General features: G+C 41.3%; 3 protein-coding genes across 3 annotated transcripts; 2 read left to right on the top strand and 1 right to left on the bottom strand.

The window, feature by feature from the left end:
* Positions 1-6,112: 6,112 nt before the first annotated feature.
* Positions 6,113-7,556, top strand: LOC117508774 (claudin-3-like). The gene has a single exon (XM_034168605.1). It carries the CDS (start codon positions 6,404-6,406, stop codon positions 7,058-7,060), a length of 657 nt encoding a protein of 218 aa, XP_034024496.1. The 5' UTR covers positions 6,113-6,403; the 3' UTR covers positions 7,061-7,556.
* Positions 7,557-14,248: 6,692 nt separating this feature from the next.
* LOC117508775 (claudin-3-like) lies at positions 14,249-15,005 on the top strand. Its single transcript, XM_034168607.1, has one exon. The coding sequence runs from the start codon at positions 14,323-14,325 to the stop codon at positions 14,968-14,970; it is 648 nt and encodes a 215-aa protein (XP_034024498.1). The 5' UTR covers positions 14,249-14,322; the 3' UTR covers positions 14,971-15,005.
* Positions 15,006-41,647: 26,642 nt separating this feature from the next.
* Positions 41,648-71,845, bottom strand: LOC117508773 (THAP domain-containing protein 5-like). Its single transcript, XM_034168604.1, has 5 exons — positions 71,705-71,845; positions 55,946-56,129; positions 52,520-53,325; positions 44,789-44,975; positions 41,648-42,775 (listed from the first exon to the last, which is right to left on the bottom strand). Exons 1-5 carry the CDS (start codon positions 71,770-71,772, stop codon positions 42,659-42,661), a joined length of 1,362 nt encoding a protein of 453 aa, XP_034024495.1. The 5' UTR covers positions 71,773-71,845; the 3' UTR covers positions 41,648-42,658.
* Positions 71,846-72,089: the final 244 nt, after the last annotated feature.

The following is a 72,089-nucleotide window of genomic DNA, read 5'->3' as shown; positions in this document are numbered from 1 at the left end:
GATCAGAATCAATTCACAAAGGTGTCGTGTGGGCAGGCTCGAAGATAGGAGACACCTGTCCAAAGCAGAACCGGAACCACACGATTTCCTCCGCCACCAGACCCCGGGAATACTGGAGCCGCCAAGTCCCGAATTCCCAGGTGGCCACTGCCTCCGCGTGTCGGACCTGGTACTGCTGGCGAGGAACAAAAACACAATTAAAGGTGGGCGCGTTTGCACCCAGTAATCCGCACGGCAGGAAAGCTACCTCCACCTCTCGTTGGAAAAAAGGTCTGTTATCACTCACAAAAATCACAAAAGGTTACTGTCAAGCAGTCAGCTGAGAATATTACCTTCCAGGTAGAACGATATCTCGGCAAAGAGGTGGAGACGTCGTCCTGCTGATGTATCCCTGCGGTTGGTAACAGCTGTTGCAGGTGATGCGTGACAGCTGTCACCCTGGCTGCTCCTGTGAGGCGGCTGCGCCCTCTGGTGCCTGGAGCCCGCACTCCAGGCAGGGCGCCCTCTGGTGGTGGGCCAGCAGTACCTCCTCTTCTGGCGGCCCACACAACAGAGTTCTTCTTCTAAAAACTGTTGAGGTCTAAGGTTCTAATAACATTCTGGACTCACGCCATTCCAACTCATTCTAGATACTTTGCATAATTTATTACCACCCTTGAGAAATGTTAGCTACCTTTTTTATAAACACTACCCACCCTAGACTAGGGCCCATGGATCCCCACGGGCAATGCACTAGTTTTTAATAAATTTACAAAAAAAAAACTTTTTTCACATTGTTATTATTGGGTATTGTGTGTAGAATTTTGAGCAAAAAATAAATTAATTTCATCAATTTTGGAATAAGGCTATAATATAACAAAATGTGGAAAAAGTGAAGCGCTGTGAATACTTTCTGGATGCACAGCATACAACTGTTCAAAGTAGTAGTCATTGTTGTATGACCATCCCACTTTGCTTGGTTGTGATTGGATGAAGTATAGATTTGGTGGAATGAAGTGCTTCGCCTCTTCTATCAGTGAGCCTATGTACGAGTATCATACAAATGCCTTATTGTTTGCTTTAACCCTTCTGCTGTGTTCACCCTCCTCCCCTTACTTTAGTGTTCCTGGTCAAATTTGAACGGTCTGTTTTAACTGCTTTTAAATTAATACAAAACCCATTAATCACCACCAGTTTTTTTATTTAATACTCTTTTTAGCTGTGAATAATGTCTCAGAGTCATGAATAATATAAATGACTGTAGTGAAAATACAAACTGGCACTGAGGATGTATTCCAAAATGAACATGAAATGGAAAACCACAAACCACACTCCTTAACATGAAGGCACACCCACGCACACGCGCGCGTGTGTGTGTGTGTGTGTGTGAGAGAGAGAGCATGTGAATTCAGGCACAAGTGGCATTTGACACTTGCTTGACTCAATGTATGAGCGATATACTCCTGCTAGAATCAAGAGACCCATGTAGGCTTGGAGGTCTACCAAGTCTCATTCTCTCCAGGTGACCCCAAACACACACCTCACCTCCAGGTTTGTCATCCCCAGTATAATTCCCTCAGTGGACTCTGGTAAAAAGAGTTGGACACTGGACTTGATGTCATCCACATGAGCTGTTGCATACCGTGTTGGCCCTGGTGTCATCTTTATGATGTTTTCCACTCTCGCTCTACCTCCTGTGTCCTTCGAGGATGGATTAGAATGTCTCCTCAAGTGCCTGTTCCTCAGGTGCCTCTTCCTCTTTGTCTGTTGACTGGTCAGTTTCCTTGAAGTCTGGATCAAAGTGTTGTCTTCCACTTCCAAGACATCCTCCTCTATCTCTGATTCAACTTCAGTTCTCTCTTCATCTTCTTCTAAAATCTGGTCCAGAGTTTCTCTGACAGAAAACCACCTGGTCAATCGCCTACTCATTGTGCTCAGAGTAAAAGGAGTGCAAGGCAAACATCAAGCTATATTTTGATGGTCTGTGTGAAGATATGATGCATTGATTGGCCAGGAAGATGTGGTTTGCACGGGGTGGGGGGGAGGTGTAGGCCCAAAAGCACGGGAAAGAGATGGTTTACAGACACCATCGTCTGTGAGACGATATGATACATTGTTTCATCAGGAAGGTGGTTCACATGGGAGGATTAGCACATACGAGGTCTGTTACAAAAGTATCCGACCTTTTATTTTTTGCAAAAACCTGATGAATTTGAATCACGTGTGCTTGCATGAGCAAACCTCGAACCTTCGTGCGCATGCGTAAATTTTTTCACGCCTGTCGATTGCGTCATTTGCTTGCAAGCAGCCTTTATGTGAGGACATGTGTTGTGCTCTCGTTGGATTTTCATTGCAAGGAAAATGGCGGAACGACTGGAGCAGCGCGACTGCATCAAATTTTGCCAGAAACTGGGCGACAGCCAGGTGGAAACCATTCGGAAGATTCAGACGGCTTTCAGTGACGATACTATGGGCATCACACAGATTAAGGAGCGGTACAACCAGTTTAAAGACAGCCGCACAATGGTGGAGAGCGCGCCATGCTCTGGTCGGCCATCAACATGCTGAAATGACCAGATCATTTCCAAAGTGAACGCTGTGGTGATGTGGGACCATCGTGTGACTATCCGAGAAATTGCGGAAGAGGTGGACATCAGCACTTTTTCGGCACATTCCACTGTGACAGAAGATTTGGCCATGAAAAGAGTGGCGGCGAAATTCATGCCGATGGCTTCGGCACGAAGTTGCTAACGGCGGAGCAAAAGTGCCTCTATGTTGAAGTCTCACAAGACATGCTAGACTCTGAAAAATGATGCCCACCTCTTCCACCATTCAGAAGATTCAGATGACTTTCGGTGGCTTTTCAGTTGTGTGACTATCCGAGAAATTGTGGAAGAGGTGGGCATGTCACAGCATGTCCTGTGAGAATTCAACACAAAGGCGCTTTTGCTCCGCCATTAGCAGCTTCGTGCCAAAGCCATCAGCATGAATTTCGCCGCCACTCTTTTCATGGCCAAATCTTCTGTCACAGTGGAATGTGCCGAAAAAGTGCTGATGTCCGCCTCTTATGCAATTTCTCGGATAATCACACGACGGTCCCACATCATCATAGCGTTCACTTTTGAAATGATGATCTGGTCATTTCAGCATGTTGATGGCCGACCAGAGCGCGGCTCGCTCTCCACCGTTGTGCGGCCGTCTTTAAACCGGTTATACCGCTCCTTAATCTGTGTGATGCCCAGAAGATCGTCACCGAAAGCTGTCTGAATCTTCCGAATGGTTTCCACCTGGCTGTCGCCCAGTTTCTGGCAAAATTTGATGCAGTCGCACTGCTCCAGTTGTTCCGCCATTTTCCTTGCAATGAAAATCCGATGAGAGACTCCACCCATCCTCACACAAAGGCTGCTTACAAGCAAATGACGCAATCAACAGGCGTGAAAAAATTTACGCATGCGCACAAAGGTTCAAGGTTGGCTCATGCAAGCACACGTGATTCAAATCCATCAAGTTTTTCCAAAAAATAAAAAGGTCGGATACTTTTCTAACAGACCTCGTACAGTGTCGAAAAGAGATATGTACCCACAAAAAGCATTGTTCAGTCTGAAATGTGTGGTTTGTGTGTGTGGGCAAGATAACACAAAAACAGTTGGACAGATATCCTTCAAACGTAGTGGCAGTATTACTTGGACAGATATCTAGAGTTGACTAGATTAGGTAATAGTTTAGTAAAAGATGCCAGGTCAACAATAACATGGTTAGAAAAATAACTTTTTTTGTATATGACAACAACCATGAAGATGATATAACGCATATACTATTGATCAGCAAACTATCTGTGATTGATTGGTATGAATGTCTTCATAATGGAGTTACACAAAAAAGTTATACATCATCAAAAACAAAAAAAAGTTAAATATGACTTACAATTTCCCAACATATTTATATTTGTACTTCTATCTTTCTTTGCTAACAAAATTTTAACTATTAGAGAAAAAATTACTCATAACCATCCCAAAGACGTATCGTTATCTTTGGCTGCTTTCAGTGATGCCGGTATTTGGTTAGACTCTTTCTCTCCGATTGTTCTGTCTGAGTTATTTTCATTAGTTACTTCATCCAAACCATCAACATGTTTATTAGACCCCATTCCTACCAGGCTGCTCAAGGAAGCCCTACCATTATTTAATGCTTCGATCTTAAATATGATCAATCTATCTCTGTTAGTTGGCTGTGTACCACAGGCTTTTAAGGTGGCAGTAATTAAACCATTACTTAAAAAGCCATCACTTGACCCAGCTATCTTAGCTAATTATAGGCCAATCTCCAACCTTCCTTTTCTCTCAAAAATTCTTGAAAGGGTAGTTGTAAAACAGCTAACTGATCATCTGCAGAGGAATGGTCTATTTGAAGAGTTTCAGTCAGGTTTTAGAATTCATCATAGTACAGAAACAGCATTAGTGAAGGTTACAAATGATCTTCTTATGGCCTCGGACAGTGGACTCATCTCTGTGCTTGTTCTGTTAGACCTCAGTGCTGCTTTTGATACTGTTGACCATAAAATTTTATTACAGAGATTAGAGCATGCCATAGGTATTAAAGGCAATGCGCTGCGGTGGTTTGAATCATATTTGTCTAATAGATTACAATTTGTTCATGTAAATGGGGAATCTTCTTCACAGACTAAAGTTAATTATGGAGTTCCACAAGGTTCTGTGCTAGGACCAATTTTATTCACTTTATATATGCTTCCCTTAGCAGTATTATTAGACGGTATTGCTTAAATTTTCATTGTTACGCAGATGATACCCAGCTTTATCTATCCATGAAGCCAGAGGACACACACCAATTAGCTAAACTGCAGGATTGTCTTACAGACATAAAGACATGGATGACCTCTAATTTCCTGCTTTTAAACTCAGATAAACTGAAGTTATTGTACTTGGCCCCACAAATCTTAGAAACATGGTGTCTAACCAGATCCTTACTCTGGATGGCATTACCCTGACCTCTAGTAATACTGTGAGAAATCTTGGAGTCATTTTTGATCAGGATATGTCATTCAAAGCGCATATTAAACAAATATGTAGGACTGCTTTTTTGCATTTACGCAATATCTCTAAAATCAGAAAGGTCTTGTCTCAGAGTGATGCTGAAAAACCAATTCATGCATTTATTTCCTCTAGGCTGGACTATTGTAATTCATTATTATCAGGTTGTCCTAAAAGTTCCCTAAAAAGCCTTCAGTTAATTCAAAATGCTGCAGCTAGAGTACTGACGGGGACTAGAAGGAGAGAGCATATCTCACCCATATTGGCCTCTCTTCATTGGCTTCCTGTTAATTCTAGAATAGAATTTAAAATTCTTCTTCTTACTTATAAGGTTTTGAATAATCAGGTCCCATCTTATCTTAGGGACCTCGTAGTACCATATCACCCCAATAGAGCGCTTCGCTCTCAGACTGCAGGCTTACTTGTAGTTCCTAGGGTTTGTAAGAGTAGAATGGGAGGCAGAGCCTTCAGCTTTCAGGCTCCTCTCCTGTGGAACCAGCTCCCAATTCAGATCAGGGAGACAGACACCCTCTCTACTTTTAAGATTAGGCTTAAAACTTTCCTTTTTGCTAAAGCTTATAGTTAGGGCTGGATCAGGTGACCCTGAACCATCCCTTAGTTATGCTGCTATAGACGTAGACTGCTGGGGGGTTCCCATGATGCACTGTTTCTTTCTCTTTTTGCTCTGTATGCACCACTCTGCATTTAATCATTAGTGATCGATCTCTGCTCCCCTCCACAGCATGTCTTTTTCCTTGTTCTCTCCCTCAGCCCCAACCAGTCCCAGCAGAAGACTGCCCCTCCCTGAGCCTGGTTCTGCTGGAGGTTTCTTCCTGTTAAAAGGGAGTTTTTCCTTCCCACTGTAGCCAAGTGCTTGCTCACAGGGGGTCGTTTTGACCGTTGGGGTTTTACATAATTATTGTATGGCCTTGCCTTACAATATAAAGCGCCTTGGGGCAACTGTTTGTTGTGATTTGGCGCTATATAAAAAAATTGATTGATTGATTGATCTCATCATCATTGTGTCAGTGGAGGAGCATTTCCACAGTAACTGACACATTCCATTGTTCATGCTTTATTCTTTAACGTGTCCGTTATTGTTTAACCACTGAAGACCTCAGGTACTAACCCCATGTTTACTCTCCCTTCAGCCAGACACAGGGAAAACTACTGGCCCGAGGAAGTTGAATCATTAAGCTGAGGCCATGCTAAGGCCATGCTTGGCTGTTCAAACAAGGAGGGATGGAACATGATTTGAACTTTCCTCTGGCCAATGAGCAAGTGGGTCCACCTTCTGCCCAAAGGAATAATAACTTATGAGCAACAAACACTCCCAAACACATTCACTAAATCTTAGATAAGATCTGGATCCAAAAATGGCTACAGTGGGACTGGAAATACTGGCGGTGACTTTAGCTGTCCTAGGATGGCTCTTGACTATTGTCTCCTGCGCCCTGCCGATGTGGAGAGTCTCAGCCTTCATTGGAGTGAGCATCGTCACAGCCCAGATCACCTGGGAGGGCATTTGGATGAGCTGCGTGGTCCAGAGCACAGGTCAGATGCAGTGCAAGATCTACGACTCCATGTTGGCGCTGAACGCTGACCTGCAGGCTGCCCGTGCCCTCACCGTCATCTCTATAGTCCTCGGAGTTCTGGGGGTCCTGACGGCCATCATGGGAGCCAAATGTACCAACTGCGTGGAGGAAGAGGTGAGGAAAGCTTGGGTGATGATCGCCTCTGGGGTGACTTTCGTTCTCACATCTCTCACCCAGCTGATCCCCGTGTCATGGTCAGCCCACACCATCGTAACGGAGTTCTACAGCCCGCTCATACCGGAGGCACAGAAGAGGGAGATAGGCGCAGCTCTGTACGTGGGTTGGGCAGCAGCCGGATTCCTGTTCATCGGCGGGTCCATCCTCTGCTGCAGCTGCCCGCCACAACCCCCGAAAACGTACACGCCCCCGTCAAAGATGGTGTGGTCTCAAACTAGGTCGTTCGCGCCAAGCAGTTACAACAGGAGAGACTACGTCTGAAATCTCACCTGCTCCGTTCTCACATTCTCTCATAGACGTGGGAGAACTACTGTTTGGTCTTAGTAACTTACCCTTGCCTGTCTTAATGCTGAGAGGAGGAAAACCCAACCATTTCCAGTGATTTTTGGCTTCACGTGTTTGTGCAGAGACTCCATCGACTTTAATGCCTGTTGCTGAGTGTGTAGCATTGCGGCTGTCAGGAGGCCACTGATACACCATGAAAGCTGTGTGTGCCCTGTGCTGTGACATCGAAATGTACATATAGAACAGCGGAATATGTGTTTGTACTGCATTGACTCATCATGTTTTTTGTGTAAATTTTGAATTATAATCAGGATGTTCAGGGAATATTGTCAAGTGATGCAAAATAATGTTGATTTTTTTTTTTATGCTTTCAGAAATTTATGAACATTTTCCATTTCTATTAATATCTTGTGAGAGTTTGACATGTGAAATGCAAGCCTTATTAAAGTAAAGATGTGTTTAAGGTAACCTGTGCTGATGAGAATACTGTTGAAACTGCCTGAAGGGGCACCGACTCCTCAGCCGCACAAACGTACTAAACATGTCACATTCGGATTGGGCTGGGAATGATCGATGGAATTTCTGATGCAGCAAATTATGCTCATCCATGCTTTTGAAAAGTTTTGATTTAATCCAAAAAAAAAAAAAAAAAAAAATTGACAAAATGAATACAACCCCAATCAGAAAAAACTGGAACAATATGGAAAGTGTAACTTCATATACATATATACAGTGGCTTGCAAAAGTATTCAGCCCCTTGGTATTTCACACATTTTAATTTGTTTATGACATTTCAAATACAAAAAGTAAATCAGGCTTCTCAATATAAAATTTCTAAATTATCTTCCTTAGACTCAAACTGAAAGTAAATCCTCCAACTTGATATAAATTAATTAAAAATATAAAAGCCAAGATGATGGGTTGCATAAGTAATGGGCCCCTTTGGTATAATCAGTGTTGGGGAAAGTAACTTTGGAAAGTTACTTCATTAGTTAATCTATACAGTTATATTTTACAGTTACTTCTTACATTTACTTCATTAGCAGCTGCGGACACCTTGTCGGCAGCTGCTGAATGTAATTAATAAAGTTACTCATAATCTAATTTGGTTATTTTTAAGATTTAGTACTCAGAAAAGTAACTATTAGTTACTTTGCTGATTAGTTACTTTTCTGATTGCTCATTCTTACGAGTAACCAAGTTAGATTACTCGTTACCTTATTAGTTACATTACTTATTAGTTGCAAGTTTTCTGCAGATTCTAATAAAGTAATTGCTTAAAGCTGCTAATGAAGTAACTGCATAAAGCACCTGTATAAAGCAACTAAAAAAGTAACTAAAAAAGTAACTTGTCAAAGTTACTTTCCACAACACTGGGTATAATACCTGTAAATAATCAGGTTTTTTTTGCCAGTTTTCTTGCGACGTCAGGGGATGGATACATGAACATTTCCAAGTCAATGAATATGTCTTGAACTTTATTTACATCAGTTATGAAGAAATATAAACAATATGGCGCTCTATGGTAAATCCGTGTGGAGTAGACACTTCTGAAAAACTGACTGTGCAAGAAGGAGAAGAGTGAGGAAAGCCACCAAGACACCCAGACAACCCAGAAGAAGTTATAGGCTTCTGTGGCTGTGATTGGAGAAATTGTGCACAGTGTAAGTTTTGGATTTTATATCCCCAGTTATACAGCTTTATGATGAAGTGGAGCAGAGGAGGATTTTCTTAAAAAAGAAGACCTGAAAGTTCACCTACAATTTGCCAGAAGGTACATCTGAGATGCAAGTCTAGATTTGATGATTTAGTGAAAGAAGACCCTCCTCTGTACCACTTCATCATGAAGCTTTATAACTGGAGATACAAAACACAGAATTTGCACTGTGCACAATTTCTTCAATCACAGCCACAGAAGCCTAAAACTTTTTCTGAGTTGTCTTGGTGGCTTTCCTCACTCTTCTCCTTCTTGCACAGTCACTCAGTTTTGGAGAACTGTCTACTACACACAGATTTACCGTAGAGTGCCATATTGTTTGTATTTCTTCATAACTGATGTAAATAAAGTTCAAGACATATTCAGTGACTTGGAAATGTTCATGTATCCATCTCCTGACTTGTCTGAAGAAAACTGGCAATTAAACTGATTATTTACAGGTATTATAGCAAAGGGGCTGATTACTTATGCAACCTATCATACTGGCTTTTATATTTTTAATTAATTTATATCAAGTTGTAGAGATTTGTTTTCAGTTTGAGTCGAAGGAAGAGAATTTTAGAAATTTTTATATTGAGAAGCCTGAATTACTTTTTGTATTTGAAATGCAACAAATTCAAATGTGTGACATACCAATGGGCTGAGTACCCCACTGTATATTAAAAATTTGAATTGCGATTAATCACAGTTATATGCAAAATCCAAAAATGAATTCAAAAGTAGTGTATAGCATAATTTTATTTAAAATGTTCTGCCATATGAATGAAAGTGCCGTAACATTTGTTCTGCAAACACTTAACAACAGCATTTTGTTTATGCAGTTGCAGATAACAGGGTTCTCAGCCGCATTTTTTTGTAATGTGATGGAAAAATCACCTTAAAAAGCCGGGGGTTCGGGGATGCTTAGCCCCCCCTTCCCGAGGCTTTTGCATTATGGGCTTATAAAGGGTACTCTTTCTTAGTCTAAATACAGCTGTATGCAAAGGTTTGGGAACCCCTGATAATTTCATGACTTTCCATAAATTTGGGCACCCTTGTCATTTTATTAATTTGAATACATTTAGCACTAATTATTGGAATACAAAATTGGTTTGGTAAGCTCATTGACCCTTGACCTCCTTACACAGGTGAATCCAATCATGAGAAAGGGTATTTAAGGTGGCAATTTGCATCTCTTCTAATGAGTGGCAGCATGGGAGCCTCTAAACAACTGTCAAATGACCTGAAAACAAAGATTGTTCAACATCATGGTTTATGAGAAGGATACAAAAAAGCTATCTCAGAGATTTCAGCTGTCAGTTTCCACTGTGACACACATAGTGAGGAAATACTAGTTAAGGCCCGAAGTGGAGACCAAGAAAAATTTCAGATAAGCTGAAGCGAAGGATGGTGAGAACAGTCATAGTCAACACACAGACCTGCTCCAAAGACCTACAACATGATCTTGCTGCAGATAGTGTCTCTGTGCATTGTTTAACTATACAGGGCACTTTGCACAAAGAGACTGTATGATACTGTAATGCAGAGGAAGCCTTTTCTTCATACATGCCACAAACAGAGTCGCTTGAGGTATGCTAAAGCACATTTGGACAAGCCAGCTCCATTTTGGAATAAGGTGCTATGGACTGATGAAACTACAATTGAGTTATTTGGACATAACAAGGGACGGTATGCATGGCTGAAAAAGAACACAGCATTCCAAGAAAAACGCTTGCTACCTACAGTAAAATTTGGAGGTGGTTCCATCATGGTGTGGGGCTGTGTGCCCAGTGCAGGTACTGGGAATCTTGTTAAAGTTGAGGGTCACATGGATTCCAGTCAATATCAGCAGATTCTTAATAATGTTCATGAATCATTGATGGAGTTGAAGTTGCACTGGGGCTGGATCTTTCAACAACACAACGACCGTAAACACTGCTCAAAATCTACTAAGGCATTCATGCAGAGGAACAAGTACAACGCTCTGGAATGGCCATCTCAGTCCCCAGACCTGAATATTATTGAAAATCTGTGGTGTGATTTTAAGCGGGCTGTCCATGCTCAAAAACAACAAACCTGAGATGTTTTGTAAAGAATTGTCCAAAATACCTTCAACCAGAATCCACACTCTCATTGGAAGCTATAGGAAGCGTTTAGATGCTGTTATTTCTGCAAAAGGAGGATCTACTAAATATTGATGTTTTTTGTTTTTTTTTTTGGGGGGGGGGGGGGGGTGCCCAAATTTATGCACTTACCTAATTTTGTTTAAAGAATTATTGTACACTTTCTGTCAATCCTATAAACTTCATTTCACTTCTCAAATATCACTGTGTTTGTCTGCTATATGATATATTGAACTGAAATTGCTGATCCAAACAACCAATGATTTATAAAAGAAAATCATGGAAATCATCAGGGGTGCCAAAACCTTTACATACAATAGTAAATATACCAAAATTTGAAATCTCTGCGTTTCAAAATATGAAGAAAGTGTTTCCAAAAACACCACCAAGTTGAGGGTGAAGCTGCAGAGGAGACATTCATCTGATTAAATGTGCTGAGAGTTCAACTCACCTATTGTCTCTGCAAACTCACACCTGCTGCTACGCTTATAAATAAAACAAAGGCTCTTTAAACAGTAACTGTTTTATTATTTGAAAAAAACCTTTTCCTTATTTTAACATTAAATGAATGAATCATTAAACATGTCCATGAAGTCAAAGTTCGGTCAAAAAGACATCTGCACAGGTAGAAGAAGCCCCGCCCCTACTGTGCATAATTTTCAAACATTCACAAGCACTAGAATAGTGAAATTAAAATTAAAAATTATTTAATTATGAGAAATCCTAATGAACAAACACACTGCAGTCATTGTTACATCATCTCCTGTTGTGTTGATAATAAATATTTATATTTATTTATGGTGTCTTTTTTCCTGGTTGAAATGCAGATATGAATTAATGAATCTACCAGACTTTCATGCTATTTTGTCAAAAAATAAATGTCCAAGGGTCATTATCATGTTAATCAAGAAATCATGTCACCTAAAACAGCAACACATGAGTTATGGTTTTAATTTACAGACAACCATCAAAGGTTTCTAAAGAATCTTTTTTTTTACTATTTTATTATTTTATTTACAAGTTATTTAATGTACGAAAAAACCCATAAGGATTTTCTTGAGTAAACTGATGTGTATAAATTAGCAGTTCTGATGTTCCTGACACACATCTACATTATTCTGTGTTTTGGCATGATTCCTTGTTTCTTTTGGCTTTAAAGTAAGGCTGTAACAAAGATTAAAAAAAAAAAAAAACTATGGCTTTCCTTCACACAATTTGGTGCTCAAATTGTAGGCAATAGTTTTTCAGAGGGGTATAAATTTAAAAATCATTCGGGGGAAGTTGGCCCTGCTCTCCCATATCCCCCAGCACTCAGCCCAGGGTTTGCTGCAAGTAGACCTCTAGTGACCGTAGGGGAACTTTTCCCCCCGCACTCGGCGCAGGGTACACTACAGGAGAATTTTAACGGCATCGGTTCTGTCAACTACGCCATCTGGAAGCACTTTAAAATTAAAATGGCCATGTAAATGTTCCGTGCCCTTCTCCACGTCCGCGGCAGCAGTTGTGCTGGCCCAATTGTCTCCAAACATGGTACATGCATTACACATAGGGGTCCTAAAGCCACCTTGACACACCTTGACACTTGCACAAATTTGATCTCTGCACTGCTGCGCAATTTGCCATGCCAAAGCGACCTATTTTGTCCCACTGGACACTGCATTTGTCCCGTTTGACATCACGTTATATAAAAAATCATTTTGTAGCCGATGACGCATTTGCTCTCAGAACTTGGCTGATGAAAATCTCTCATCGCTCCCAGAATCATACAGCAATGATTTGCAGCTGCAGTTTCTCTCGTGTGCGTCGTGGTGGAGAACGCATTTGGAATTGTCACAAAGGTAATTATTTATAATATTTATATTGTAATGGTTTGGTAAAACAGTTGCACTTTCATTCCTTCTTATGTGTTAGATAATGTATTGGTAAAATTAGGCCAGTGCAGACTCGTTTGAACCCTTACGTGATATTGCAGGATTTGACCACATATGGGGACAGCCGGCACAAACAAGGCAGAGAATCCTCAAGCTGAGTGTGGGAGTTTCAGCACAAACCATTCAGCCCAGCTCGGTAAACAAAAGCATACTCGCTGTCACCTAGCGGAGCTGTCGGTTTACTCACTGGTACACGGGGATCGAATTTGTGCAAGTATCAAGGCACCTTAAGAAGCCTATTGATTTTGGGGTCAAAAGGTGAAGGTCCCTGGATCATACTTAAATAAAATATTGTGCGTGCAATAACTTATTTCCTTATTTCCTGATTGTCACCAAACCTGGTATGTATGTTAGGCATGGTGACCCCAAGAAGCATATTGGTTTTGAAGTCAAAAGGTCAAAGGTTAAAATCACTGAAATGTACTTTGCAAAAGGCTTCTGCAGAAAAGTGGCACTGGTTAACGGTAACCATATCAATGTTTACCCAGTGCACCAGGGGCTAGTGCACTTATTTTGTTTGTCATTAAAATATTTTCTTGTCAATAATTATTTATTAAAAGTGTTGAGAACTAATGATTTTGCTAAGTGAGAACAAAGACGTGTTTCCAGCTTTCAGCTCAGAGAACCGTGAGACATGTTGAGGTTTCCTGTCCACCTGGCCGACTCCGTCCGTCTATTGGTTCAGTGATAAGAAGAACCGCTGCTTTGTCAGCTTCCGCACACTCAACTATCTGCTCTGCCGGCACAAACAAAGGGCTGGTTTCATGCTGCACACAGAGACTGGGGTTGGGGGCCTTTTCAACAACAGGTGATAGACGTCAGGAGGGTTGGAGGGGCATTTTTAGGGAAACTATGTGAAGGCCATTCTGCAGACAGAGAGTCATTAAGGCTCATCACTGTCATCACTGCTGAGAGCTGATTATCGTTTGTTGACTTCATCAGCTCTGTAAAGTTTCAAAAAGCTCCATTATCATTGATTTTATGAAACCTTTCCAAAAATCATGTGTATCAGGTGGAAAAATATGTGCTGTGGTCACGTTCCTCTGTTTTCACAGTGTGGTGAAGATAAAATGTTTAGGAGGTCGATACTGAGGAGCGAAAGCCAAACATTCTTCATTTATGATTCGTGCCCAAGAGAAACATCAGCGGTGCTGATTATCAGCCCTCCTACAACCACACGGGTGATGTCACAGAAGCTTTGGGACTGTTTCATTTGATCATGCAACACTTTGAACTGTGTGCTCGGACTCTTTGTGAAGCCGTTGTAAGGTGATAGCAGAGACGTGCTGATTCTGAGAACGCCTACGTTCATCCTCCCCACAGTGATGTCACAGGTGACTCCTCCCCTCCACTTGAGCCGCCTTATAAAGGATACTTGTGAAGTCAAGGCAACAGATCCTCACTCCATCACAGCTGCAAGGGCTGAAATTAACTGAATTATTAGTTAGCTCTCCTCCGTGTTCCGCTCTCACGTGAAATTCCCTCAGCATGTCAGTCGGCTTGGAGCTCATAGGCATCTCGCTGTGCATATTTGGATGGATTATCGCCATCGTGGCCTGCGCCCTCCCCATGTGGAGGGTGACGGCCTTCATCGGCAGCAACATTGTGACGGCTCAGATCATCTGGGAGGGCCTGTGGATGAATTGCGTGGTCCAGAGCACAGGTCAGATGCAGTGCAAGTTTTACGACTCCATGCTCGCGCTCTCACAGGACCTGCAAGCTGCCCGTGCACTCACCGTCATCTCCATTCTCATAGCCATCTTGGCAGTGCTCATCGCCATCGCCGGAGCCAAGTGCACCAACTGCATTGAGGACGAGGCATCCAAGGCCAAGGTGATGATCATCTCTGGGGTCTTCTTCATTGTGTCTGGCGTCATGCAGCTCATTCCCACCTCCTGGTCAGCCAACACCATAATCAGAGATTTCTACAACCCATTACTGCCGGACGCTCAGAGGCGGGAGCTCGGGGCGTCTCTGTACATCAGCTGGGCGGCAGCGGCGCTCCTGGTTCTTGGTGGCGGGCTCCTCTGTTGCTCCTGTCCGCCCCGTGAGACCAGGTACAACCCCTCACGGATGGCGTACTCTGCGCCACGCTCCACAGGCGGCCCAGGGTTAGAGAGGAAAGACTACGTATGAGCGACAGCCACAGACAAACATCTGACAATGTGCACGCCATTTGACAGTGCACGGACAAAAACCAAGCAGGAAGACTCCACGGTGAAGGATGCTGTCGGTTTTCGCCTCTAACATGAACATCACTGTAACGTGTTTCTGTTCTTCAGACGCTGGACAGATTGAGGCGAAGTGTTGAGTGATGTACGTGTATGAACTGAAAGTCACCTTTTCAAACTGTTACAGCTTTTTAATGTTTACCAGCGATTCTTGGAATTTGGTGCGACTGAGTGGGATGTGTTTGGTTTGTTTGAAGTAATACAGCAGGGTTTTGTGTTTGAATACTGCAGTAAGAGGATCATTTAGGGGATGATAACAGCTTTTACCGCCAAGGGTGCAGGTGGGGCGGTGTGGGCGGGGCTTGTGGGTACGTGCCGATGAATGCATGACTTTGTGCACTGAAACAGCACAGACACACGAGTCTATTCTCAACAGGACACGCCTTTGTGTCACACAACACTGCAACACATGTACGTCACAAGGGTGTGTTTTTTGAATAAATTACTTTTTTAAGCTACTATATGTGTGACCTTGTTTCAGTTCAAACATGACGCACCATATGGCCGGGTTAGGGTCACTGCCTGCTGTCATAATGAGTCATTAGCGGGGCGAGCAGGTGAGATCCGAGCAGGTGTAAGACTACACTGTCATTCAGTCTGAGGAGCTTCGTTTGCAGCAACTTAACCACACGCTTGAAGCCACAGGATCACTTCTCACAGCTGAGGTGAGAAGTGTGAGTGCAGACTTCATTTCTTAACCCTTTAGGCTTCCAGCAGCCTGACATATTTATACACCTTGGTGGGAGCCGCTCAGGACCACAACACATTCCTGAATGGTGAAGCCGTTTCTCACTGACCGCCCTGTTTTTCCCCACTCTGCTTGTTTAATGAGACATATCGAAGACACGTAAAGCCTGAAGTTTGTAAGGCCTGTGTTTCCATGACAAACAAAGAGTTAGGCCTTTTGGTGCATTTTCAGAACCAAGTGCAGTAACACCTGCCAAAGATGGAGGTTTGAAAAATTAATGAACATCTCACAGTAAATATGGTTTCAGGTTATATCAGTTCACATCCAACTGCCAGCTGTGCTGCTGAGCAAACAACATCAGTCATAAACAATATTTATGTTTATGAGCTATTGACAAGAGTGGAAGTTAGCACACACACACACACACATATATATATAAAATTATACATTTATTGTTAATTACATTATTAAGATCCTATTGTTTTACTTACAATTTGTTCATGTTCATTTATGTTTATGAGCTATTGACAAGAGTGGAAGTTAGCACACACACACACACACACATATATATATATATATATATATATATATATAATTATACATTTATTGTTAATTACATTATTAAGATCCTATTGTTTTACTTACAATTTGTTCATGTTCAATAAAGCCCCTTTATCAATCAGTCATAAACAATATTTATGTTTATGAGCTATTGACAAGAGTTGAACACACACACACACACACACCCACACACACACATATATATATATATATATATATATATATATATATATATATACATTTATTGTTAATTCCATTATTAAGATCCTATTGTTTTACTTACAATTTGTTCATGTTCATTTATGTTTATGAGCTATTGACAAGAGTGGACGTTAACACACACACACACACACACATATATATATATATATATATATATAATTATACATTTATTGTTAATTACATTATTAAGATCCTATTGTTTTACTTACAATTTGTTCATGTTCAATAAAGCCCCTTTATCAATCAGTCATAAACAATATTTATGTTTATGAGCTATTGACAAGAGTTGAACACACACACACACACACACCCACACACACACACACACACATATATATATATATATATATATATATATATATATACATTTATTGTTAATTACATTATTAAGATCCTATTGTTTTACTTACAATTTGTTCATGCTCAGTAAAGCCCCTTTATCAATCAGTCATAAACAATATTTATGTTTATGAGCTATTGACAAGCGTGGAAGTTAGTGTTGAGTTAGCAGACGTTAGCATGCACGCTGATGTCTATGAAATTTCATTTAAATCACTCCAGAGGTGTTATCAAGTTACAAAAACTACATTTTCAATTTTAGAAGTTTATTTTTCACTAGCTTTTACGCTTTTACGTAATATATGACACAGAGGTTATATTTACACACAAATGAAACAGCGTTTGTAGCTAGCTACCAGCCTATGAGGGCACCATGATAATGTCTGCTAAATGTCTTGTAAATGACTTCAGAGGTGTTATGAGTTTGCAAAAACAGCATTTTCAGTTTTGGAATTGTTTATTTCTTTCTAGAATTTACAGAATATATGAGAAACATGTTATAATATGTATATGTCGCAGACATGAATGAGTGAAGCTCTTCAGCATCTCACCATGTCATTTAGGGCCTTCAGACATTTTTTGAGCAAAGGCTTCAGGGGAGCATTAGCATGGCTAAAACCTTTCAGCTTCTGCATCCCCCCCACCCCCCGCCAGACCCCCTGCCTTTTTAAGCATTTTTCTTTTTTGCCTTTGAGCTTCTGGGTGTGTGTGTGTGGGGGGGGGGAGCTCCGCTCGGACCCCCCCTAATTACAGCCCTCTTAACCCGTGCCACTTTAAGCATTTTTTAAATGTAGATATAAATTAATATTCTAACTTTTCAGTTAGTTCACAGTAGGGCTGTACAATATGGGCAAATTATCATATCTCAATATTGTCATATCAATATGATAAACGATATGACTATGATTTCACACAAAGTGCAGCAACAATAAAAATGAACCATTCTTAAACAAAACAGCAATAATACCACACTCATTTTGCACTCATCATAAGCTTAGGATACAGTGCCCTCCAAAAGTATTGGAACATGGTATTTCACACATTTTTATTTGTTTATGCCATTTCGTAAACAAGAAATACAAAAAATAATATAAAGAACAAAAATTTCTAAAATTATCTTCCTCAAATTCAAACTGAAAACAAATCTCAAAAACTTTATAATACCTGTAAATAATAATCAGTTTTATTGCCAATTTTTTTCAGACAAGTCATGGGGTGGAGACATGAACATTTCCAAGTTACCTTACGCTTAACATTGTCCTTAAGACCTCTAGCTTGCATTTAATGATAAAAAAGAGAGCTCTGACTTCAAAAAAGATTCCACCTTCTGCTGTACCTCTCATGTTCTCCGGCTCTCTCTTTAAGGCTGGTGTTTTCTATTTCCATGGCTGCCACTTTTTTTTCCAAAATTTGACGCTTTGCTTTGGCAATCCTTGAGTTCTGCTGCATTGAATTCCAATGCCTTCACCAGGCTGCCAGTCATTGTGGTGTTTTAACAAATCTGAGTGTTGATATATTCTTCTTGATATAAGCTTCTTTTTCTTGTTTATCAAATCTGGCAAATCTGGCACACAAGGTGTTTACTGCAGTGAGTATGGATTCAAGTGATGACTCCTCGTTTGGCCTTACCCATTTCTGAATTTTTGTTGGAATGTTCATTGGACAAACATCAACCTCCTCGATCCCACGCTTGTCAGTCCTGGCATTAGTAGCTTCCAATGCATACTCATGAGACATTAGCGTGCCAGGTACCACCACCTCGTTGTTAGCTTTCATCTGGCTAGCCTGCATCTTGCTAGCTTGCATGTCGCCTAGTTCGGCACCTGACGTTACTTTTAGCCATGGAGACTGGCTTGTCCTTTTTCTTCAGCATTTAAACAAGTATCCCAAGACTTTTTCTGCAGGGAAACAGTCCTTATTTAACTTACCGAGGAAGTTTTTATGTGTGCTCTCGGTGGTGCAGCCGCTTAGTCCGCCATCTTGCCGGAGACCTCCACTGTGGACTCAAACATTTAGCACTTCCTGTTTGGGACTCCCTGTACCATGAGCAAGCTTCACGTGGCACTTCGCTCGTATAAACAGATAAATGAAGCAATTTTACAGACCACATCCATCGATGTCATGATGTCACTCTACTCTGATTGGCTGTCACCTCCACCACTCCAACAGAATGTGACATCTTAACCTTAAAATACCTCTTCTAATTGGTCAAGGTTAGCCATCTTTGAGCTTGTTCAACCGTTGTGTCCCAAAAATGTTCGCTGTGAATTTGAAGACTGGCAGTAATAGTGCTGGATTTATGCTGAGCAGAGGTGTCAAGTAACGAAGTACAAATACTTCGTTACTGTACTTAAGTACACTTTTTAGGTATCTATACTTTACTCCATTACTTATTTTTCTGCCTACTTCCGACTTCTACTTATTACATTTTCACACAAGTATCTGTACTTTCTATTCCTTACATTTTTAAAACAAACAGCCTCGTTACTCTTGGCTTCAGCGCCGGTGGATGTGCGCTGAGGCGTCAGCGCACATCCACCGGCGCGGCTTTACCGAGGTGCCAGCGCAGAGTAATCTGACCATGGGTCCGAAGAAGGCACTGACGGCGGAGGAGGGAGACGATATCAAGAAGTCCCTGGACTTTTTGTCTGAGGAAATCTCTGTTGTTAAAATGCAGCAGAAATCCATTATGGAGCTGGTGGAAGAAGTGAAGGCTCTCCAGATCCAGAATGCCGAGAAAGACCGGCGTCTGGTGCACCTGGAGAACCGTGTTGCAGAGTTGGAACAGTACACAAGGATGAACGACGTTATTATTACAGGAATTCATATTAAACCTCGATCCTACGCACGGGCGGTGTCAGAAGACAGCGGAGGGGAGGCCAGTGAGCAGGAGGCCAGCTCAGTGGAACAACAGGTGGCTGACTTCCTGCAATCTAAAGGTATTCAAATGGACTGTAATAACATTGAAGCGTGCCACCCCCTGCCCAGGAGAGAGGATGGAGACAAGCGAGCTGTTATAATGAGGTTTGTCAACAGAAAACATAAAATGGCATTGTTAAAACAGGGACGGAAACTCAAAGGAACAAACGTATTCATCAATGAACATCTGACCAAAAGAAACGCAGACATCCCCAGGAAAGCTCGTCTCTTAAAAAAGCAGGGAAAAATTCAACAGACATGGACATCCAACTGCAAAACATTCATCAAACTGAACGGAACACCAGAACAAGCGAAGGTTATGGTAATCAGGAACATCAAGGAACTGGACAAATACGACCAATAAGGTATGAGGACACAAACACATCACAACACCATGACACAGACCAGAGGAACCTATTCATCTACTACATCATCTACATCTGGAGACAAGAAGGATATAACTCAAAGGATTGCTGATCATGGAAAAGTAGAACTGAGAACATTTAAATACACAGACCACAATGTACTGGACTTGGAGCACGATATAGACCCGGACAATAATTTCTTCTCAAATATCAATGACAGTTGTTGCTATTATACAGATGAACAGTTTAATCGGATCATTAAAACGGGTAACAAATTATCAATAATCCATTTCAACAGCAGAAGTCTGTATGCAAACTTTAACAACATTAAAGAATATTTAAGTCAATTTTTTTTTTTAATTAACATAATTGCTATATCAGAAACATGGATCAATGAAGATAAAGGAATGGATTTTGAACCAGTCGAAGCAGTGGTTTGCAGATTGAAGCAATGCTTCAACCTATTGTTTCGTTTATTCTTTCTTTCTTTTGCTTAATTTCCCCCCGCTAAAACCCTAAAGAGCATACTTCTGTGAGTATTATTTACCTTTTCTATGTTAAACCGACCTGTTATGGTCTTCTGAAACAGTTGACAGATGTATTTTATAACTTAAAAACGGGAGCGATGCTAACGCATTAGCATGTCTATGGCATTTCAATGTTAAAAGTTAGCATGAAGCAGTTCCAGCTGTCTTCACGTTTGGGTGCATTTGTTTTCAAATTGTAATATTTCTTAAATTTATTTTTGTTTATATATTAATAATCTAATGATAATTATTATATACAATTTCAGAGAAAGAGACAAAAAGAACCTGAATAGAAACACAACAGAAAATAAAATATAAAGCAACTAACAACGAACATACATAAATACATACAGAAATAAATACAGAAATAAATGTTTCCTGTGAACACCTAGTGACTCTTACACCTCCATTTCATCCCTGTTTTATTTAAGTTTAATGACAGTTTGTTTCGGTCAAACCATATTTTCAATGTGTTAATTTCTTCAGTGATTTCCTCCAGAACTATCTGCCAAACTAGAAAACTGCTGCATCCTAGTAAGAGCAGAATACTACTGGAATGAATCTGAATAAGGAAAGTTTTTTTTTTCTCACTAAATAGATGCTGCACTCACTGCAGTTTATCGTCTGGAATAGTCCCAGATTGCATTTCAGAGCTTCTAGAATTGAAACATTTTCATGCAGGTGGTGTTGGGGGGTAATTTTGGGTTTTGGGTCTTGGGCCACATGTAGAACGAATCAGTTTTTAAATTAAGCTTTCAATTCATATAGTGGCATCTACCTTTTTTTTTTTTTTTTAAGGTTACTTTATACTTTTATACTTTAAGTAGGTTTTGGAGCACATACGTTTTCACTTTTACTTGAGTAAAGAGGTCAAGTTGATACTTCAACTTTTACCAGAGTGTTTTTAAACTGCAGTATCTATACTTCTACTTAAGTAACAAATGTGTGTACTTTTGACACCACTGATGCTGAGCACAGACAGACCGACAGACGGATGCAAAGTCTTCGCAATACTCAGTGTCCATATTTGATGACCTTGGCTAATAATAATAAAATAATTCAATTTATTTCGTTTATATGGTTACCAAATCACAACGAAGCTGCCTCAAGGCACTTCACACAAACAAGGTCTGTCTTTACTTACCTGGAAGAAGAAGATGTTTGTGACTTTTTTCTAAGCAGGCTGCAAATAAGGTGTATTCATTTGACAAAAGGAAACAATAAATGGCCATATGACTGAAGAAGGTTTGCCAAAAGGACATGAATTTTTTTGACTGTACACACAGAAAACAGTTACAGGGATTAGCAGGGGCGTAGAACCAAATTCTGGGCCCTAGGTACTAGCCATATTGAAGACCCCCCCCCCCCACACACACACACACACGCACACACACACACACACACTGTTCTTTTTTATTAACGCAAACACCAAATTTCTAATGCGTAGTCAAACCAGGTCTGAATCATGTATACCTTAGATCACACCTGGGAGTCAGAACCCTTTTTAAAGTTGGGGGAGCAATATTGAGTTGGAGGGTCTGGGGGACCAAATTGCACCATTTTCTAGAAAAAACTCAATATAGCTAGCTTTTAAGCTCACCTCTCTTTTCAAAGAATTTGGTTAGCAGCTGCTTTCCCTCATTTAGTTTTCTTTCCTTGTCCTTTTTTTCTCTTCTTTTTTGAAATCCGGACTTTGATTTTTTTAGGAAAGAGATATTTTATTTCAGCCTAAACACTAGGACTGCAACTAATGGTTATTTTACTAATCAGTTCATCAGTCGATTATTTTTTCGATTAATCGTTTTGTTTTGTTTTTTTACTTACATGTGAGTTTTGCCATTATTTCTTTAAGTGAGTTATTATTAAAAGGCCTTTATCACACAACATCAACATTTAACCTTGTAACAAAGTTATGTTATATTCTTGTCAAAAATGTACCTGGGGCCTGTACTACGAAGCGGGGTTACTGGCTTATCAGGGTAACTTCGGGAGTAAGTTGATGACGTGTGGAGTAACTTCCCGGTTAACCCGTACTACGAAAGGTGGATAGGTTTCAACCGAGGCATGCTGCCACAGCAACTTACGCTTTGCGCCAAACCTGCTCCGAGCAAGTTATGTTCTGGGTTAGCGTGAGGTTTTCGCTTAACCACTCCCTTTATAAGTACCGTCCATCCACCTGCATCACTCCGAAGACAATGCCGGCCTACCTGGATGATCCGTGTAATATTGGAGCACAAATTGTGAGGGGCTCTCTTCGCAGGGCGAGGGCTTTTAAAGACCGCCGGAATCCGCTGACATACCCGGACGATGTTCTCTATGAAAGATATAGATCCTCAGCTGAGGGGATTCGTTATCTTTGTCAGCTGATCAGGCCAGAAGTCTGTAACATCACCCATCGTACACTGTAAAAAAAAACTGTTGTTTTTACAGAAAGACGCTGGCAGCTGTGGTTACCAGGGAATTCCTGTAAAAAATACAGCAGTTAAATGTACAAAAAAAAAGAGCTCTTGTTTGTAGATTTAACAGTTCCCCTAATGTGAGTCAGCCATGGTTCATTCACTGTAAATCCATATACATATTATGTCTGTAATGTTATCTACTGTGCTGCTGTATGTTTTACAGGAATTCCCCGGTAACCACAGCTGCCAACGTTTTCCTGTAAAAACAAGTCATTTTTTACAGTGTAACAATGCCCCGACGATCGAGCAGATAATGTGTCTTGCGCTTAGATATTCTGCCAGTGGACAATTTATGTATTCATTCATCGGTGATGCTGAACATCTGAACAAGAATACTGTATGTCATATGATTCGCAAGGTAGTACTTGCTCTATCTAAACTGTTGGATGTACGAGGTCTGTCCATAAAGTATAGGTCCTTTTTATTTTTTTCAAAAACTATATGGATTTCATTCATATGTTTTTACGTCAGACATGCTTGAACCCTCGTGCGCATGCGTGAGTTTTTCCATGCCTGTCGGTGACGTCATTCGCCTATGAGCACTCCTTGTGGGAGGAGTCGTCCAGCCCCTCGTCGGAATTCCTTTGTCTGAGAAGTTGCTGAGAGACTGGCGCTTTGTTTGATCAAAATTTTTTCTAAACCTGTGAGACACATCGAAGTGGACACGGTTCGAAAAATTAAGCTGGTTTTCAGTGAAAATTTTAACGGCTGATGAGAGATTTTGAGGTGATACTGTCGCTTTAAGGACTTCCCACGGAGCGAGACGTCGTGCAGCGCTCCCAGGCGCCGTCGTCAGCCTGTTTCAAGCTGAAAACCTCCACATTTCAGGCTCTATTGATCCAGGACGTCGTGAGAGAACAGAGAAGTTTCAGAAGAAGTCGGTTTCAGCATTTTATCCGGATATTCCACTGTTAAAGGAGATTTTTTTAATGAAAGACGTGCGGACGGATTGCAGCGTCGGCTCGCAGCCGCCGCGACGCTCCGCCACAGGAAAAACACCTCTGTTGGAAGCCTTAAGGACAAGTTGGAACATGTCCAGCTGTTAAACAATTTCTCATATACTCACTTCACTGAAAGCAATCAAAAGCCGCCTGGATTTTACAAATGGCTATCAACACGGAGGTGTTTTTCCTGTGCCGCCGCACCGCGTCGGCTGCGTCCCGACGCGCGGACCCGTCTGCAGGTCTTTCATTTAAAAAATCTCCTTTAACAGTGGAATATCCGGATAAAATGCTGAAACCGACTTCTTCTGAAACTTCTCTGTTCTCTCACGACGTCCTGGATCAATAGAGCCTGAAATGTGGAGGTTTTCAGCTTGAAACAGGCTGACGACGGCGGCTGAGAGCGCTGCACGACGTCTCACTCCGTGGGAAGTCCTTAAAGCGACAGTATCACCTCAAAATCTCTCATCAGCCGTTAAAATTTTCACTGAAAACCAGCTTAATTTTTCGAACCGTGTCTACTTCGATGTGTCTCACAGGTTTAGAAAAAATTTTGATCAAACAAAGCGCCAGTCTCTCAGCAACTTCTCAGACAAAGGAATTCCGACGAGGGGCTGGACGACTCCTCCCACAAGGAGTGCTCACAGGCGAATGACGTCACCGACAGGCGTGGAAAAACTCACGCATGCGCACGAGGGTTCAAGCATGTCTGACGTAAAAACATATGAATGAAATCCATATAGTTTTTGAAAAAAATAAAAAGGACCTATACTTTATGGACAGCCCTCGTACATACATCACCGACACACCACAAAGAGATTTCTATCAGGTTTAGATGCCTACAGCAACTATCTCAACCACTGACGACATATTACAGCAAGAGTCCACGAAAGTATTTTAAAGGCCTGACGAAAGTGTAATATGTTATATTTAATAAGATATTTTCATGAAAAAAGACATAAATGTGCAGTTTACTGCATTTTATTTTTTCTTTTGTAAAAACACAACAAAAAATGCGGTGGGCTTCATAGATAATTGGCAAAGCTTCTGGGGAAAACCTGGTCTTGACGGCATCCATCCCACTTTGGATGGAGCAGCTCTCATTTCTAGAATTCTGGCCAATTTTATTAAACCCTCCAAACGTGACTATCCAGGGTTGGGACCAGGAAGCAGAGTTGTAGTCTTACACACCTCTCTGCAGCTTCTCTCCCCCTGCCATCCCCCCAATACCCCATCCCCATAGAGACCTTGCCTGCTCCCAGACCACCAACAACCACTAAAAATCTATTTAAGCATAAAAATTCAAAAAGAAAAATAATATAGCACCTTCAACTGCACCACAGACTAAAACAGTTAAATGTGGTTTATTAAACACTAGTTCTCTCTCTTCTAAGTCCCTGTTAGTAAATGATATAATAATTGATCAACATATTGATTTATTCTGCCTTACAGAAACCTGATTACAGCAGGATGAATATGTTAGTTTAAATGAGTCAACACCCCCGAGTCACACTGTCAGAATGCTCGTAGCACGGGCCGAGGTGGAGGATTATCAGCAATCTGCCACTCCAGCTTATTAATTAATCAAAAACCCAGACAGAGCTTTAATTCATTTGAAAGCTTGACTCTTAGTCTTGTCCATCCAAATTGGAAGTCCCAAAAACCAGTTTTATTTGTTGTTATCTATCGTCCACCTGGTCGTTACTGTGAGTTTCTCTGTGAATTTTCAGACCTTTTGTCTAACTTAGTGCTTAGCTCAGATAAGATAATTATAGTGGGCGATTTTAACATCCACACAGATGCTGAGAATGACAGCCTCAACACTGCATTTAATCTATTATTAGACTCAATTGGATTCGCTCAAAATGTAAATGAGTCCACCCACCACTTTAACCATACTTTAGATCTTGTTCTGACTTATGGTATGGAAATTGAAGACTTAACAGTATTCCCTGAAAACCCCCTTCTGTCTGATCATTTCTTAATAACATTTACATTTACTTTAATGGACTACCCAGCAGTGGGGAATAAGTTTCATTACAGTAGAAGTCTTTCGGAAAGCGCTGTAACTAGGTTTAAGGATATGATTCCTTCTTTATGTTCTCCAATGCCATATACCAACACAGAGCAGAGTAGCTACCTAAACTCTGTGAGTGAGATAGATTATCTCATCAATAGTTTTACATTCTCATTGAGCACAACTTTGGATGCTGTAGCTCCTCTGAAAAAGAGAGCCTTAAATCAGAAGTGCCTGACTCCGTGGTATAACTCACAAACTCGCAGCTTAAAGCAGATAACCCGTAAGTTGGAGAGGAAATGGCTTCTCACTAATTTAGAAGATCTTCACTTAGCCTGGAAAAAGAGTCTGTTGCTCTATAAAAAAGCCCTCCATAAAGCTAGGACATCTTACTACTCATCACTAATTGAAGAAAATAAGAACAACCCCAGGTTTCTTTTCAGCACTGTAGCCAGGCTGACAAAGAGTCAGAGCTCTATTGAGCCGAGTGTTCCTTTAACTTTAACTAGTAATGACTTCATGACTTTCTTTGCTAATAAAATTTTAACTATTAGAGAAAAAAATACTCATAACCATCCCAAAGACATATCGTTATCTTTGGCTGCTTTCAGTAATGCTGGTATTTGGTTAGACTCTTTCTCTACGATTGTTCTGTCTGAGTTATTTTCATTAGTTACTTCCTCCAAACCATCAACATGTCCATTAGACCCCATTCCTACCAGGTTGCTCAAGGAAGCCCTACCATTAATTAATGCTTCGATCTTAAATATGATCAATCTGTCTTTATTAGTTGGCTATGTACCACAGGCTTTTAAGGTGGCAGTAATTAAACCATTACTTAAAAAGCCATCACTTGACCCAGCTATCTTAGCTAATTATAGGCCAATCTCCAACCTTCCTTTTCTCTCAAAAATTCTTGAAAGGGTAGTTGTAAAACAGCTAACTGATCATCTGCAGAGGAATGGTCTATTTGAAGAGTTTCAGTCAGGTTTTAGAATTCATCATAGTACGGTGGTTTGAATCATATTTATCTAATAGATTACAATTTGTTCATGTAAATGGGGAATCTTCTTCACAGACTAAGGTTAATTATGGAGTTCCACAAGGTTCTGTGCTAGGACCAATTTTATTCACTTTATACATGCTTCCCTTAGGCAGTATTATTAGAAAGCATTGCTTAAATTTTCATTGTTACGCAGATGATACCCAGCTTTATTTATCCATGAAGCCAGAGGACACACGGCAATTAGTTAAACTGCAGGAATGTCTTTCAGACATAAAGACATGGATGACCTCTAATTTCCTGCTTTTAAATTCAGATAAAACTGAAGTTATTGTACTTGGCCCCACAAATCTTAGAAACATGGTGTCTAACCAGATCCTTACTCTGGATGGCATTACCCTGACCTCTAGTAATACTGTGAGAAATCTTGGAGTCATTTTTGATCAGGATATGTCCTTCAATGCGCATATTAAGCAAATATGTAGGACTGCTTTTTTGCATTTGCGCAATATCTCTAAAATTAGAAAGGTCTTGTCTCAGAGTGATGCTGAAAAACTAATTCATGCATTTATTTCCTCTAGGCTGGACTATTGTAATTCATTATTATCAGGTTGTCCTAAAAGTTCCCTGAAAAGTCTTCAGGTAATTCAAAATGCTGCAGCTAGAGTACTAACGGGGACTAGAAGGAGAGAGCATATCTCACCCATATTGGCCTCTCTTCATTGGCTTCCTGTTAATTCTAGAATAGAATTTAAAATTCTTCTTCTTACTTATAAGGTTTTGAATACTCAGGTCCCATCTTATCTTAGGGACCTCATAGTACCATATCACCCCAATAGGGCGCTTCGCTCTCAGACTGCAGGCTTACTTGTAGTTCCTAGGGTTTGTAAGAGTAGAATGGGAGGCAGAGCCTTCAGCTTTCAGGCTCCTCTCCTGTGGAACCAGCTCCCAATTCGGATCAGGGAGACAGACACCCTCTCTACTTTTAAAATTAGGCTTAAAACTTTCCTTTTTGCTAAAGCTTATAGTTAGGGCTGGATCAGGTGACCCTGAACCATCCCTTAGTTATGTTGCTATAGACTTAGACTGCTGGGGGGGTTTCCCATGATGCACTGAGTGTTTCTTTCTCTTTTTGCTCTGTATGCACCACTCTGCATTTAATCATTAGTGATTGATCTCTGCTCCCCTCCACAGCATGTCTTTTTCCTGGTTCTCTCCCTCAGCCCCAACCAGTCCCAGCAGAGGACTGCCCCTCCCTGAGCCTGGTTCTGCTGGAGGTTTCTTCCTGTTAAAAGGGAGTTTTTCCTTCCCACTGTTGCCAAGTGCTTGCTCATAAGGGGATCGTTTTGACCGTTGGGGTTTTTCTGTAATTATTGTATGGCTTTTGCCTTACAATATGAAGCACCATGGGGCAACTATTTGTTGTGATTTGGCGCTATATAAATAAAATTGATTTGATTTGTTTTGTTTTATCAGATTATTTTTGTCCGTTTCTCTAAAACTGTATTGTGGCATTATTACTATTATTGTTGTTGTTTCTATTATTATTGATCTATAAATAAAAATAAATGAATAAAATATTACAATTTGTAATACATTTGACTCTTGTACGACAACAAACGCTGAGCCATGAGTATACAGAAAACAAATGTGCTGACAGCTGCAACAGCTTAATGCTAACTTCAACATTGAAAACGGCATTCACATGGTAACGCGTTAGCATCGGTCCCATTTTTAAGTTATAAAATACATCTATCAGTATCAGTTGGTGCTTTTGTGCAAATGTAGGTGAAAGTGGACAACTGAGTACAATATGTAGTAATTGGGCCCTACCATTTTCTGAGCACAAGCCTCCTGATCCTCCTCAAAACATCATCCTCATGATCTCCCTGCGTCAATGAAACAGTCAGATTCTTCTCAGTCAGATTCTGCTGCATACTTTCAAGTCCAGACTTAAGACGCACTTATTTTCACTATCATATGTCTAGCATACTAGCATAGTATGGTACTATGCTTCCTACCCTTTTAAATTCATTTTATTAGCAAACAGAGCAGGTCTCGGCCTCAACTTTATCTGAATTCTGGGTCTGTCAGTGAAGCTTAGGGCTGGTGGCTGGCAATCAACTTAGTACTACTTCTGTTTTTCTTGTTGCTTAATGGTGACAAATTATACAGTATTTGTTGTCTTTCTGCCGCCTGAATCTGTTTTTTTTTCCTCTGTCTGTTTGAGCTGCGGCTTCATCCAGCGATGGGAGTAGGTGTCTTCTTCTGCAAGTCTAAAATTTCCTGTATATTTGTATTGTCAGTTGTGCTGGTAGCATGATCCAAGCAGAGGGTCACCCCTTTGAGTCTGGTCTGCTTGAGGTTTCTTCCTCAAATCATCAGTGGGAGTTTTTCCTTACCACTGTCACCTGTGTGCTTACCCCAGGGGTTGGTATGGTTAGACCTTACTTGTGTGAAGCGCCTTTTGGCAGCATCGTTGTGATTTGGCGCTATATAAATGAAATGAATTAAATTGAAAATAACATGAAAGCCATGAAAAGCATGTTGTTCTCTTCAACAGAATATAGTTTGGAGACAATAACAGAAATTTTTTTTTATCTTTTTGAAAGGTGTGGAAAAAATGTGGAAGTAGTGTTTTGCACATGTACCCAAAAGCAATCATGTAATGGGAATTGTTTTTGTATTTGAGTGTGTTCATCAATATGTGGTTACACGCTAATGTAAGCTGAAACAAAGTAGATAATACAAATTTTGCCTACTATTTAAAAAAAACTGTTCAGTTAAAAATGGGACAGAAAATGTTGCCAAAAATCATCAATGGTAGCGCACCCTAACTCTATACAAGTCTCTTGGCCTGATTTACTAAAGGTTTCCATGTGTTAAAATCAGTGTTGCCACAGTTACTTTGAAAAAGTAATCCAATTACTGATTAGTGATTACTCCTTGAAAAAGTAACTCAGTTACTTTCCTGATTACTCAATTGTAAAAGTAACTAAGTTAGATTACTAGTTACTTTTTTAGTTACTTTCCCCAGCTGCCGACAACAACCCACGTCAACATGACAATGATACCTGTTTTGCCAAAACTCACTTTATAGTCACCCTTTCTTGACTTCAATGAAAATAAATACTTATTTTATAAAAAGTAAAATAAAGACCTCTTTCTTGACCTCATATTTAACTGTTGACAGCACTGTAACAGTAAAACTTGCAATTTCGAACCTACATTGTTTATAAATGTAACTATTAAATTCTAACATTTTTCTAACATTTAAATTCTCTCTAAACATTTTACTTGTCGAAATTATTATTATTTTAAGCAATATTAGTAGTTGTAATAAAAAACGGCTTCAAAACTGGACCTTTAATCTAGGGGTGTTGTGAGGGGGGCACATCCTTGCCCCACGTCCCCATTCCATCTGGATTCGCCCCTGCTTTGACGTTTGAGCACAAAGAATGGATAACATTTATTTATGCAGAAAACATGACCAGATTTACAGGTAAGAAAGTTTTATTGCGTTTTCACATCATGTGGTCCTCAGAAAGAGAGTTTAGGTGCATTTGAGTGGAAAATAGTGTTAGTTGTTGACGCGTCGCGGAGGATCAGCTGTTTTTAACGAGACGATACGGAGCAGCTCAGCTCAGAATTCTAAATAAAGGAGGGAAAAAAGTATAAAAATGTCTTTGTAAAGCTCAGTGCAGGTGTGCTGATCACCGCGCTTAAGAGGTGAGGACGAGCTGCTACAGAAAACCGTGGATGAAAAGCTCACAGCTCTGCTTAAAGTGGGCAGTTAAGTCGAACCCCGACCTCCTGCCCACAGACCAAGTTTAATGCTGCTATCGACCCACAATGAAAAATAATAGTAACGCACAGTGACATGGAGAAGTAACTTTAATCTGATTACTGATTTGGAAAGATTAACGCGTTAGATTACTCGTTACTAAAAAAAAAGTGGTCAGATTAGAGTAACGCGTTACTAATTAACGCGTTACCGGCATCACTGGTTAAAATATGTGCAAACACCACAACACTGTTAAAAAATGAATAAATAATGCATGCTGATTTACTAAGAGTGCACTGAGGACGGTGTCTTTCAAATGCACAAAATACTACTACTGTGTTGTCCATTTTGTGCAATTTGGGGTTTGTCCACCCAAATGCGCAAAACTGGCAGGTGAGGTTTGTACATGTAATATGATTTATCAATGTCAATTCAAAACTGAATTCAATTTATTTCATTTATATTGCACCAAATCACAACAAAGCTGCTTCAAGGCACTTCACACAAGTAAGGTCTAACCTTACCAACCCCGAGAGCAAGCACACAGGTGACAGTAGTAAGGAAAAACTCCCTCTGATGATTTGAGGAAGAAACCTCAAGCAGACCAGACTCAAAGGGGTGACCCTCTGCTTGGGCCAAAAAGAGAATGTCAAAATAAAATTCAGTGGGTGCTAATAAAGTTTGTATTTTGAGAGTTTGATCTCTTATATCTGTTCATTAAACGATTGAGCTTGACAGACTGCTGTTCCACAATGCTGTACCAGCAAAGAATAATAAAAAAAAAAACAATTTATTGTAAAGGTCAGTCATATCTAACTAGTAAAAAAAGAAAAAAAAAACATATATTGTACTCCAGAAAATATGGTAGTCAGATTTAAAAACATATTAGACAAACAATGGGGAAATGATGGTAGTAAATATAATATATACCGCATTAGATAAATCAATAAAGTGTTATTTTGGTACTGAATTATCTGTATATTAGATCTAGATAAAGAGGTGCCTTGTGCCTGTGGTCAGTAATTTCACTTAACTTCCGTAACTGCTTTAATTTCATTTTGGACTTTAACCATTAACAGTCAAAAATCCTCATTGACATACTGCTGTCTACGTGACATTACCACCTGCTATCGACTGCATTTACTCTTAAATCACCCAAAAAACTGTTTCCAACCCAACACACAAAAGTTTGTATTTCCCATACAATTTTACGCTCATTATCGTGGGCCTTAGTAAATCAGGTCCTATTGTATCTAGAGGTAAAATGGCGAACTCTTGAGTCACAGCCACAGAAGCTTAGAACTCCTTCAGTGTTGTCATGATGTCTCTATCACTTTCACATATACTGTATAACTTGTTTTGTGTAAAAATAAATTACAGTGGAGACATCACTCAGCCCTGCACCAAAAGTGTGCAGTTCAGAGTCAGACAGGCTGAACGGAGGAGTGTGATGCTCCGCTGGCTCCTCCAGACTTTCAGGCGTGTTCGGCTAATCGTCTATCCCGAACGCAGCACAATAACACTAAAAACGTCTGGGAAATTCCTGACAACTTTATTTCCCTGATAGCTGAAGTCATGTGTCCATTTTGCAAATGGTGGTCATATATATATATATTATATATATATATATATATATATATATATGACTGAATGAATTTATTCAGCACACACAGTCCAAAACAGCAACAAAAAACTTACGAAGGAAAAAAAATGGATTACAATGCATCCGTGTGCCTGAATGGGTATAGGCAGAAGCAATGCTTATTAATGCCTACCCCTTTAACCAAAAATAAAATTATCTAGTCCAGAAGGAGTGGGGGGAAGTAAAAAACCCATCTATTCCCACTCCCATTTTCAACCACTTCAAACTCTTCATCTTAAAGGACACAATCCGAATGCTTTGTTTACACACAAATGAAATGGAGTTTGCAGCTAGCTAGACAGCCTGTGATGTCACCATGCTAACATCTGTGAAATTTCTTATCACTCCAGAGGCGTTATCAGGTTACAAAAACAGTGTTTTCAGTTTTAGAAGTGTTTATTTCTTGCTAGCATTTACATAATATATGACAACAAGGTTATATTTACACACAAACGAAATAGAGTTTGCAGCTAGCTAGACCAGCGTGTGATGTCACCATGCTAGCCTCTGTGAAATTTCTTATACCTCCAGAGGTGTTATCAGGTTATAAAAACAGTGTTTTCAGTTTTAGAAGTGTTTATTTCTTGCTAGCTTTTACATAATATGATAGTGAGGTTATATTTACACACAAACTAAATGAAAGCTTGCCCCTAGCTAGACTAGCCGCTGATGTCACAGTGCCACTCTACTGAAATTGTCTGTCACCCCCGCCACTCAAAAAATGGAACAGAATGAAACAGAATATGACTTTTTAACCTCTTAAAATGGCTCTTAAAATAGGTCAAGGTTAGCCATCTTTGAACTTGTCCAAGGTCTGTATCCCACGAATGTTTCCTGTGGATTTGAAGACTCAGGCAGTAATAGGACTGGACTTATGCTGAGCACAGAGAGACGGACAGACGGACGGACGCAAAGTCTTCACAATACCCGATGGCTATATTTGATGGCCTCCGGTAAAAATGATTAACTCCAGCAAGGAGGTTATGTTTTCAGTTCAAGTGGCTCGTCACTGGGGTGACTCAAAATGTTTGGAACAGTTTTTGTGATCCATAACAAATTATTTTTGTCAACATTATGAGAAGCTGTATGTTGGAATGTAAGAGGCCTGCAGGCAGACTGGGGGTCTGACAGACGTGTTGTGTCTTTCTCTGGAAGCATGCGCTTCACTGAGTGTCCCGCATTCTTCTGTTTTCACAATAGACTCAAACATGCCATGTAAATGTAGTTCACTGGAACAAATACAAGTAAAAATGAAACAGAACCTTAAATGCTGAAACTTTGCTGGTTTGGAAAAAAAAAAAAAAGATCCACTCTATCATGAGTCCCGTTATGCTCTGCTGGCTCTCACCAAACACTAGTCACATGACCGATACTGAGAAATGTGAAGGGCTGTGAGGTTGCTTGGCACCTGAAGTCACCCGAGCTGCACCCCCCCCCCCCCCACACACACACACTTTCCTCCCTGAAAAACAAGGCCGCTCACTGTGTCCATTCAATGGGAACAGAAACTTACTGAGGCTTCATACCTGTGATAAGAAATCTAAATCCCACCACAGCACACCCACAAAGAATGTTTCCATCCAAATTAAAGTACAGAATCCCAGTTCTTCTGTTTGTCCTGATCAAGCACAAACTGTTTCCTTAAAAAAAAAAAAAAAACAGTTTGGAAAAAAAAAAAAAAAACTTTGTGGGCAGGGGTACAACATTGGAGACATTAACGGCTCTAAGGTGGCGCTGGATGGGGCTGTAGCCCCCACAGGTATGTCAGTCACCCCTCCACACTAAAAGAACATACCATTCTAATGTGTTTTCTGTCACAAGCCTGTGATTACCTGTGTACGGAATCAGACTCACACTGCAATAAACTTTAGCAATAATAAAAAATATAGTCTTTAGTTTTTAGATTTACGTTTCCAGTTATTAGGCTGCAGTGATATCACGCACTCACTCACTCACTCAGTGTTGCCAACTTGGCGACTTTGTTGTTAAATCTGGCATTGTGATTTGAAAAGAGTAAACGCTGTTGTTTGATAATAAATGACTTCACCAAACCATTAACCATGAGTGAAAAAAAGGTTTTTGCGTTATCATTCATATTCTCTGAAAAATGGCAAAAAAAAAAAAAAAAAAAAAAACTTCTGCCGGGGTATGTAAACTTTTGAGCACAACTGTATGTTTTATTTAATTCAAAGTGGGTTAACTCTTATTTTACTTTCAAAAAATACAAGGAGGGCTCAGATGGGCTTGCATTGTCCTGTTCGGTTTTCTCTCTCTCTCTCTCCTTGTGTTGTTAACTCCCCTTGGAATGCAAACTTACGATCTCTGCCATTGGAGGCGAAGATGCTCTGACCAGTCGGCTAAAACCCAGGCCCTGGCCTCAGTCCCCTTTTTGGCTCTCAGGGCAGTGAGGTCTACTGAATACCACATGCACAGCGACTCCTGCTGGCCTCCGTCACATAAGACACATGCCGCTGTAGTTTTTCCTCTTCATAAGAATTTGGTGTTTTCATTTGATCAAAAATGAAATATTAAGACTTTTTAATTTGGTTATTTCAAAAATAACATACAATCTCAAATCAGAAAGGGGACTGTAGGTTTCGCTCGCTTTGGTGAGGAGAGTAGTGTCTGTCTCAAAGTGACGTGGACTGGACACTGACATTGAAATCAGTCCTAAACGATGTGATGGTGTTACTGCACAGCTGACTACACATGTGGGCGAAAATTGTTGGTGGCCCTTTATTTTATGTCCACAATTTAAGATATGTTCAGAAATAAATGTAAACAAGGCAAATTTGTTTAATCAGAATATTTGAAAAAAAAAAAAAAATGTCCAAAGTTATATGGCAACAACAACAAAACAAAATGTTTTCTGCAACAAAAATCCTGACATAAAATGTATGCTGGACATAATTATTGGCACCCGTTGATGAATTTACAGTAAATCATCAATTTTACAGCTAGTTTTGTTTAGACAAGTCAGGGGATGGATACATGAACATTTCCAAGTCAGTGAATATGTTTTGGACTTTATTTACTTCAGTTATGAAGAAATACAAACAGTATGGCACTCTGTGGTAAATCTGTATGGAGAAGACAGTTCTAAAAAACTGAGTGACTGTGCAAGAAGGAGAAGAGTGAGGAAAGCCATCAAGACACCCATGACAATTTTGAAGAAGTGACATTCTTCTGTGGCTGTGATTGGAGAAATTGTGGATAGTGTGCAACATTTGTCTGTTGCACCGCCACTCACAGCCTCATAGTGAAGTGAAGCAGAGAAGGATTTTCATACAAAACAACCCAAATCTGGGCTTGCATCTCTCACGTCAACCCAATCTCACTGTCATGAAAAGTACATTAATCTATGGGTTTGTGCCAGGGGTATGAAAATGGGGCGCTTTTCATGAGAACGAATTCATTTCATGATGGGAGCATGACATGGTGTGACAGGGTTATTGTTAGGGTTAGGGAAGGTAGACACTAATGCTACGGTTATGGTTAGAGTTAGGAGAAGGGGAGGATTATAAATACCAAAATAAAAAAAAACCTGTCACGAATTCTGACAAACTGTAGCCAAGTGGTTAATGCGCTTGGTTTCAATGCAGAAGGTTCCAGGTTCAAATCCCACCCTTGCCACATTTCTCCATGTAATGTGGAGTTGCGTCAGGAAGGGCATCCGGCGTAAAACCTGTGCTATTTGACCATGCAGTTCCACCTTGGATTTGCTGTGGTAACCCCGAGTGCAAACAAGGGAGCAGCCGAAGGGACTTACTTACTGTAGCTGAAATTTCACATATTTTTAAGAAAACAAAAACAGTTTATCATCCTTGACATCAGAAAAAAAGTGGTGAGGGTGGGCAGATTTTTTTTATTTTTATTTTCTTAGAAACAGGTATACATCACTTCAAACCTGAAAAACGACACATACAGCACCTGGCATACCAAATGAGGAACTGAAAATATCATATTTTTAAAACCATTCCCTTCCAAACCATGGTTGAGCCCATTCCTGTACATTCTCTACACCAATGACTGCCTAAGCATCTCACCAACCATATCATACCTCAAATATTCAGACGATGCAGCCATCCTTGCACTCCTTTCAGAAAATCAATCCACAATGGACTACCACAACACAATCACTCACTTCACCAAATGGTGTACGGACAACCATCTCCAAATAAATGTCATTAAAACAAAGGAACTTCCCAAATAAATGTCATTAAAACAAAGGAACTTCTGGTCAGCCCCCCCCCCAGCTTCCCACAGTTTAGGCAGTGGACACTTTCAAATACTAAGAATAACTTTAGTCACCAAGGTGGTCAGAAAGCTCTTCGGTGGCAAGGCTCCTAGGGTGGATGAAATCCATCTGGAGTACCTTAAGTCTCTGGATGTTGTGGGACTGTCTTGGTTGACATGTCTCTGCAACATCGTGTGGTGGTCAGGGACTCTGGATTGGCAGACCGGGGTGGTGGTCCCTGTTTAAGAAGGGGGACCGGAGGGTGTGTTCCAACTACAGGGGGTTCACACTCCTCAGCCTCCCCGGTAAGGTCTATTCCAGAGTACTGGAGAGGAGAATTTGACCGATAGTTGAACCTCGGATTCAAGAGGAGCAGTGTGGTTTTCGTCCTTGTCGCGGCACACTGGACCAGCTATACACCCTCCATCGGGTGCTCGAGGGTTCATGGGAGTTCACCCAACCGGTCCACATATGTTTTGTGGATCTGGAGAAGGCGTTGGACCGCGTCCCTCAAGGCGCCCTGTGGGGAGTGCTCGGGGAGTACGGGGTTTGGGGTCCTTTGTTAAGGGCTATCCAGTACCTGTACAACCGCAGCAGGAGGCCTCCGCCAGGGCTGCCCTTTGTCACCAGTTCTGTTCATTATCTTTATGGACAGAATTTCTAGGCGCAGCCAGGGTGTAGAGGGGGTCAGGTTTGGGAACCACAGAATCTTGTCTCTGCTGTTTGCGGACAATGTGGTTCTGTTGGCTTCGTCAAATCAGGACCTTCAGTGTGCACTGGAGCAGTTTGCAGCCGAGTGTGAAGCGTCCGGGATGAAAATCAGCACCTCCAAATCCGAGGCCATGGTTCTCAACCGGAAAAAGGTGCTTTGCCCTCTTCAGGTCGGTGGAGTGTCCTTGCCTCAAGTGGAGGAGTTTAAGTATCTCAGGGTCTTGTTCACGAGCAAGGGATGGATGGAGCATGAGATCGACAGACAGATCAGTGCAGCATCTGCAGTGATGCGGTCGCTGTATCGGACCGTCGTGGTGAAGAGAGAGCTGAGTAGGGGGGCAAAGCTCTCGATTTACCGATCAATCTACGTTCCGACCCTCACCTATGGTCATGAGATTTGGCTCATGACTGAAAGAACAAGATCGCGAGTACAAGCGGCCGAGATGAGTTTCCTCCGCAGGGTGGCTGGGCGCTCCCTTAGAGATAGGGTGAGGAGCTCGGTCACTCGGGAGGAGCTCGGAGTCGAGCCACTGCTCCTCCACGTCGAAAGGAGCCAGCTGAGGTGGCTCGGGCATCTTTTTGGATCCCCCTGGATGCCTCGCTGGAGAGGTGTTCGGGCACATCCCATCGGGAGGAGGCCCCGGAGAAGACCCACGACACGCTGGAGGGACTACATCTCACAGCTGGCTTGGGAATACCTTGAGGTTCCCCCGGAGGAGCTGGGGGAGGTGTGTGTGGATCGGGAGGTCTGGGCGGCTTTGCTTGAGCTGCTTCCCCCGTGACCTGACCCCAGATGAAACGGAAGAAAATGGATGGATGATGGATGGATGGAATAAACTCACCTTTGATCAGCACACCAAGGACATTCAAAAAAGAAGCCAACAAAGACTGTCAGCCATCCGCAAACTCAAAAGACGACACGTTGCACCCCACTTGCTGTTGTTACTTTATCAAAGTATCATTCAACCCATTATTCTGTACTGTTCCTCGTGTTTCTTTACCACACTTTCTGTCACAAATCGGGCCTGTGCTGTCCATCTTGTACTGTGCTACTGTGATATTGTTGCTGTCTGTCCTGTGATGTGCGATTGCGTTTATTGCGCTGTCTTGTTATGTACAATCTATTGTACAGTCGGTGAAGACAAATTTCCCTATGGGGACCAATACATTTAATCTAATCTAAAAAACTTGTTTCCATGTCGAATACAGTCAGTGCACTGCACAGAAGTAGCTTGATAAACGTGTATTGTGTGTGCGTGACACGCAGCAACTGACTGTGGTTGTCAATGACCATCTATGGCCAAAGTATACTTGCCACCTTGCAGATGTGCTGGTTCTTACACCAGCTTTACTGCTGTCAATAAAATTTGCCAAAATGAAAAAAAAAAGAAAAGAAAAAAAAAAGATGCAGGCTGATTTCAGCATTCCGGTGGGGATGATAAACTGTTTTTTTGTTTTTTTTGTGGGGCCTGACTGGTGATTCAACAGTTAAAAGTTACACTGTGCACAGAGCCACAGACACCAAGCTGTCATGGGTGTCTTGGTGGCTTTCCTCACTCATTTCCTTCTTGCACGGTCACTCAGATTTTGAGAACTGCCTCCTTCAGACAGATTTACCACACAGTGCCATACTGTTTTTTATTTCTTAAAGAATGATGCAAATGAAGTCCAAGACATATTCAGTGACTTGAACTGTTCATGTATCCATCTGCTGATTTGTCTAAACAAAACTGGCTGTAAAAGTGACTATTTACTGTAATCTCATCAAAGGGTGCCAACAACTGTATCCAGCATACATTTTATGTCAGGATCTTTGGATTCACTTTATGAAAGCATTTTGTTTTATTCTTGTTGCCAGATAACTTTGGACATTTGAAAAAATATTTTGATTAAATAAAATTGCTTTGTTTGCATTTATTTCTGACCATATATTAAAATGGTTACATAAAATATAGGGGTACCAATAAAAAAATATGTTGTCCACGTGTGCTGTTCCTGTGTTAGCACATGGAATGTCACGTTGGTGAACCATAACAACAAATAACAGGCACGGGGTGTTTGGTGAGCGAGGTCTTAAATATATCTGCGTCTCTGCTACATTGTTTCGTCAATGATTTTCACAGTTGAGCTTGTATCAAGGTTGACTGATGTTGTGGACAGTCTTCTTTATCTCTGTGTGCTGGACATTTGCCTTTGATGAGTAAAGTGTGGGAGGACACTCCTCCTCTGAAGACTGCTTGAAATGTGATACTAGTGATTTTACCAGTGTCTACATCATGCATTTCATATCGACCTGTGTTGCCACCTTGTGGCCATTTTGAACAACATTTTGCAAAATGTTTTCCAAAAACGTATATTTTCCTCATGCCAGGCGTGACACTTCTTCACCGGGGGGGGTTAGACCAGAGCAGTTATGTTCATAGCCTCCCTCCTCTCCTCTACGGCTACAACATTCTCCTTTGTAGTGGGGCGGCATAGCAAAACAATTCTGCATTCTTGGATAAAACCGTTAAATTTGGCACACATATTCTAAATTAAATGTTTATTTTCAGATATGGAACTATCCTGGAGCTGACCTCTAATGAGCTACAGGGGTCAATAAAGAATTACACAGGGGTCAAAAGTTTAAAATGCTCCAATCATGTTTAAAACTATACCACATTATTTGTCTGATCATAACGATTCCAAAAAGGCATAGTTTGGACTATCTGTGACTGAATGTTCTGGAGTTATGAGGTAAAAACAGCAATAACGATGACAAAGGTCAGTTTCAGTTTGTACAGGGGTCAAAAGTTAAAGTTGCTCCAATTTTGGTAAAAAATGATGCCAATTATTGGTTGAGTTAATAGCATTTTAAAAAGGAATAGTTTGCACCATCTGTCATGCTTAGTTATCATGTTATGGGGTAACATATGTCACCTGTCATAGAATCCAATGGATGTCGACCTTGTTTGACTTTTACTTTGGAAACCAAGCATTCAACACAGTCATAACTATTCCATTTTTAATCCTTTTATTTCAACCAATTGGTGCAACTTTAACTTTAACCTTTGTCACCATTCTTGCAGTTTTTACCCCACAGCACGTGTAATTCAACAGACCCCCTAACTGGTTGCCTATTGAACATTTAAGTGGTCAGTAAGTTTTTTCAAAAGAGTAACATCGAAAGGAGCGTTTGTGCAGAATTTGGTGCTTGTATCACCATTTGTAGGATTCCTCTGTAAATATTCTGTTATCGGCAGCACTGTTAGCATCTGCTGGAGTAGCGCGTCATTGAAGAGCGTTTTTTGTATTTAAGATATTTATTCTTCATAAATGTTGTCTTGCATGCTCAGTTTGTTTTCCTGACAGAAGGTCGTGTTATTAAGGGCTCATTCACACTGATATGAAGTGGCTAATGCTGGTTGACATTAGATTCAATCAATCAATCAATCAATCAATTTTTTTATATAGATTCACAAAAATCTCTGTGAAATGTCGGTAAAGGTTTACTCCAGGGGTTCAAATTTTCTCTTATGCAGGTTGATGTAGCCTAGCAGAGGGCGCCAATGTACTGGTGGAGTTTAATGTGTGGTGACGATCCACCGACTCACACAGGATGCAGTTTAACTTCAGCCCTCGGAGGGCAGGCGCATTTGTCGCACACGCCTCACAGCAGTAGCGGCGCTCACTGTAGATTTAACGCTTGAGACATCACATGATGGTGCCTATATAAACTCAGCATAACTCTGTGATTGCATCACTTGCTACTGGTGCGTCATCGAGACAGATTCTACATATTCCTTCACATTTCTTCATACCCAAGGGATTCAGAGATGGTGTTGATTCCAGTTAAGCCTATGATGTTGGCCAGCGGAGGCTGACAGAGGACAATCAAGAGCTAACAGCATACTAGCAGGGGTGACTTCTTGGAAGTGGAGCTCAACGTTTGCCGGTGTTTTAGCATTAATATTTAAGATTTTAAAGATGAACATCAGCATTGCCCGACTGACATCAACTCAGCTCCTGCAGTCTGGTGGACCTCGGTGCTGGACAATGATAAATGTCGGCAAACGCCAGGCTAATCATCAGAGTGTGAATGAGCCATAAGGAGGGTTGAAGCTGACCAACCACCCCCCCACCCTCACACAAACATCACAGGCATAAATCTGCAACTAAACAAACAAGTTTTCATTCAGAAGAATTCATAATGGAATCAAAATTTTATTAAAATTTAAAAAGATCTGCCTACATGCACTGTTATTCTGAATACACTGCTGTATTCTGCAGAGTTCAAGCGCAAAAAATCAAACATTCCATTTAAAAAAAAACCCCTTTGTCCCAGAGTTGGCACCATACAAACACAGCTTTCTGTTTTTTATTAGTCACAGTTTATTTGGCACAGGTGTGAGTGTTTTTTAATTTGTATTTTTTGGATATGCCTACAATTGTGAAACTCATATCCCAAGCGGGAGTGGCTACAGATACGAGACATTCCTGTGCATACCAAGCAGTAATACCGCCTGCACAGCACTCTGACACGGTGAGGGGCTACGGCACAACCCAGTGTGTGTGTATATATACACACATATATAAATTCTCCAGCACCTGATAGATGTTAAAGCTTCACTGACAGCAAAAGCCAAATCATAACTGACAACGCTGAGTAATATGTACTCTTTGCAGAGGTGAAACGAAGTCACCAAGTCCCAAGTCATAATTAAAACCAATTGTTTGCAAGCTGACTTGAGACTTGACTTGGGACTTGCAGATTGATGATTGAGAATAACTTGACAGTGACTTCGTCCCACCTCTGACTCTTTGACTGACTACAGGCAAAAACATTTGAGGATGGGTGGGGGGAGGTGGGGAGTCACAGAAGGCAAGTAATATTTGGTAACAGATTTTTGTTGCTTTGAGTATAATTTTGCTTCCCTGAGGTGAAACGTGCCGAGCATACGTAGCAGTAATCTGAATGTGACCGTCAAAATTTTTAGGGCTCTGATATGTGTCTGGTAATTAAATAAGTACTGCGATACATTTTTAATACATCTGGGTTCTGTCACAGCTGCTCAGTCTGTAAGGGTACCGCCCACTCAGTACTATTGCTGGCCACACATGGAAATGTTTCGTACCTGTAGCCACTCCCACTTGGGATATGAGTCTCATCGTGGTCGGCATGTCCATTTTGTTTTGTCCTCACAGCTTCTCTGTATCAGTCAGTGGAGTGCAGACGTAGGTGGTGTCGTCGTCCTCGTAGATGATGGCGACAGTCTGACCTGGATCGGTCACTGCTGCAGCGGTCTGAATGTAAGCCTGACAGAGGACAAAACACAGTCCAAACAACAATTACTTACAGTACATCACCGTGCGAATCCATACACACAATCAGGATTTTTGTTTTCACCACTGATCAACAACAACAAAAAAATAATGGCGGTGACCAAACTGACACTTTGATATTCTGGGAAATACCAATCATTACTGGTGAGTTACAGAGAGGACAAGTGAACTGACAGGAGGGTCAGAACTGGAGATCATTTAGAATATGTGCTCACACCAAACAGTGCAGTATGACATCACAATTAAACTTCAACTGTTTTCCAGAGAAGTCAAAGGTCCTAATTTACTAAGATCCTGTACAACAAATGCTAACTTACGTGGGCTTTCCAAACTTAAGCGTGTTGGGTTGGTGAACATTTTGCAAGTGATTTACTGAGGTTGAGTCAACAAATAAATCATTATCATCACAAAGGATGAAAGGTGTGCGACACAAGCCCAGATTCAGTGCCACTGCCCTGAAAAGCTCCCGTCTGTATGAATAAATAGAACAGGGGTGGCCAAGTTCGGTCCTTGAGAGCCACCTTCCTGACACTCTTAGTTGTCTCCCTGCTCCAACACACCTTAATCCAATGAAAGGAAAGGTGATGTAACACAGTGGTAAACATACCACTGTCCCAGCTTTTTTGAAACGTGTTACAGGCATCCATTTCAAAATGAGCAAAGTTTGAACATTAAATATCTTGTCTTTGTGGTGTATTCAGTTGATAATAGGTTGAAGAGGATTTGCAAATCATTGTATTCTGTTTTTATTTACATTTTACACAACGTCCCAACTTTATTGGAATTGGGGTTGTAGTCTCAGCATCTATGTCTTGTGTCTGGTTACTCTGGTGAGCTCAGATAACTTGAAAAAATATTATTCTTTATTAATATTATTAAACTTTTGGTTTAAGGTGACAACATTCAAATGCACAAACCCATGACAGAAGCTTGTTTTTTTTTTTCCATGACATGTGAACTTACTGCTGTGTTAATATGAATGTGAAGAGAATAGTTACAGGCTTGTGTGTTTGTGGTTGGAGAAGCCACTATCAAATTAATCATTTGTGTGTGTTTCATATGTCTGTGGCTGTCCACAGAGAAGTCCACATTCCTGACCACAGTCCAGGGGTGGGCAATAAGGGCCAGGAGAGTGTAAGTTTTCCTTGCAACCAATCACCTCATCAGCAGGTGGGTTTGCTGAAGAGCTTCTCTCCTGAACATGAACATCTGAACATCAAAGAAAATCACCTGCTGAGGTGATTGGTAAGAAGGGAAACCTGCAGTGTCTTGGCCCTTCATGGCACATGATTGCCCACCCTTCCATAGACTGTGCTGGTGGCTGCTGTCAGCTCTCGTGTTCTTGCACATGGGCGCTGCATTTATATTACACAGAGATGCATGATAAATATTACATTTAATTTTATTTAGGTTGTGGATGTTTTGTTTTGCTAAAAATAGACTACAATTAATGTTTAATCATAGTGTTTTCTGTGTTAAAGAAGAACACTGAAGTGCATACCCAAACAGTTCATAGGGAATGACTTTTTAAACAGATTTATGTGTCTGCAGTAACTGCCCAGCACTGGGTAAGTTGATGTCGAATTTTCAAAATGTGCTAAATTATAGACGCAATCTCAGCCCATGAAATTACTTTAACTGATAAATCATGTTTCATGTGCAAACCTCACCTAATCACATGATCTACACCCACAATTTTGTGCACTCAAGTGGACACACCCTAAATTGGATATGAATGAATTTAATTATGTTAAATGAACAATAAGCTCTATTTTGTTCATTTGAAAGAGACAATCAGTGCACACTGCTAGGAAATCGGCATGGACATTTTTTGTGTGGGAGCTATGGTGTTTTCACATGTTGCGAAACTTTTGTAACTCGTGCAAGCTGTGATTTTGGTAATCACTGCAGAAAGCTGCAGTTTGTTTGGTGATGAGTCATTGAAAGGTTTCAAACTGGTCTGTAAAAAGATGATAAAGTGTTCACCCTCTCAAGCAGCTGCAGTCGCTCCTCATGCAGCAGGTTCGTCTGTCTCAGCTGACTGACCGTGTTCTCCAATGCAACAAGTTTGTCCAGGTGGCGGCGGTGTTTCTGCTGCAGCACTTTGAGCTTCTTCTGCAGTCCAGCAACGATGGCCTCCAGTTTCTCCTTACTCACCCTGTTCTTGTAGTAGCTGTTAATGAAACAATGTGGCACACTGTAACTGGAAGAGCATTCACGGTACAGTAGTGTTCAGAATAATAGTAGTGCTATGTGACTAAAAAGATTAATCCAGGTTTTGAGTATATTTCTTATTGTTACATGGGAAACAAGGTACCAGTAGATTCAGTAGATTCTCACAAATCCAACAAGACCAAGCATTCATGATATGCACACTCTTAAGGCTACGAAATTGGGCAATTAGAAAAAAAGTGGAAAAGGGGGTGTTCACAATAATAGTAGCATCTGCTGTTGACACTACAAACTCAAAACTATTATGTTCAAACTGCTTTTTTTTAGCAATCCTGTGAATCACTAAACTAGTATTTAGTTGTGAGAATCTACTGAATCTACTGGTACCTTGTTTCCCATATAACAATAAGAAATATACTCAAAACCTGGATTAATCTTTTTAGTCACATAGCACTACTATGACTGCTTTTTTAGCAATCCTGTGAATCACTACACTAGTATTTAGTTGTATAACCACAGTTTTTCATGATTTCTTCAAATCTGCGAGGCATTAATTTTGTTGGTTTGGAACCAAGATTTTGCTCATCTACTAGTGTGCTTGGGGTCATTGTCTTGTTGAAACACCCATTTCAAGGGCATGTCCTCTTCAGCATAAGGCAACATGACCTCTTCAAGTATTTTGACATATCTAAACTGATCCATGATACCTGGTATGCGATATATAGGCCCAACACCATAGTAGGAGAAACATGCCCATATCATGATGCTTGCACCACCATGCTTCACTGTCTTCACTGTGAACTGTGGCTTGAATTCAGAGTTTGGGGGTCATCTCACAAACTGTCTGCGGCCCTTGGACCCAAAAAGAACAATTTTACTCTCATCAGTCCACAAAATATTCCTCCATTTCTCTTTAGGCCAGTTGATGTGTTCTTTGGCAAATTGTAACCTCTTCTGCACGTCTTTTATTTAACAGAAGGACTTTGCGGGGGATTCTTGCAAATAAATAGATAAATAAATAAATAAATTAGCTTCACTCCAGACTGTCTTTGATCATCCTGGAGCTGATCAATGGGTGAGCCTTTGCCATTCTGGTTATTCTTCTATCCATTTTGATGGTTGTTTTCCGTTTTCTTCCACGCGTCTCTGCTTTTTTTGGTCCATTTTAAAGCACTGGAGATCATTGTAGATGAACAGCCTATAATTTTTGCACCTGCGTATAAGTTTTCCCCTCTCCAATCAACTTTTAATCAAACTACACTGTTCTTCTCAACAATGTCTTGAACGTCCCATTTTCCTCAGACTTTCAAAGAGAAAAGCATGTTCAACAGGTGCTGGCTTCATCCTTAAATAGGGGACACCTGATTCACACCTGTTTGTTCCACAAAATTGACGAACTCACTGACTGAATGCCACACTACTATTATTGTGAACACCCCCTTTTCTAATTTTTTTTTTACTAATAGCCCAATTTCATAGCCTTAAAAGTGTGCATATCATGAATGCTTGGTCTTGTTGGATTTGTGAAAATCGACTTAATCTACTGGTACCTTGTTTCCCATGTAACAATAAGAAATACACTCAAAACCTGGATTAATCTTTTTAGTCACATAGCACTACTATTATTCTGAACACTACTGTATGTGCCTCTGCCAAGGTCTGAAAACTACCATCTTTCAAAATGTACACGGTAACAACTTGTGGGCTTTGATGGCCACTAGTCTCTAAAGGTCTATTTATTCCAGCTGCAAACCTTTCATTGAAAAAAGTCTAATTTTGCTCCCAAATCCCAAATTAAACACTCCCAAATTCTCCCATGTTCTGTGACTGTGCATCTGGATTCCTACCTGCCATAACAAAAATTTTCATCAGATACATACTCAGACTTTGGTGGGACATGCAGTTGTGTTCAAAATAATAGACGTGTGTTTAAAAAGTGAGAAAAGCTCAAAATCTTTATAATAGGTTTTATTTCCATACACGCAAATCGCATTGGGAACACTGCACATTCTATTCCAAATCAAAACATGAAAAATTGATCAAATTTGTTATAACGCTACAGAAAGTGAAGAAAAAGTAATTTTCAACTGGTCAAAAAACATAGCCGTGTCGACATTTTTCTTTACACCCTCAAACATTTACTGTATCAACTGAAAAATGCCTGAAGACTTAGTTTTTCTTTGAATCACTACACTAATATTTAGATGTATAACCATTGTTTCTGAGAACTGCTTCACATCTGTGTTGCATGGAGTTGACCAACTTCTGGCAGCTATGAACAGGTATTCCAGCCGAGGACCATTGGACTACTTTCCACAATTCCTCTGCATTTCTTGCTTTTGCCTCAGAAAAGCATTTCTGATGTCACTCCACAAGTTTCTATTGGTTTAAGATCCCGGGATTGGGCTGGCCACTCCATAACTTTAATGTTGTTGGTCTGGAACCAAGATGCTGCTCACTTGCTGGTGTGTTTGGGGTGGTCACCTTGATGAAACACCCACTTAAAGAGCATTTCCTCTTTGGCATGAGGCAACATGACCTCTTCAAGTATTTTGATGTATTTAAATTGATCCACGTTCCCTGGTATGTGATAAACAGGCCCGACACCATAGTGTGAGAAGCATCTCACATCAGGATGTTTGCTCCATCATGCTTCACTGTCTTCATAGTGTACTGTATCTTGAATTTAGCTTTGGGAGGTCTTCTGACAAACTGTCTGCAGCCCCTAGACCCCCCCCCCCCCCCCCCAAAAAAAAAACAATCTTGCTTTTGTCAGTCCACAAAATGTGCCATTTGTCTCTAGGCTAGTCAATGTGTTCTTTGGCAAACTGCAACCTCTTTAGAACATGCTTTTTTAACAATGGAACTTTGCGGTGGCTTCTTGTCCATAGCTTGGCTTCACATAGGCATCTTCTAAACTTCTTCTGGGTTGTCTGGGTGTCTTGGTGGCTTTCCTCACTCTTCACCTTCTTGCACAGTCACTCAGTTTTTGAGAACTGTCAACTCCATGCAGATTTACCATAAAGTGCCATACTGTTTGTATTTCTTTGTAATTTATGTAAATAAAGTCCAAAACACATTCAGTGGCAGCTTCACCATCAGAGAGCCTCGTCCACAACTACCACAAAAGGCTCCAAGCTGTCAGTGATGTTAAAGGGGGCAATACACAGTATTAAGAACAGGGGTATGTGAACTTTTGATCAGGTTCATTTGGGTAGTTCTCTCGTCATTTTGATTTAAAAAGAGGAAACAGTTGTTTGACAGTAAATGGCTTCACCCAACCACTAACCATGAGTGAAAAAAAGTTTGTGTTCTCATTCATATTCTCTGAAAAATGGCCAAAAAAAAAGCAAAAATTCTGCCAGGGTATGTAAACTTTAGAGCACAACAGTATGTTTAAAACATGACAAAAGAAAAAAATAGAAGAATAGAAAGTTCTTGAAAAACATGTTTAAAATGGATACAAAGGCTGTAAAATGTGTAAATGCATAGACAGTTCCTTTAAAAACACACAAATACTTTTAAAATGTGTTTAAGATGTGTAAAAGAATGAAAAGAAACACGAAGATGTTGAAATTGTGTGTATGTGTGTGTGTGTGTGTGGGAGGGGGGGGGGGGCAGCTATTCATTTTTTCCTCTGAGTGGGGGCGAGCTCACTCTCCAACACTTTGAAAACCCCTGCTCTAGCCTAAAGACAACTCCTTTTGTGGCTTGTTGGTGGTACAAGCACTTCAGCTGCCTTATAAAAATTTCACAAAGTTCGGCACCAGAAAAAGAATATTTCACGGTTCCAGACATTGTATGAGTAACTCTACTGCTGCCTTGTATCGGAAATGCTTTATGAAACAGATGTGGAAAATCTGTTTGAAGCCTTATCCCTGGAAAACAAAAGAATCCACTGCGATTGTGGTCCAAACCTGAAGTGGATCATGCTGGTCAGCACCTGGAACACCTTTTCTCTCAGTAAGTATGACCATCTTGCACTGCTGTTGGGGGACCTTGGAAAACTCCATGTTGCACTGGCTGTGCTCCTAGAGCTTTTCAGATGTGGAAGCAACCACATTTTGGTGGGTGAATACACCTACCTGTGGTCGGATTACTCCACTGGTCAGTGCACAGAACAGACCAACTACTTTGAATGGTGTCTGATATTACACCTGATGATAAGACCATACTAACTAACTAACTCTCAGGCTTAGCTGTTATTTAGGTGTCCAACTGTTTCAGTCTATGCTGAAAATTCAGTGACCATTACCTCCGTGAGGGGCACTTCTGCCTTATAGCTTGGTTTGGGGATTGAAGAGTACACCTTAGGGCTCGCTGCATTGATCATATTTGATTTTAATAAGAGCACAGGCACGGCAGGTTCCAGTGACTGTGGAGAAAATGGCTCAATACCCTTTGACTATGCAAAATGTTGGGGGTTGTGAGTTATTAGATACTAGTTTGTACATCCAGCATGACACTGATGAACATGGTATTCTAATACCAGTGGTACTGAAAAGGAGATAAGGAAATCAGTGATGTTCTCGTTGAGAAGATGTTGGGGACTTCTACAGACCTACAGAAGGGCCCAGTTTAGGATCTCTGACCGCAGGCTTGTTGTAGCTCTCCAAAGATTTCAAAGGAACTCCCCTTAGATGTCAGCTGCTAAGGGTCCAAGAACAAATCTGGCTAGATTTCAAGAACCGACTGTTCTGTGGGAGTTCGCATGCCATCTTGGTGGAGCACTTGTAGTCATAGACACAACAAATGACCAAAATGAAACTGGGGAGTTCTTTCATGACCAGATCCTGTAAGTTGCTAGGTACCGCATTGGAGTCATCAATGTCCATAGGAGAAGGGATTTCATCTCTAAGGCCATTCTGAATATAAACCAGAGGAGTTTAAGGGGAGGTGATGGTCTAGTGGTTAAGGTGTTGGGCTTGAGTCCAGAAGATCATGGGTTCAAATCCCCACCTGACTGGAAAATCACTAAGGCCCTTGGGCAAGGCCTTTAATTGCTATTGCTTTAATTCCTATTGCTCCCAGTGTGTAGTGAGCATCTTGTATGGCAGCACCCTGACATCGAGGTGAATGTGAGGCATAATTGTAAGCACTTTGAGCGTCTGATGCAGATGGAAAAGCGCTATATAAATGCAGTTAATTTACCATTTAGGAGTTGTAATGCACAGCTTAGTAGAAACTGAGGAAACAGGATGCGTGGCTCTCAAGGTAGAGAAGGAGGCCATCTGTATTCTAATGACCCTCAGCCCAGTTCACAGAGGAATCACTACATTACAATCTCCTGTTGGCCTGGATACACTGTACAGTGTAAGGCTGTCCCACCTAGCAGGCCGATAGTCATGCAAGCTATCAAACATTAACAAAACTGCCAAAGGTGGTTGATCAGATGTGGGTGGGGGAAAAAAATCCAGAGATTTGTGGTAATAGAGGAAAACCTTTCGTTTTTCATTAAAAAAAATCTCCTTTAACAGTGGAATATCCGGATAAAATGCTGAAACCGACTTCTTCTGAAACGTCTCTGTTCTCTCACGACGTCCTGGATCAATAGAGCCTGAAATGTGGAGGTTTTAAGCTTGAAACAGGCTGATGACGCTGCCTGAGAGCGCTGCACGACGTCTCGCACCGTGAAAAGTCCTTAAAGCGACAGAATCACCTCAAAATCTCTCATCAGCTGTTAAAATTTTCACTGAAAACCAGCTTAATTTTTCGAACCATGTCCACTTCGATGTGTCTCACAGGTTTAGAAAAAGTTTTGATCAAACAAAGCGCCAGTCTCTCAGCAACTTCTCAGACAAAGGAATTCCGACGAGGGGCTGGACAACTCCTCCCACAAGGAGTGCTCACAGGCGAATGACGTCACCGACAGGCATGGAAAAACTCATGCATGCGCACGAGGGTTCAAGCATGTCTGACGTAAAAACATATGAATGAAATCCATATAGTTTTTGAAAAAAATAAAAAGGACCTATACTTTACGGACAGCCCTCGTACATAGATACTGTGTGTGCAGGGCCCCTGACTGCCACCAAATGGTCACAATTGGAGGCCAAATGTTTTGAGACAGTGCAAACATTTTTTGTCCAACTACTTGCACAGGGGCAACCTGCAAATAAATTATGCCTCGCATTCACCCATTCACACAGACCCACTCACATACCGATGTTAGGGTGCTGCCATGTAAGGTACTTGCTACAGACCGGGAGCAACTAGGGGATTAAGGGCCTTGCCCAAGGGCCCTTAGTGATTTTCCAGTCAGGTTGGGTTTGAACTGAGGATCCTCTGCTCTCAAGCCCAATGCTTAACCACTCCTCCCCAAATCTGATGACTCCCCCCCCACCCCCGGTTAAAAATGAGGAGGGAGTGAGTCTGCCAATGTGTGTGTGTTATACCTGGTTCACACGGCAAGATTTTAAAATTGTCTGTAGGTTTCCAATACCTGAGAGACCACACAAAAGGAGATAAAAAAAAAAATATATATATATATATAAATCATAGAGCTAACAGTTTTGGTGGTACAGTGTGTGGTGTGCAGCCACACGGTAAAGACAACACACCACACACAAACAGATTTCACACACGAACATTCACAGGTTAGACAGGAAATCTCACAAAACCTCTCGAGATTAAATGTGACTTCAGAGTAAGCAAACATGGTGGACAAGAAAGACAGAACGGAGATACGTTTGTGAACTATTTGTAACAGAGAAAAAAAAAAAATCGATATAAAAATAAAAGGCATTTAAAGGAGTCGAGACAGCACGATATCTGATAAGATTATCTTTAGAGCATCAAGATAATTGGGGCGTCCTTAAGATTGTTGGAAGGGGAAGATCGTGTCCGATATCGGCATAATTGTCTTACCGTGTGAACCAGGCATAAGAGAGACAGAGAAAAAAGATATGGATGGATTCTACACACATGCACGGGATGAATGGCATGTAAAGTCCATACAGACAGATAGATAGATTCTGTTTCATGCACATTTTGTCACCTGCAGGAGCAGGGTTTGGCTGCCACACTTTTTTACTCTGGTAGTTATCAATGGGGTTTCATTTGAAAAGAAAAAGGTGATCTAAGAAATGTGTAACTAGTTATTTTTAAAAGACAGAAACTTTAAATCAGTTTTGAATTGAATACCACCTGGACTGTTTGTTTGAGAGAGACCTTTGGCCGTGTAGTGCGCTTCTCTACACTTTAACGTTTGTGAAAATCAGTTCTATGCCATTTCTTGTAGTTAAGACACACACACACACACACACACACACACACACACACACACACACACACACACACACACACACACACACACACACACACACACACACACACACACACACACACACACACACACACACACACAAAAAAACAATTTAATATTTCCCAACTCCAACCACTCCACCCTAACATTTTACAGGGCACAGCAACCTGTTCAATTCCATACAAACTTTACCATATTTTAATGTCTCTTCCTCGGCAGCGCTAGTAATACTTCTAACTAAAACATGGACTTGTCTGTGAAACAGAGTCGGTTAAACTCACCAGTGCTCCTCAAGCTGCAGGTCATCCTGGTCAGTGATGTCCTCTTGGCTGCTGTCTTGTCCTTCGGAGTCCTCGCTCTCAGGTTTTTCCACAGTATTGAGGGCTACTGATGGGGGGGATGGTCGTAAGTGTTTGGAGACTATGGGCAGAGTAGATGTAATGGGTTTGGAGCTCAGAGCAGAGGACAGCACTGTTTCTGGAGTGATTAGAGCATGCTCAGTGAATTCCCTTGCCAAAACATTGGGTATCGTCTCAAAGTAGGCGATGACTTGAGCCGCGTCATCATCATTAATGGCGGAGACGTCCTCTGTGGTATAAATCACATCTTCATCTGTGAGGTAGGAAGAAAGCTCATCCATACGCGTGGAGTCATTCATAACCAGCCCGTGACTTGGACTTAAAATGGCAGTAGTGAGTCCATTCATAGTCATCTCCTGATGTTCCCCTGAAGGATTTTCACACATCATCACCACTGTGGTGTTCTCACCACAGTCATTTAGACCATTTACCATCTGGAATAAAGTTACAGGGAAATTAACCTCCATGTGAAGTCCATCTACTGATGCTGGTGGCTTCAGGTTTAACTGGACAAAACCTGCAGTATCTTCGCTTGTTCCCACTAGCCTAGTTTCTTCCTGCTGTAATGGGTCCACAGTGTTCTCATACAGGTGAGACGAGTCTAATAAACTCTGTAGTTGTGCTGCATCAGCTGCTGGTGTCCCACCACCTGACACTGTTATGCTTTCTTTAGTGTTAACTCGAAGCTGTTTCACTTTCTTCTGGCTATGGTCTGTGGCATTATGTTTCTAGAAAAATAAATAAATACATATATCAAAAATTAAACTAGCATTAAAGAAGAGCTTTATTGTCATTGCACATATATAGCTACATACAGTGCCTTGCAAAAGTATTCAGCCCCTTGGTATTTCACACATTTTAATTTATTTACGCCATTTTAAACACAAAAAGTAAATCAGGCTTCTCAATATAAAGGTTTCTAAAAATGAGCTTATTTAAACTCAAACTCAAAGCAAATCTCTACAACTTCACTTAAATTAATTTAAAATATAAAGGCCAAGATGATGGGTTGCATCGGTAATAGGCTCCTTTGGTATAATACCTGTAAATAATCAGTATTATTGCAAGTTTTCTTCAGACAAGTCAGAAGATGGATACACGAACAGTGTTGGTTGTTATGCATTACGGGTCTTCAGCTGTGATTTTAGTTTAACCACAGCGAGGACACTCACAGAGACACTCAGAGCAGACTTGAAAGAAAAGTTTAAAAATGTTTGTAAAACTCTGCTGTTTGATCACTGTGTCTCACTGCGGTGCTTTGAGACAGTCAAACACACTGCCCCCCTCCTCTCCTGCAGAGAGGACACAGAGGAACAAAGACTCTGTGCCAGTAGAAAAAAAACTAAACAAAACAGAGCTGCAATTCTAAAATTCGATTTCTGAACGTTTTGAATGCAGTAAATCTGATATCTTGCACCCAGCCTGGATTTTCCGTAAGAACAGCGTCAGCACGAACACTGACGGAAATCAGTCGTAGTGATGGAGAACTTTAACCCCTACAGACAGGAAACTGGAGTTCCATTTTTTTCCCCTCTTTGAAGGAACACCAGAAAATTCCACAACTACAGCACCTGTGCACCACAACGGTATGTACAGTCAACAATGGAAAATTTTCAAATTTTCCATGCTGTTTATTTGGGCATCATGTTGACATCATTCTTATATGTGAACAAACATGCATGTAACCACAACAGGTAATATCGAGGTGAGAAAACAATCGAGGTCATGTTCATATAGCGTACAATCAGTGGTGGGCACAGCTAACCAAAAGGTTAGCTTCGAGAACTGAAAAGTTATCTTTTATGACGACAAACTGCTAAAAAAATTTATCTTTATTACAGATAACAGATAACTTTTAGTATTGATTCGGACGCAGCCACATCAGATTACACTGTTGGCTTCTGATAAACCAGTTTCACTTTAAGTGCCGCAGGGGCTGCTGGTTAATTCAAGGATCATAAACACACAAGAACGCACGAAAAATTAATGAATAAAAAAATAAAACCCCAAACACTGTCATCACCTTTCAAAAGCAGGAAAACACAGTATTACAAGTCACAGTTTATCTCGGTATTCACCGTCATTTATGAACTAAAAGCTTCTGCTTTTTTCACACGTCTGCGGCTTAAACAACTGAAATATGTCCATTAATGCATTGATTGGCAGAGTAAAAGACACATAGTAAATATAAATTCTTACCTGTTAGTTTCAGTGGGACTCATCTGAAAAATCATCCTGAGATTATCCAAAACGGCTTAAATGGTGAAGAGAAAAGCTGTGAGAGCTCCTCTCTCCCACAGAGTCTTGGCAATTCCGTCAGCCACAAAGAAAAAAAAAAAAAGTTAAAATTGATCCGTTTTGTTTTTGTGTTGAGCGGACGATAACACCTGTGCTTTTTCATCTTCTGTCAGATCCAATGGCGGATGGCAAAAGCTTAAGGTGCATTTACCGCCACCTATTGGGTTGGTGAGTGATCGCTGAGATTTTACAAAACCTTAACTCCTGGCAGCCATGGTCATTTGTTTAGATGCGATGAAGTAATCCAGTGTCCTTTAGATATTTAAATAATTATTTTTGCACGATGTATGATGTGTTTTGCAACAGATTTCCAAGGGACAAGGGACGGTAACACTGTGACATCCAAAGTGAACCTGAACTACACTACCCACAATGCTCCCTGGGTCGATGGGCCAATCACATTTTGCGCTTAATGTTAGCGACAGCCAGTCTGCCATAAACAACCACACAACAGACGGACTAAAATGTTTGATTTTAGGGTTTACAAACATTTTTGACCGTTAAATTTTGCTCACTTTACCAGCAAAATAAATGTTATCGGACTGCAAGTTACCGGAACTAAATTTATCAGAAGATAACTGGTGATTTTAAAACTTATCTGAAAAGCTAATCTGCTAGCAAAAACATTTGCTTAGATAATTATCTGCTATCGGATTAGCTGAACTGTGCCCACCACTGCGTACAATAAATCGACTTGGTCATTGCGGGGTTCTGCCCACTGATGGGGTGATTTCTACACATTGCTCTAACATAAAATGTGGGTTGTGAAACTTTCTCTGACGACACTGTGCATTGAACACAAAGATAAAATAAATGTCCCTTCGGCTGCTCCCTTGTTTGCACTCGGGGTCGCCACAGCAAATCCAAGGTGGACCTGCATGTTGAATTGGCACAGGTTTTACGCCGGATGCCCTTCCTGACGCAACTCCACATTACATGGAGAAATGTGGCAGGGGTGGGATTTGAACCCGGAACCTTCTGCACTGAAACCAAGCGCATTAACCACTTGGCCACCACATGCAAAGTGTAAATCCTGAGAAAACGTTTTACCGTTGTCTCCTGAAACACCGTAGGCACAGCGTCACTCTCAAGGTATCGGATTCCCCACCGCACCTTGAAACAAGAAGGTGTAAAGTGTTGGTGGCAAATGTACTGGTACCGGGAGGGAGTCCAGTTCTCACATCCCATGTTCCTCAGCCACAGCTGCAGCCGCTGTGGGTCATGGAGGGGGAACCTAGAGGACAATGTGACAGCAATACATGAGACACTGGACACACATCACACATTTTCTCCTGAAATGTTTGCACAAGAAAAATAAAAGAGAAAAAGAAATAAGTTCTCAAACGGAACTTACATTTTGCTCTTCCAGTTACATAAGAATCTACATGTAACAACATTAAAAACTGTCTCGTTGTGCAAATCAGAGCATCAGGACACCGACTCTGTGGACTCATCACATTTTGTCTTGTGACTTTACACAATGTGAACTTTGTACAATCTATAGTTAGGGCTTCTGTTCTATTTAAAAGGCATTTGGATGAAGATTTTTCTGCATTTTTTGAAAAAAATCTAAACAATGTTGACACAAAACAAATAACGTGTTTCAAATGCACTGAGCTCTATTCCACTGTTTAGTTTTATTAAGTTTTAATGTGAAGTTTATGAAGGGAAAATTACCTGACAGTAACTTTTGGGTAATCTTGGTGTTTATGTCCATTATAATACGTTGTGATGAGTTTTTCATTGGAACCTGTGTCTCTTCTTGGGTTATAACACCGACAACTGCCTACTTGATCCATGCATTAAATTAATACCTTGAAAAAAAATTTCAACAGCATGTACGTTAAAATACAAATTATGTTTTTCAGTGTTACAAATTTGCAAATAACTGATGATATGACTTGATATAAATACTCTGATTTGCTTTGAAAACTGATGCAATGTGGTAATCTGAACTGTCTGAGCCATCAAATGTCCACTGTGTTGTGTCTGGTGATTTATGTGGCGTCCATAATGGTCTCATAATGAGGACATAACTTTGGTTAATTTCAGTATTAAAAACATGTATATTCTTGTATTCTCAGTATGTTTCTGTTTAGAATGTATTCATATTGACACCTTAAGGGCCCCTTCACACACAGTACGAATAAGTACAAATCAGGGAGAATCACGGCGGAACAGCTCGTATAAGTGAACCACAAAAACATCGAGCCGATGAGCAGGTGTGAACGAACCCGCTCCAACAGTGCAGTGCGCACGACGGTGTTGTGCGAGCAGGAACAGTGTGAGCAGCTGGGACGTGTTGCACCACATCGCACTGCTGATGTGAAGAACAATAAAATAAAAACAGGCTGTATAATTAGTGAATATCACTTGTTCGTTAATCCTCTGGGTTCCAAGTGGAACAAAGGGCTTCCACTGCAGCTTTCCAGCGTGTTCGGTCTTGGGTTGCCCGCTTTGCCTCTCCTCAGGACAGTTTTGATGGTCTTCAGTTTGTTGTACAGGGTCCTGCACCAAGTTGTCACTGGCCGCCCTCTTTTCTTTTTCCCCTGTAGGTTCCAATCCAATGCTTGCCGCGTGATGTTGTTCGGGCCACGGCGTAGAGTGACCGATCCACTTCCACGTTTGTGTCCAGATGATGTCCCCGACTGGTCTGTACTTGGTCTTGCACCAAAGGTCTTCGTTGGCAATTCTGCCGGGCCATCTGATGCCAAGGATCTGTCGCAGGCATGTGTTGATGATGATGTGCAGCTTGTGCTCCAGCCCTCTGGTCAGTCTCCAGGTCTCCGAGCCATACAGCAGCACAGATCTCACATTGGTATTGAACAGTCTCAATTTGGTGGGAAAAATTTATGTTGGTACTTTTCCAGATGGGTTTGAGGGTGGTGAATGCGAATCTTGCCTCGCTTATCCTGACCTTAATGTCATTGTCAGTACCTCCTGTCAGCAGACTATGCTTCCCAGGTAGGTAAATTTGTTGACATCTTCAATTTGCTGTTCATCCAGGCTTCTGTCTGTCTTTTGTTGGCTCTCATTGTCTTCGTTTTCTCAGTGTTGATATCCAGGCCAGTGTTCCTTGCAGTGCTGCGGAGGCTCTCTGTCTTCTCCTGCATGTGTTGAAGGGAGTGGGCCAGCAAGCTGATGTCATCTGCGAAAACCCAGGTCTTCAAGCTTGTGCATGAGTGTCCACTGGATCCCACGCGGTGGGGGTCATTGCTGTCCTCGTCACCCAGTCAATTACAAGAGAGAAGATGAGTGGTGACAACACACATCCCTGACGGACTCCAATATTGACTGTGAAGGGCTCTGCTATACTGGTGTTGTGGATGACGTGGCAGGCGGTGTCCTCGTACAGTTTCCGGATGATCTTGACCATCTTGAGAGGAATGCCGTAGTGCCTCAGTATTCTCCATGTCACTTCCCTGTCCACCATGTCGAAAGCTTTTCTAAAGTCAATGAAGTTAATGTACAGTGGAGACTGTCATTCCAGGGACTGCTCGATGATGATGCGTAGCATGGCTATCTGATGTACACACGATCTTCCCGCTCCAAATCCTGCTTGCTCATCTCTTAGTTTCCCATCCACAGTTGCCTGAATCCTGTCCCAGATGATTCTTGTGACGATCTTGCTGGGCAGGGACAGCAGCTGAATCCCTCTCCAATTCTTACATTCACTCAGGTCTCCTTTCTTCGGTAGTTTGATAATGTAGCCCTTACTCCACTCCTGTGGTACTTCTTCCTTGTCCCATGCTTCTTGAAATGAGTCCAATAGGATACCTGCTGTAGCCGCTGTGTCTGCCTTGAGAACTTCTGGTGAGATGTTGTCTGGTCTGAGTAATTTACCACTCTTTGTCTTTCTGATTGCTTGGATGATTTCTTCCTTGCTGACTGGTCCTAGGTTCACTTCCAGGTCTTCTTTTTTTTTGGCATTCTTCAATGAGCGGGGGTGTGGTGATGGGGTGCCACTGAGTAGTTCACTGAAGTGCTCTCTCCACCTGTACAGTTGCTCTGCAGGCTTCCTCAGGATGTGTCCAACCTTTCCTTTCACTGGGCGGTTTGAGTTGGCTTTCCTGCCTCCCAGTTGCCTGGTGATGTTGTAGAGGGTCTTCATGTCGTTTTCTCTGCTGCTTCTTGAGCCTGGGTGGCTAGTCCTTCCACAAAGTCTCTTTTGTCCTTCTTTGCACTTCTCTTCACTACTTTGTCTCACTCACTGTATTCTTGCTGCAGGTGTCGCTTCTGGGCTGTTGTCCTGGCTTGAATCACCTTGTGCTTGGTTTCTCGTCTCTCTTCTATCTTCTTGATTGTGTCATCTGAAATCCAAGGCTTGTACTGTCACTGTCGACGTCCAAGCCGGTTTTCTCAGCCGGTTGCGTCAAAAGTGCTTCTCACCCGTTCCCACATCTTTTCCAGTGAGCCGTCCTCTAGATCTGCAAGGGCCTGGAATCTGTTCGTCAGTGTGATGGCAAACTCCTTTCTCCTGTCCTCTGTCTTCAGCTTTGTAGTGTCAAAGCGCAGGTGCATTTGTGGTCCTGTCTCTTTGCTTCTGGCAATCTTGGTCTTCAGCTTGCACACTAGAAGAGTGTGATCCGATCCAACGTCAGCTCCTCTGCATGCTCAAACATCTTGTAGGGTCTGTCTCCATTTTCTTGAAACTGCAATGTGGCCAATTTGGTTCTCTATGGTCATATCTGGTGATCTCCATGTCACTTTGTTCACATTTCAGTGTGGAAAAACTGTCCCTCTGATGACGAGGTCATTCATCTCGCAGAAATCCACAAAGAACTCACCATTCTCGTTGACTGTTACCATTCCTTCCCATTCCATTGTTCCTCGCGCTGGGGGCTATACGGCGTAGGGGCACGTCCCCCGGATAGTGGATGGGAGAAGCCCTCCCTTTGGGGAGTTGCACCGGATAATACAGAAGAAGGTGCCATGGACCCACATAGCCTAGAAGAAGGACAACTCTGATTTCAAACCTGGGTAGACAGAGCTCATTAGCCTTGGCAGGCAGTCCATCTAGCAGAGGGAAAACACTGATTTCAAACACGGGTAGATGGCGCTCATTAGCCTTGGCAGGCAGTCCATCTAGGAGAGTGAAAACTCCGAAATAAGGTTCCCCTGGCACTCCAGGTTGGAGGTTGAGCGTGGGGCTAACAACCCCACCTCGTAGAAAGACTGCTGTTACAGAAACCGACACTGCAGAAAATTCAAGGAAGGCTCAATGGGAACAACCAGGAGGAGAGCGTATGAAGCGGACCAGCCAAACCTTTTTTCGAGAAGAAGCTGACCTGCAGAAGAATCTTCTTTCCCCCAAGAATGCCTCACGGATTGGAGTATGGAATGTGAGAACAATATACAAAACTGGAAGAGCAGCCCAAGTGGCTAGAGAGATGGACAAGTACAGGCTAGAGATCCTCGGATTGAGTGAAGTGAGATGGACATCATCGGGGCAGGTCAATCTAGCATCTGGCCACCAGCTACTGTACTCGGGACCATCAGATGAGGAGGGTGTGCACAGGAATGGAGTTAGACTCATGTTGATCAAGAAGGCCAGCAGAAGCCTAATGGAATGGGAACCAGTCAACGAGTGAATACTTACAGCATGGTTCTTCTGTAAGTTCCAGAAAGTTAGCATTGTACAGTGTTACGCCCCCACCAATGTAGCAGAAGAAGAGATTAAAGAATTATTTTTCCAACAACTACAAGCTGTACTAGATAAGGTGTCCAGAAGAGATATTGTCATAGTGATGGGAGATAAGAATGCCAAAGTTGGGAGTGACAATTCAGGAAGAGAGCATGTTATGGGGGCAGAAGGAATGGGGGAAGTGAATAGCACTGGGTTGATATAAATAATAAATAAAAGGGGACACAATACAGAACCCCGCGGTTAAATAACCCTGGTTAATTAAAAAATAAATGCCACTCTGGGATTCAAACCTGCAATTTATAAAAAGCTATGATTAGCAGACGGAAACTTTACCACTGCGCTACAATCACATGAGTGTGAAATGGCTAAAATCCAACAAGCAGATAAACATTAAAAAAAAATAAAAAATAGCACCATGATAACTGACCAAACGGCATTTGTTACGGCATATTTCTGCTGATACGTGACTGAAAATGGCATATCTGTCACACTGTTGGCTTGTCATATAGTCTTGCACGCTCACAGGACATGCGCGTGTCCTGTCAGACAGATGTGACATTCAGATCACCTGCTGCATGTCCACATGAACTGATAATCCATTTCTCCAGCCCGTTACAAAAGCGATATATGTTTTTATGTATTTCCATGTGAGGACAGCAAGCACACACACACACGCGAGTCTGTTAAAACACGATGCGTGTTCTGCAGCTGTGATGTTCAGGACCAGAGATGCCTCAACAGCTGCTGGCAGCCGGCCACGCCCCCGTCCGCTCAGTACACAGACCAAGGTGTCACTCTGTGATCAGATGAGAGGCCCCTCGCCTGTGGAGAGCGCGAACCACATGCACGTCATGTATTAGGGGGAGCACGCGAAACACATGCACGTGTTGTGTGGAAAGCTGACACTCTGGCATGCCACATGCGTACTTGGCAACTCCACAGTCGTGGAGGCACTTAGACAAATTTCACTGCCAGCTCGAAAGTGATCGTCTGCTGACTGTTTTTGTGCTAGGGCAAATGGCCACCTGGAATTTGGCCGACACCTGCGCCGAGAGGGATAGAATGGGGTCTCACAGGGCACACTCTTGTCTTTCAGCCGCTGGTGTGCACAAACAGTTGTAGCAACAGGTGTAAGAGGCACTGGAGGCAGCTACGATTTTACATGTACTGCATCCAATTCCTGCTTCATGCGCAATTCGACCACATTCATACTATGTGTGAATGGGCCCTAAGGGTTTACAGCCACTGGACTTTTGAAGATTTAAGTCATAAAAATATATATTTTTTTTTTTGGCACTATTATAATTGTACTCCTTAGGCTAGTATCTCAGTGGACTCCAACAGCCTGCGAACAGCATCCGTGAGGAAATTTGCACAGTTCGGTGCGAGGTTCGTAGCCATTCACCATCCCCTCACTTCAGTTGTGGGGCAGCGCCCACATGTCACTTGATTTTTGAACAAACCAAAAAAATCACCATGATGAACTCCCTCGCCAAATCCTCAGGCGGTACCTCGTACATCTCAACACATAGTCTCTGCGATTCAGAACATGCACAACATGTGAGACAACTTGTGAAGGGTTGACACGCACATGTCCTTTTATATGGTCAGAGAGGAAAAACGCTTCTGGAAGCGACTGAACACTCCAGTAGCCTCCGGCTCTGCAGCCGGCTGACACCCACCCGATGTGCGCGAGCGTGCTGGGCTGGACACAGGTGCTGCATGCACCAGATTCATTGTGTCTATTTATTTTGCTGGGGAAAGAAGTGGAACTTAAGTTTAATGCTTCTGGTGTGTGCACATTCGACATGCACTGGCACGCTTGGCTGGACGCACGAGCTTCACAAGCTAGTGTCGCCGACCGAACGGTCCCTCCTAAAAATTGGTCCGCCCTGCCTTCACAGCGCATGGGTCATTTCGGAGCATTAGTGTCATCATTTCTAAGTGTGATCTGCGATCCACTGATTATCACCTCGTTTCTTCTTAAAACTCCAGTCATCATCTATCTGAACGAAAGATATATGAAGCTTTAGTACAACAATCATTTCCACATAAATTCAACATTATTTCGTGACAAAAGACGGCGGACTGATCAGAGTGCCACAGCAGCAGTAGCAAAATGAGGCGATTATCGCCTCATTTCTGTTTAAAATGACCTCGTGTCTGCTTAAAACTGACTTTACAACGATTTAAGAGGTTTTACTTTGTCATCTGATGGTTAATAATTACATTATTCCCTTTAATCGTTCTGGGTGTAGAGGGTAGGTCTCAGACAAGCTGCTGTGGTCCCAAATCACGCATGCGCAGTGAAGGCAGGGCGGATCAATTTTTAAGGGAGGCTGTTCAGTCTGCGACACACCGGATTTATTGTGTTTTAATTTATTTATTATGGTGAGGACAGAAGTGGATTTAAGTTTAATGCTTCTTGTTGATGCACACCCGACGTGAGTGCGTGGACAGCGTGCTGGACATCACCTGTTCACTGAATGGGGACTACAGCAAGACTCTGCCTTTGTTTTTTTGTTTTTTATTGGAGCACTTCCAGAGGATCACAAAGCCTGTGCACACATGGAACAGCGCATCACGGTGCCACTGGAGGATTGTGTGGTCATTTACTGGAGGAGACAACATTCACGAGCTGGGACAGCAATACTGATGTATAGCACCCCCTGGACATCTTTTGCAAGTCCGTGAGTGGCTTTCCAAATATTTTTAATTAGCATTTATCATTATTTTATATAGAACATAATCTTTATTGTCATTGCACACACACACACACACACACACACACACACACACACACACACACACACACACACACACACACACACACACACACACACACACACACACGATTCTTAGACTACCGGCACTTATTATGTCCTTTGATCATATTGTATGAAAAACAGAAAAAAGGGGAAATTTCACACTTTTATAGTTATCTTTACAATGAAAGTGTGTTAAGAAATTTGTTCTAGTAGTCTATGATGACTTTTTCACCTTTTTTCAGCATCATTATATGCAAATATTGCCGTTTTGTGCTTGTCCCACACCCAAACTTTTGATCTTCAATGATAAAAATGAATGGTAAAGAAATTTTTTTTTCTAATGTTTTAAAATATCTCTGAATAAAATATCAGTAAAATAATCAAAACATAATTGGGGTATTCAATGTCATACAACTGTTGTGATTTTCTTAAACAAAATGTGGTTGTCCCACACTATTGCCGTAATTTCCACCACAACACTGTAATGTCCCTTTAAACAGTTTGTATGAAAGATTGTTTGGATAGTTTCTATGGAGATAAACAGTGACATCAGAGCACATGTATATAGCGCCAAATCACAACAAACAGTTGCCCCAAGGCGCTTTATATTGTAAGGCAATGGTGTGGTGGAAAGGCCAATAGTGCCCGTAGTTAAAGAATCACCCACATACATGCATACAAGGAAACTTGTCCTCTGTATTTAATCCATCCTAATTACAGTTAGACACAATCTAACCACTAGGAGCAGTGGGCAGCCACAGCCCGGCACCTTGGGACCAACTCCAGATGTAGACGGTCAGGGGCAGAGAAAGGAGCAGACCCTAAATGTTTTTTACTTTATTATTATTTTGAGTGCTTTTTTCTGCCTAAAGTCAGGGGAATTTTCACAGCCATGTTCACATAACAACAGTGTAAGAGTCCACATCTGTCCTGAGTACTGTGTACTAGGGTTATGACTACAAAACGTTTTTCAAAACTTTAATTTTCCTGATGTTGCATTTGATGAACTTTTACGAAGTTTATTTCATTGGATCATGAGAAAACCTCCCGCACCTAGCACCACATCACTTTTAAAAAATACGAGTTTACACAATACTATTTAAAATAACGTAACAAGAAAAGAATTAAGAAGTATCAAGAAATAACAAGAAAATATATACAAATAAAATATATACAAAAAAATTTGTCTGCAATTTGATGGTAAGAAAAATGACAATAGGGAGTACCAAGTTGTGTACTTGAAAAATGACAGAAGAACATTACAACTTGGCATTTTGGCTTGTGACAGTAGAACCACTGCAGACATCTATATACCAAGATAGGACCTGCTTGATGAGTACAATGTATGGAACAGTATTCAGATGATCATCTCTGACACAACAGCAGTCAATACTGGTCACAAAAATGGTGTTGTAGCCAGGCTTCAGAGAACATTTCGAGACAAGGGATGCAATGAACCTCAATACATCGGCTGCCAACACCACATTCTTGATCTTGTTCTGCGACATGTGTTGGACTTCTTTTTTCCTATATGGTCACGGTCACCTAACATTAACTGCGAGTTTAATGATGAGATTTTGGGAACAGTATGATGATTTGCAAAATGCATACATGGGCACAGAAGGGATACCACAGTATGAGAACCTTGGCTGGAGACATGATTTTAAATTCCTTTTTGAGCTTTGTGAAGCATACAAGTTTTACAAAACAGAGGAAAAATGGTCTCGCATCAAATGGCACAAGCTGCCATCACTTCACAGTGCCAGGTGGAACTCACTAGGAATTTTTGTACTTACTGCATTTTTCCTTCTTCCAAATTGGCGAGAACAGCTGAGGGTAACTTGTGATTTCATTGCAACTACATTGTCGTGGGCCTGGTTTTCTAACCAACACTATTCAGAGACGGATTATGAAGACCTGCTGTCAGCAATATCCAAACCTACCAAAGCTGTGAAATGCTTCTCTACTCACTGGAAAAAGGAACCATCTACTTGCAAAACAGACAAATATCTTAACAGCAAATTTATTAACACTAATACATAAATCTGAAACACTATTAAAAACACTACAAATGCTATATGTATTCATTTTCATGTATTCCTCATGTGTATTGTATGTAAAACTGACGTTATAATAAAGAGTGTTTGAGCCGCGAGGTGTTTTAATGTGAAATATGAAACTGTCTTAGGTGCGGGAGGTTTTTTTTCAAGGTCTGGCAAAACCAAAGTCATTTTTGTGAGTTTTAGGTAAAAGTTCATCATTTATAACCCCAGGCTAATAAATTTGAGATTTGTCATAACCCTACTGTGTACACAAATGTGGGTGCTCCGGCTTCCTCCCACTTCCAAAGACATGCATATTAGGTGAACTGCTGACTCTAAATGGACTGTCTATATGTGGTCCTGTGACAGAAAGGCATCCTGTCCAGGGTGCACCCTGTCTCTCGCCCTATGTCTGCTGGAATAGGCTCCAGCCTCCCTGTGATACTTGATTGGAATAAGCGGGTATAGAAAATTAAATAATCATTTAAAATTATACACAGATTTTATCCAACCAAAGTTTGACAAGATTAAACTCGGATACTGTTATGAACTGTGTTTTGTGTTTTATTTCCAGAGGACTTATTTCCTTTATTTTGGAAATAATTTAATTTATATTATAGAAATTATTTTGTGTCTGTTTATACATAACATCAGTGTATTTGACACTCCCCAAATAGAAAACCTATAAAAACCATTAATTTTTGGAAACATTTTCATGTATTATTTTTTCTTCATTTTAACATAATTCGGAGTGGTTCTTTATTTTACAACACCAATTCCAATGGAGTTGGAACATTGTGTAAAATGTAAAAAACAGAATACGATTTGCAAATCCTCTACACCACAAAGACAAGATATTTAATGTTCAAACTGATAAATTTGTTGCTTTTGCGCAAATATTTGCTCATTTTGAAATGGATGCCTGCAACATGTTTCAAAAAAGCTGGGACAGTGGTATGTTTACCACTGTGTTACATCACCTTTCCTTCTAACAACACTCAATAAGCATTTGGGAACTGAGGACACTAATTGTTGAAGCTTTGTAGGTGGAATTCTTTCCCATTCTTGCTTGATGTACCACTTCAGTTGTTCAACAGTCCGGCGTCTCTGTTGTCATATTTTGCGCTTCATAATGCGCCACACATTTTCAATGGGCAACAGGTCTGGACTGCAGGCAGGCCAGTCTAGTACCTGCACTCTTTAACTACGAAGCCACGCTGTTGTAACACGTGCAGAATGTGGCTTGGCACTGTCTTGCTGAAATAAGGAGGGAGGTCCCTGAAAAAGACGTTGCTTGGATGGCAGCATGTGTTGCTCCAAAACCTGGATGTACCTTCCAGCATTGATGATACCATCACAGATGTGTAAGTTGCCCATGCCATGGGCACTAACACACCCCCATACCATCACAGATGCTGGCTTTTGAACTTTTCACTGGTAACAATCTGGATGGTATTTTTCTTCTTTTGTCTGGAGGACACAACATCCATGATTTCCAAAAACAATTTGAAATGTGGACTCATCAGACCACAGCACACTTTTCCACTTTGCATCTGCCCATTTCAAATGAGTTTGTGCCCAGAGAAGGCGGCAGCATTTCTGGATGTTGTTGATGTTTGGCTTTTGCTTTGCATGGTAGAGTTTTAACTTGCACTTTAGATGTAGCGATGAACTGTGTTAACAGACAATGGTTTTCTGAAGTATTCCTGTGTTCCTAAGATCCTTTACACAATGATGTCGGTTTTTAATGCGGTGCCACCTGAGGGATCAAAGGTCATGGGCATTCAATGTTGGTTTTCGGCCTTGCCGCTTACGTGTATAAAGTTCTCCAGATTCTCTAATCTTCTGATTATATTATGGACTGTAGATGATGGAATCCCTAAATTCCTTGCAATTGAACATTGAGAAACATTGTTCTGTTGGACTATTTTTTCACACAGTCGTTCACAAAGTGATGATGCTCACCCCATCTTTGCTTGCTGAGCCTTTTGGGGATGCTCCTTTTGTACCCAATCATGACACTCAACTGTTTCCAATTAACCTGTTCACCTGTGGAATGTTCCAAACAGGTGTTCTTTGAGCATTCATCAACTTTCCCAGTCTATTTTTGCCGCATCCCAGCTTTTTTGAAATGTGTTACAGGCATCCATTTCAAAATGAGCAAATATTGATACAAAAACAAAAAAGTCTATCAGTTTGAACATTAAATATCTTGTCTTTGTGGTGTATTCAATTGAATATATGTTGAAGAGGATTTGCAAATCATTGTATTCTGTTTTTATTTACATTTCACACAACATCACAACTTCATTGGAATTGGGGTTGTATTTTTAATCTGTATGTAAATAGTTAATGTTAAATTATTACACTTTGGTGTTGTCCCCTGGAATCTTTTTTTTTTTTTTATTAATTCATTTTCAATACTCACGTATTCCAATTAAGGCTCACTGGGAAGCTGGAACCTCTCCCAGTAGTTATAGGGCCAGAGGTGGTGTACACCCTTGACAGGACTCCAGTCTATCGCAGTGCCACATTATAGACAAACACATTCACACCTACAGTAGTGTTCAGAATAATAGTAGTGCTATGTGACTAAAAAGATTAATCCAGGTTTTGAGTATATTTCTTATTGTTACATGGGAAACAAGGTACCAGTAGATTCAGTAGATTCTCACAAATCCAACAAGACCAAGCATTCATGATATGCACACTCTTAAGGCTATGAAATTGGGCTCTTAGTAAAAAAAAAAAAAAGTAGAAAAGGGGGTGTTCACAATAATAGTAGCATCTGCTGTTGACGATACAAAGTCAAAACTATTATGTTCAAACAGCTGATCAGTGGGTGAGCCTTTGCCATTCTGGTTATTCTTCTATCCATTTTGATGGTTGTTTTCCGTTTTCTTCCATGTGTCTCTGTTTTTTTTGTCCATTTTAAAGCATTGGAGATCATTGTAGATGAACAGCCTATAATTTTTTGCTCCTGCGTATACGTTTTCCCCTCTCCAATCAACTTTTAATCAAACTACGCTGTTCTTCTGAACAGTGTCTTGAACGTCCCATTCTGTTGGCTTCATCAGGCGGTGACCTCCGGTACACACTGAGCAGGGTCAAGGCCGAGTGTGAAGCGACTGGGATGAGAATCAGCACCTCAAAATCTGAGACCATGGTCCTCTGTTGGAAAAGGGTGGACTGTCCCCTCTGGGTCAGGGGAGAGATACTGCCCCAAGTGGAGGAGTTTAACTATCTTGGGGTCTTGTTCACAAGTAGGGTTAAGTTGGAGCGTGATGATGCTGTACCAGATTGTCATGGTAAAGAAGTAGCTGATCCAGAAAGCGAGACTCTCAATTTACCACTCTATTTACGCCTATGGTCATGAACTTTTGGTAGTGACTGAAAGAACAAAACGGATACAAGCTGTGGAAATGAGATTCCTCTGTTGGGTTATCTGGACTTACACTCCTAGACACGGTGAGAAGCTCGACTATCCACAAGGGAGTATGGAGGGAGGGATGCTTCATTGCATTGAAAAAAGCCAGTTGAGGTGGATCAGGCATCTGCTGAGGATGACTAATGGTAGTCTCCCTAGGGAGGTATTCCAGGCATGCCCAATTGGGAAGACACCCTGGGAAAGACCCAGGACACGCTGTAACGATCATGTTTCCTAGCTGGCTTGGAAACATCTCAGGATCCCCTGGGAAGTGTTACAGGACTTGGCCAAAGATAGGGAAGTGTGGGAGGAGCTGCTTGGCCTGCTACCACCACGACTCAGGACCCGGATAACCGGCAGAAAATGAATGAATGAATGTTGGTGTGTTTCTTTTTGTTCAATAAAAACAAACTTAAAAAACCAAGATGCAGACAATGTGACTGAGAAAATGGAGTAATCAATCAATCAATCAATCAATCAATCAATTTTTTTTATATAGCGCCAAATCACAACAAACAGTTGCCCCAAGGCGCTTTATATTGTAAGGCAAGGCCATACAATAATTATGTAAAACCCCAACGGTCAAAACGACCCCCTGTGAGCAAGCACTTGGCTACAGTGGGAAGGAAAAACTCCCTTTTAACAGGAAGAAACCTCCAGCAGAACCAGGCTCAGGGAGGGGCAGTCTTTTGCTGGGACTGGTTGGGGCTGAGGGAGAGAACCGGGAAAAAGACATGCTGTGGAGGGGAGCAGAGATCGATCACTAATGATTAAATGCAGAGTGGTGCATACAGAGCAAAAAGAGAAAGAAACAGTGCATCATGGGAACCCCCCAGCAGTCTACGTCTATAGCAGCATAACTAAGGGATGGTTCAGGGTCACCTGATCCAGCCCTAACTATAAGCTTTAGCAAAAAGGAAAGTTTTAAGCCTAATCTTAAAAGTAGAGAGGGTGTCTGTCTCCCTGATCTGAATTGGGAGCTGGTTCCACAGGAGAGGAGCCTGAAAGCTGAAGGCTCTGCCTCCCATTCTACTCTTACAAACCCTAGGAACTACAAGTAAGCCTGCAGTCTGAGAGCGAAGCGCTCTATTGGGGTGATATGGTACTACGAGGTCCCTAAGATAAGATGGGACCTGATTATTCAAAACCTTATAAGTAAGAAGAAGAATTTTAAATTCTATTCTAGAATTAACAGGAAGCCAATGAAGAGAGGCCAATATGGGTGAGATATGCTCTCTCCTTCTAGTCCCCGTCAGTACTCTAGCTGCAGCATTTTGAATTAACTGAAGGCTTTTTAGGGAACTTTTAGGACAACCTGATAATAATGAATTACAATAGTCCAGCCTAGAGGAAATAAATGCATGAATTAGTTTTTCAGCATCACTCTGAGACAAGACCTTTCTGATTTTAGAGATATTGCGTAAATGCAAAAAAGCAGTCCTACATATTTGTTTAATATGCGCTTTGAATGACATATCCTGATCAAAAATGACTCCAAGATTTCTCACAGTATTACTAGAGGTCAGGGTAATGCCATCCAGAGTAAGGATCTGGTTAGACACCATGTTTCTAAGATTTGTGGGGCCAAGTACAATAACTTCAGTTTTATCTGAGTTTAAAAGCAGGAAATTAGAGGTCATCCATGTCTTTATGTCTGTAAGACAATCCTGCAGTTTAGCTAATTGGTGTGTGTCCTCTGGCTTCATGGATAGATAAAGCTGGGTATCATCTGCGTAACAATGAAAATTTAAGCAATACCGTCTAATAATACTGCCTAAGGGAAGCATGTATAAAGTGAATAAAATTGGTCCTAGCACAGAACCTTGTGGAACTCCATAATTAACTTTAGTCTGTGAAGAAGATTCCCCATTTACATGAACAAATTGTAATCTATTAGACAAATATGATTCAAACCACTGCAGCGCAGTGCCTTTAATACCTATGGAATGCTCTAATCTCTGTAATAAAATTTTATGGTCAACAGTATCAAAAGCAGCACTGAGGTCTAACAGAACAAGCACAGAGATGAGTCCACTGTCCGAGGCCATAAGAAGATCATTTGTAACCTTCACTAATGCTACGTGTCCAAAAACTGTGAACGTTACAGCCAAATCAGAAGACAAATAGAAAATTTCTAAAAATAAGTCTTCCATAAATGTACTGTACTTATTATTGTACTCTGTGTATACTAGATAGGCTACATGTTATGCCATGTTATGCATTTCTGTTAGAAACACTAAAAATCTGACTTGTATATCTGAACCCAAGATTTTAAAGTTTTAGGTGTTTAATAAATAAAATTCTGAGTGAATGTTTTTCAGATTTCTGATACTTTGACAAAGTTAAATATTTATCCAAAAGTATTGGGTATGTAAATTGTTACAATTGGCCACTTCACCATGTCATGTGGGCGCCGACCTCGAGAATAAATAAGACAGAGTAATGCATATCCTGATTAGTAAGTAACAATTAACACAGAAAACTGTCTGCTGGCTATTGTGTGTAATAACAACCCCTTATGTGGGCTGTTTTATGAAAATTTTTAAACTTGGCTGTAGTTCAAATTTGGTCGGGGGGGCGCCAGCCCCACCAGCCCTTCCACTTCTGCTGCCTGTGTGCCTGTTTAAGAGCAACTGTGCCAAATGTGTACTCGATTTCAGTTAAAGAGGACTTTCCTTCCTGATAAACGTTGTCATATTGTTCCAGCTCTTGTTCCACAGGGCTGAGTTGACGTCATCATATGTTCAAGTCTACATGTCACCTGAGCTTCAGGTGCAGTTCTGATCGCGTACTGTGAGCCTCAAACAACCATTCAAAGTGCTTCAAAGGTCAAAACGACACAAAGACAAATCACGATTACAACGCTTCTCTGGTCTAGCCAAAGTCACGGTTGTTGTCTAAAGTTGGTAGAAGAACGTGTCTTACTTATAGAAGCTCCTCCTGTCGCTGTTAGCAGCGTTGTTACAGTTGGGAACACAGCAGTATTTTGGCATCTCAGGCAGCCGGTACACCTGTCTACTTTCTCCTGCTGCTCACATGAAACCTTCGAAAAAGCTTCGAAACATGAGCCGAGCCGACCCGGAAGTCTGTCATCAAGGCGCGTTTCGAACTATGTATTGTGAGATGTGTGGCGTCATCGTGCTCTCAAAGACTGCTGTTTGTCCCCCAAATCGAAGTTTTATCTTAACTAAGCGTCACTGAGATGTGCGGAGCTACAGTGCCACATTATATTAAGTGTGTAAACATTTCCATTCGTTGGTCTACAATCCATATAATAGGAAGAACACGAATTATTTTTTTCCATTCACGT

Source organism: Thalassophryne amazonica, chromosome 4 (assembly GCF_902500255.1).
Source record: "Thalassophryne amazonica chromosome 4, fThaAma1.1, whole genome shotgun sequence".
In the NCBI taxonomy this organism is placed as follows: domain Eukaryota; kingdom Metazoa; phylum Chordata; class Actinopteri; order Batrachoidiformes; family Batrachoididae; genus Thalassophryne; species Thalassophryne amazonica.
This window is presented reverse-complemented; position numbering and strand designations above follow the sequence as displayed.

Coding starts and splice junctions, on each gene's coding strand:
- LOC117508774 (XM_034168605.1), top strand. CDS start 6,404: ATGGCTACAGTGGGACTGGAAATACTGGCGGTGACTTTAGCTGTCCTA.
- LOC117508775 (XM_034168607.1), top strand. CDS start 14,323: ATGTCAGTCGGCTTGGAGCTCATAGGCATCTCGCTGTGCATATTTGGA.
- LOC117508773 (XM_034168604.1), bottom strand. CDS start 71,772: ATGCCAAAATACTGCTGTGTTCCCAACTGTAACAACGCTGCTAACAGC. Junction 56,130..71,704: donor GACAGGAGGAGCTTCTATAA/GTAAGACACGTT, acceptor ATTGTCCTCTAG/GTTCCCCCTCCATGACCCAC. Junction 44,976..52,519: donor CTGCAGCTTGAGGAGCACTG/GTGAGTTTAACC, acceptor TTTCATTAACAG/CTACTACAAGAACAGGGTGA.